Genomic DNA, 72,089 nt, shown 5'->3' with positions numbered 1-72,089 from the left:
GACATGTGCTGATAATTGTGCTTCTGTGTAGCAGCCAGAGTATGCATGTGCTCAATTAGATGAAGAAATCTATAGTTGTTGCTGCCATCCGTGATACCTTGCCTAGCACGGTGGATGGCTGAGGGATGAGGGACGATGAAGAGCTAAAGCGGGAAGAGGCAGGTGCATTCGGAAGCGCTGTGGGGAGGGCTCCGCTTGCTGCTGCAGATCAACTAGAAGCTGCTATATGTCATCGGTTCCTGCCAGCCTATGAGGCCCTCAATTGCAAGGTTACCACCGCCTCCATTCTCGCATCATATCACCAGTATTTGATATGAGTTTTGAGGCATTGATGTATACTTAAATTGAACCAATTCTCTTTGCGTGTGTATATGTACCGAAAGCTTTCATTTGGCCACATATTTGAAACGTTTAGTGCTGGCTGGAGCTTTGCTTGTTTCAACACGTGAAGATTTATTCATTTACTATATTATCATTGGCTGTTGAAAACACCTGAGCTATCTGTACTGCCACTGGTTACCTGGAGCTTAAACCATCTTTCAAATGCAGGCACTGTTCCATTGTTCTTTATAAATGAGTAGTACCAGCCAGATGGGTTGTACACAATTTGGTTGCTTTCCTTTCTTTTGGACTATATGATGCCAGCAAAAACAAGTTTTGGTTGCATAAACAAAATTTACAAGTATAACACATTCTTTAGATGCTATGTGTGCTCTTTCTTGAATTTTCATACCTTCCTATACAGTGCCAACCTGCCTATTTTTTTCCATCTCAATATGTTTTAATCATGAACATATTATTCTACGACACTAAGCAGATGTCTACTCATGGCAGCTTAATTTCCTTGAAATCCTGTATGATCTTCTATCCTTAATCCTTAATATTATTTTAGCTCTAATTAGCAGCTCTGAACATTTTTCGATGCATGCGGGAATACTTTGGCAATAACTCTTCCTGTGATATATGTCCTTCTGTTCAAGCATGTTGCCCCAGTGGTCTCACTTGCATATGAATTATTTTCACACTAAAAAGTTGCAGGTCTGGTTCATGAATATGAAAGGATCTGTTGGTTCTTTGTTTGAGACATTAAAATGCAGTAGACGTTCCTATGTTTAGGTACTAATAAAATGTCGCTAGGCTGCTTCTTTTTCTTGAATTGGCTACATTTTCATGGTACCCTGATTTATTACTGATGTTAATTGGTTGATTTCAAGAACCACAACAGGTCTAAATTTCGTAAAAGCTTACAAGCTATGTGTAAGTAAAAGAACCCACCAGTATTCTTGAAGTTGCTCGATTACCATGATACTTGGTGGATTGCCATGATAAGCATTCGATCTCTAATGATGTAACTGTAGAATGCACATATACGTTTGTAGCCAGTATGCGCTCTTAAGAATTTGCTCAGTTGCAATTGCTTTATTATTGTTTATGTATTGCACTTGGCATGAATGCAGCAATTGCTTGCCTTATTGGATTTACAACCTTCATGATTGCTGATCTGTTTGTAAACACACTAGCTCTTTTAGCAACCGGTTGGTTTGTTCTAATAAGTCTTATTTTTTTCCTTTCTCTACATTGCCTGCCTTTCTGATTTGTTGTTTTTTATTGCAGTTGGCCATCACATGGATGTGTGGTCTTCTATGACAACATCATTCATGTCTTCCTCTGCTCTATCCTTGACATCGCGTGCAAGTACGAGGTGATATACAAGTCCGAGATATCGAAACCAAAGACTTTTTCATTTGCCCATTTGTGTTTGTGGATGAACTCTCCACTCTATATCTCACACGTGTGTGTGTTTTGCAGGACAATGATGCACCATTGTAGCCCACCACTTGTTGTTTGCACGGTCATACACTGGCAGTGGCATGGATGGTGTCCTGGTGCAATCAGGGCTACAATCAGTCTTAGGTGAGCTCCTCTTCTGTGCTCTGAGATATGTCCATCATGCCATGGCATTCTAGGGATATGGTTTGCATAGTTAGTGTCAGGGCTCAGTCCTCATGTGTGCCATCTTGTGTCATCGATATACCCTGTTTATTTTCCTTCATGTAAGAAGAAGCAAGAGATTAATGTTTTCAGCTCTATTCACCGTGCCGTTTAACTGGTGCTAGCATGTTTGAGGGTAACAGGGAACGCCTATTGAGATTAGTTTAATAATAACAACTTTTTTTTTACTTGGAAAAGCTTCGAGATGCGGCAGTATTTTTGCACTTCAAATATTACTGTGATCCTCCAATTTCACAATGGATGGATGCATTGTTGTGTGTTTCTGGTGTATAGTTTGGGAATTTAAGTTCAACTTGAGCTATAAATCTGCATGTCACAAGCTGCTATTACTGACAGGAATGTGGTTAGGTACTTGTTGCTAGGTAATTTGTGATTGTCTAATCTTCCAATGATTCTCTACTTACAGGAAAAGATGTAAATGAGCACACGATTTCTTATTTGCCACTGGTTTCTGTTCCATGTGTTATATCTGCAATACATGAGCTTTGCATTGCCTTGGGTGGATGATGGTGTTCAGGTAAGGTTCATGAATTATTCTTTTGCTGCTCCTGTGTGATAGATGAGATGGTCGAGGTCATGTGTTAAGAAGTTGTTTTGTTTGCTTGAGTTAGTTGAGAATCTGAGACTGAAATTTTGTTGATGCTTTCGTTATTGTTGGTTGTCCCTGATCCGACATATAACATGTATGTTGATTTCTACTCCATTAATAATGCTCTAAATACCAGTATATGCATTTCTGTGCAACTAACTTGTTGCCTGTGAATTTTTTGGTGTGCAACCAATCTCTGTTTGGTACAAGATGTATCTTTTATTTATGGGTGTCATTTCATGTAGTACAGCAGGCCTAATATAATTTCAATGGGAGAGTAACACATACATATATACTTTCCCTGTAAGCAAATTAGGATTCTAGTTGCTTATATATTTTGTCTGCAATATTTTGTTTTGCTGGAAGTTAACCTGTGTCTTAACCACTTGCTGATGTGTGACATCAGCAAGCAATGGTCTTCCTCTACGTCTACGTGTTTTGGGTGAGCTTCTGCTTCGCCGGTTATCTCCTCTAGGTGCATGTTCTGTGCCCGGGGATTAAGATGTTGATATGATACTTGGCAATCTAGGTTTTGGCTGATGAGTATTGCTCTGGTTCCTGATATTTAGGATTAGGAGGTGTTCCATTTAGTTGCTAGATGATGTCCTGATCTTAGTGCACTAATTGCATCTGTGGGTATCTCGTTATGCTGTTGTTGAGGTTTAGAATTTGCTACTAGTAGTAGTATTACCTGACCTGCTACTAGTCTTTGCTCAAATTCATTCTTGGGTAGTGTATCAATCATTATCTACACATATGCCTAAATGCTCTGTTTTGTGTTTAAATAATTGTGCACTAATGCATAGCACTCATTTTTAATTATTTTCATGTCAAAGACATATTTTTTCGAGTGGCTCCCTGCCATCGATTTTGTTGGGCAGCTTTTAAACACTGACACACACTCGAGGCCCCTCTCAGATGGTGAATGTATCAAGGTATACTTGGATCATTAACCAGTGGCTGTTGTTGTGTATCAGGCTACAGCGAGTTTTCCCTACTTGTGTTGCATTCATCGTTATCTCTACAGGATATCTAGCTAGAGTTAGTGTATCTATTATAAATGCACGTGTTCCCCTCTCTCTATATATGATTTGTTATAAATACACTTGCTTTGGTTGCCTTGAGTCTACTAGTATTTTCTTGGAAATAAATTGATATTTGTGTTGCTTATATATGCTATGTGCATTTCAGGAACCAACCATCGGAAGATATATAACCAGGTGGAGGGCCTGGCGTTTCAGCCGAAAGATGGCATGGAGCCTCACTGACCTTGTCGCTGGGTCTGTCTGTGCTGGCTGCAGCCTACTTCCACTGTCGGAGGTGGTGGTGGCGGGTGGTGGTGTCTTGCTGTGACTTTGTTTTGGACAGAGGAAGTGCCATTGATTTTGTTCTGCTGGTGACGTTTTTGCTATGGCTGCATGTTGAGAACCTGGTCGTATTTGTGTTGTACGTGATGCATATCGGGTGCTCTGTTTGGTTCGATATGTTGGCTGAGTCATACATGTGCTGCAAATAAAATTCAGACACTCTTGTTAGCTTTTGGCATCGTGATGTCTGAGTTGATTGATTGATCCTGAAGCGATTGTAAAAATAATTAGTCCTAGCAGTTAATTAGGGGATAATCCCTGCTCCTTTAGTTGATTGATCTTGAAGCGATTCTTCTGAACCGTTGCCTCCTTTGAAGGTGACCATTCGCCTTGTATATAAGGCTTGGTAACAATTAATAAAGAACACACTTCGGACTATTTGTTCATTGCCTCTTGTCTTTACAATTCTATTTATTACAGTACCGTTCAATAATTATGTTGTGATATAAACATCCGAAAATGCTTATGTTCATGCCAGAATTTCAACTTTTTTATTCCTTAACTAGCTTAACAATGTATTTGTTGACTAGTGTCATTTTTCAAAATTTTCCATGGGTTTTCTTAGGAATTTGCTGCTAGGAGAAAAACAACCTATATAGTCTATCTTGCCTAAACCTAAACGATAGTTGAGCTTTAGCAGCAGAAAGTGATGCCACCTCCTGGTATGTATGCAGACAGACTATGTTCAGCTGGGGATGTTAGGCTATGGAAAATTTGCAACTGATCTGGAGCAAACATCGCGTGCAAGGTAAAAGCTATTTATTCCCTGCAAAACCGATGGAGCTGGAGAATATTGAGTAGTTAGCTAGGTACTACTCCGATACCTGAACTCATTTGCCCACATGGTGTTGATTAGCCCCCATCGATCCGTCTTCCTCCTCTCCTCTCGCCCACACGGACACAAAACATCCTTATTAAATCTACTATTTTTTTATACCTTTTGGAAAAAAACTTGATAGATGAAGGGAACCAATATTGATTTCCCGGTTGAGTTGGTCCATCCATAAAGATTATTTTGGTACCAGACAAGGATCCATCTAGATTATTTTGGTATCAAATGAAGGACAATAGTAGGAAATACACCGATCAACAACAATGCCCCAGACAGATCTCCAAAACAAACACACGCCACATTTGCTTCCGGACTGTCAATAACCTACAAGGAAAGTAATCAGGGAGGAAGTTTAGGGGGTGGAGTAAATGGTTGGTTAAAGTAATCGGGGAGGAACTTTAGGAGGCGTAGTAAATGGTTGGTTGCCCACTTTTCCACAAGACCTCGATCCCCTCGATCCCCAAGCAAGGAAATTGGTGATCCGCCTCGGCGATCCGTGGCACTTAGCATCACCACCGCCCATCAACTCCCCAACGGGCACCTCACAACGAGGAACCAAACTAGCAGCGAGGATCGAAAACGGAAAACTTCGCGCCCAGCGGTTGTCCCTCCAGACAACCTCTATTTATACAAGTCCATGGTCACCCTGGCGCGTGTCGGCTATCGCGTGACTTGTGACTCAGATGAGAGTTTTCAGATTCAGCAGAAGTACCAGCATTTGAAGCATGTGGCGGTGAAACAAGTTTATCAATCACAGATGGTGAATCAAGAGCAGCGGAGGTACTCAGAGTTGTACCTTTTCTTGTAGTGGATGGTAATATGGCGACCTTAGTATCGCGAGTTTTACCCATGATGGAGAATTTGCAGCGAACAATATTAATCCAAGTGAACTTCCAAATAAAGCTATGCTCCCCGGCAACGGCGCCATAAAATAGTCTTGATGACCCACAAGTATAGGGGATCGCAACAGTCTTCGAGGGAAGTATTACCCAATTTATTGATTCGACACAAGGGGAGACAAAGAATACTTGAAAGCCTTAACAACGGAGTTGTCAATTCAGCTGCACTGGAAACAGACTTGCTCGCAAGAGTTTATCGTAGTAACAGTTTTATAGCAGAGAGCAGTAGTGAAATTACAGCAGACAGAGTAACAAAGACAGCGAGTAGTGATTATGGTAAACAGCAGGATTAAAATACGTCGGGCACGGGGACGGATGACGGGCGTTGCATGGATGAGAGAAACTCATGTAACAATCATAGCAGGGCATTTGCAGATAATAATAAAACGGTATCCAAGTACTAATCAATCAATAGGCATGTGTTCCAATTATAGTCGTACGTGCTCGCAATGAGAAACTTGCACAACATCTTTTGTCCTACCAGCCGGTGGCAGCCGGGCCTCAAGGGAAACTACTCGGATATTAAGGTACTCCTTTTAATAGAGTACCGGAGCAAAGCATTAACACTCCGTGAACACATGTGATCCTCACATCACTACCATTCCCTCCGGTTGTCCCGATTTCGTCACTTCGGGGCCATTGGTTCCGGACAGCGACATGTGTATACAACTTGCGGGTAAGATCATAAACAACGAATATCATGATGAAATAATAACATGTTCAGATCTGAGATCATGGCACTCGGGCCCTAGTGACAAGCATTAAGCATAACAAGTTGCAACAATATCATAAAAGTACCATCTACGGACACTAGGCACTATGCCCTAACAATCTTATGCTATTACATGACCAATCTCATCCAATCCCTACCATCCCCTTCGGCCTACAGCGGGGGAATTACTCACACATGGATGGGGGAAACATTGCTGGTTGATGGAGAGGCGTTGGCGGTGATGGCGGTGATGATCTCCTCCAATTCCCCGTCCCGGCGGAGTGCCGAACGGAGACTTCGACTCCCGCGACGGAGTTTCGCGATGTGGCGGCGTTCCGGAGGGTTTCCGGCGACTTCGACTTCTCCCCGTGCGTTTTTAGGTCGAGGCGAATAAGTAGTCCGAAGGGGGGCGTCGGAGGCCGGCCGAGGGGGCCACACCACATGGCCGCGCGGGCCCCCCTGGGCCGCGCCGCCATGTGGTGTGGGGCCCTCGGGCCTCTGAAAGGACACGGATGTCGCCTAGAGGGGGGGTGAATAGGCGATTTAAAACTTTTATGAGATGGGCTTAACAAATGCGGAATAAAACTAGCGTTTACTTTGTCAAGCCCAAAGCCTATATACTATGGTTCACCTATGTGCACCAACAACTTATTCTAAGTAAGAGTTCACCTATGTGCACCAACAACTTATGCTAAGCAATACAAGCAAGTATGTGATAGCAAGATATATATAACTTCAAGCACGATGGCTATCACAAGGTAAAGTGCATAAGTAAAGAGCTCGGGTATAGAGATAACCGAGGCACGCGGGAGACGATGATTTATCCCGGAGTTCACACTCTTGCGAGTGCTAATCTCCGGTGGAGAGGTGCGGTTGCTTAGTGCTCCCGAACGCCACAAGAGGCTCACCTTGAGGTGTGGTTGCTCGATGCACACCAACGCCACAAAGGCCTCACCCCAAGATGCGGTACTCACACCACACACCGAACGCCACGAAGGCGCCTCACCTAAATCTCCGGTGACCCTCGCCACAAAGGCCTAGGTCACGGTTCCACTAAGGGATTTCCTTCGAGGCGGAAACCGGGCCTTACACAAAGATTGGGGCACACATCCACAACTTAATTGGAGGCTCCCAACAAACCGCCACAAAGGCCTAGAATCCGTCTAGGGTTCCAAGAACCCAAGAGTAACAACCTTCTTGCTTTCACCACCACGAATCACCGTGGAGAACTCAAACCGATGCACCAAATGCAATGGCAAGAACACCACAAAGATGCTCAAGTCCTTCTCTCTCAAATTCCAACAAAGCTACAAAAGCTATTGGGGGAATAAGAGAGGAAGAACAAATGAATTCACAAAGAACACCAAGATCAAGATCTAGAGAGTTCCACTCACAAAGAGATGGATTTGATTGGTAGAAATGTAGATCTAGATCTCCTCTCTCTGTTCCCTCGAGAATATGCAAGAATCATGGGAGGAATCAAGAACTAGGGCAAGCTTTGAAGTACAACAATGGAGGGGAGAGAGAGAAAGTGAACCAACCAGCCCAAGGAGGAAGAAGGGGGTCTTATATACCCCCTCCCAACGAAATATGACCGTTTGGGACCTCCCGTGCCGGAAAATCCGCCCCGGGCCGGATTATCCGCCCCCCGACTCGCCCCCGGCTCGGGCCGGATATTTGGCCGGATATTATCCCAGTTTTGGTCATTCGGGCCGGATTATCCGCCCCCGAAAAACTGCGAAACACCAAAACTAAAACGGGCATAACTTTAGCATCCGGACTCCGATTTTGATGATCTTGGGCTTGTTTTGAAGCTAGGAACAAGCTCTACAAGATGCAGGAAACCATCATAGTCCAACAAGGGAGGATAGAAACAAATGATGAAAGGTTTGACCTATCTAAAAAAGATATACCGGTAAAACCTCCAATCTCGAAAATGCAACAAGTTGCCCATGCAAAAACCATTCTCAATGAACTAGAGCTTGTCATGAGAATAATCACAAGCTCTAAAACATCACATGGATAAGATCCAAATAAAACCAAGAAAGATGATGAACCAAACTCGAAAACGCAACAAGTGATCTATGCGAAATCCGTTTTCGATGAACTAGAGCTTATCATGAGAATAAGCACAAGCTCTAAAACATCACATGGATAAGGTCCAAATAACAACCAAGAAAGATGATGCAAGGATGCAAATGTTTGAGCTCTCTCCGAATGATACGATCGAGTTACTCACTCGAGAGCCCTCTTGATAGTACGGCAACTAAACTATAAACCGGTCTCCAACTACACTATGAGACCGGTGAGAAAGAAACCCTATCAAGAGCAAACCTTATACTTGCGCATTCCACTTGAGCTCGATGACGACGATCTTGACCTCAACAAGATGGAACACCTTTCTTGCTTGTGCTTGCTTGACGAAGTCTTGTAGATTGCTCCCCCATAAACCACCATGGGAGAGCTACTTCTTCGGCGCATCTTCACATAACCATGACCACCATGTGGATTGCTCCCCCATAATCCACCATGGGAGAGCTTCTTCTTCGAGCGCATCTTCACATATCCATGATCACCATATGGATGGCAAGACTCAAGCAAAGGATCTCTTCGAGATGGCTCATCTTGAACTTGCACATCATTTCTCCATGGCAAGCTTCAAGCTTATGAACTCTTCGAGTTGTCTCATCTTGAACTTGCACTTCATTTCTTCATTCTTCATCATGTTGATGTCTTGAAGTAACTTGAGGGCTCACTTCATCTTCATCTTCAAGACATACTTGACACTTGATATCCTTCATCAATTTCTTCTTATTGCAACCTTGAAGCCAACATATGGTTCAAGAATTGCCTATGGACAACTCCTACAAATATAACTCAATGCAAACATTAGTCCATAGGGATTGTCATTAATTACCAAAACCACACATGGGGGCTCCATGCACTTTCAATCTCCCCCATTTTGGTAATTGATGACAATCTCTTTGAGAGGGTTTATATAAGGAATTTAAGTAACAAATAAGTTGAATATATAGAGCAAACTCCCCCATAATATATGCATGTGTGAATGATCTTGACTTTCATTGCATATATTGGCATTCAAAGCCTAGTGGAGTTTCCTCTAAATATTCAACTATGCAAAGCAACAAGATGCAATGCAATAAAGGCACATGCTTAAGCACAAAGCAAAGACATAACCAAATTTCCTTAAACCCTCCAAACTTCTCCCCCATTGGCACCAATTGCCGAAATGGGTGAAAAATTTAGAAGGTCAATATAGTGAGAGTTCCTCCATAGCGTGTGCATTTCTCATAATTTGAGTGGAATCAAATGCACGTATCCAATGACGAATATTCGGAAGGAATCACACTATAGATAGGATCAAAGATTGCAAAAAGATAACAAAGTCTAGAAGCTTCAACAAATGAAGCAAGCAACCAAATGAACCACAAAGAATATACCAAAAGAAAGATAGATATTATGATAAGATCAAGAAGATTACCCTAAATAATATGAGGAAGCTCCCCAAGGTTTGTGCACAAAACTAGACAACTTGCATTGGAGTATAAAGTGCACAAACATGGAATCATCACTCCCATAATATCATTCAAAACGAAAGATACCAAGAGAATCAAACTCTAATGATCACCACAAAATAGTTCCTTAAATAAAATGAGGAAGCTCCCCAAGGTACATGCATAAATTAAAATGTTGCATTTGAATGCAATATGCATAACATGGAATCCTCACTCCCTCATTACCATTTAAAACACAAACATTTGCAATAGATCATAGATAGAAAATTAAGCTTAACACTTGCAACAAACAAATGGTTGAGCAACAAGTAAGAGGCACCATAATAAAAGGCTCAACCAAGAGGATATGTGAAAGGCATGATAGAGCATATTATAAGACTATTACAAGGATGAGCAAAAATCATCATCATAGTCTTCAATGAGTTATATTGCTTAGCATGACCAATCAACACACAATAAATAAATAAGATATCAAAAGGAGATGTATCATCTCTTATGTGTATAAGTTTCTCTAAGTGGGCAATATCACAAAGATATTTATCCACAAAGAAACATGCACACACAAAATAGATAAGCAAGAAAAATAGTATGATATCCAAGACGAAGTCATGCAATATACCAATAAGAATTTTTGCTTAATAGCATGGCCAAAGGCTCAATTTTATCTTATTGTACATTCATGAACTTCAACCACAAACAAATAAAATACATCACAAATATCAACAAGGGATAGAAGATAGTTGGGATGCATTTGAGAAAGGCAACAAGTATCACAAACGGGGATACCAAAAGAAGTAACTAAATTTGCACTTTCATCTATATTGCACATGTGAGAGCCTTGAGGAATTGATATGCAACAAAATTGCTAGATAGGCATAGTTGGGATGGATGAATCATGAGCATGATTTAAAATACTTCCCAACAAATGCACTCATCTCAAATTACTCACGTTCACAATAAAGAGGTTTCATAAAGACTTTTGCAAGAAGCACAACATTTGCAAATCAAGAGATTCATGCCAAGATGCAACCATAAGGTTGGATACAAGAAAAGTATGCATGAGAAGATACTTGTTACCAAGATAGCATTGGTGTGGATGTAGTAGATATGTGTTCGTTGATCATCCTAGCTTGCCTCAAGTTACCATTGAGTCACCACTTCATTCCAAGAGTGAGACAAGCATTCAATGCATATCCATTGTACCTAACACAAAGGTAAGTACAAAATGGTCCCCAAACTAATTGGGTCCGAAGTAGTTAGACACACTACAACATATAGGACAAACTCCACAATTCTATGTGCATATAGATATGAAATTGAATTTCATGCACATCTTAGCCAAATTAGGATTTGATGGAGTTTACCCTATATATTGGATCAAAGAAAGTGACACATGCCATAAGATATACATATATTAAATATGCATGCACAATACTTTCAAGAACCAAAGGAAGATACAATTTGGACAAAACACGAAATACACCAAGAGACAATGGTTGTCCAAATTATATCAAAGAATCAAATCAACACAAGATTGACTCCAAAGACTTATCTCATTATAAGAAGCTAATTAAACCTAAACACAAAGGAATGAGATAACCAACTCCCAAGAGAGCAAGGTTCCAACAAATAAACCAAACCCTCGAAACTTTTTATGATGGCACAAAGTACCAAAAAGAAAATTTTATGTCTCCCAAAACCAAATTTTTGATAAAGATCAAGAGATGTTAAGCATTCTAATAATATAGAAGAGCTCCCCCAAGTTTGGTGCATTATCTAGGATTTTTATATGAATATAAAATGCACAAAACTAGGATCATCACGCTACCTATATCTTCTAACAATGCTAAGAAAGTTTGAATAGACAACTTAGATCCATAAGATGCAAGGAAGACACATGGGAGTCAAAGCACAACAAATTCATGGCAATAAATAAGGCAATATAAATACAAGTGCCAATGTAGATATGATCAATAATATCTACCTCATAATTGATTACCAATTGTCCTAGGACAAGAGGTATTAGGAAATATTTCCCGGTGGTAGTTTGTAAGTATACATAAGATCATATTTACAACGAACAAAGCATATGGTAAAAGATAAGAGTTAACCATCATGCAAAGAAAGTTTCTTGATAGCTTCATTTAGTCATACCAACATGCAAGGCAATTAATAGTATTCATACCAACATGCAAAGCAATTAATAGTATTCATACCAACATGCAAAGCAATTAATAGTATGACTTGAAGCACATGGTTTTCCAAAAATGTATTGAGGGACACGTTGGGAAAAACCATGCCAAGAAAAACTTTCACAAATAAGATCCACAAAGATATTAGCAATGAAGCCATTTAAGCAAATTGGAGCTTGTTTGAGCAAACATGCCACATAGGAGAGAGATAATTTAAGGTATCAATTCTATGTGACACAACCTCAAATGTTCACATTTTCTAGGCTTGTAATATGCACAAAGCTTATTACTCCCCCATAATGTGATAAGGAATTTATTTTCACAAGAGGCAAATAAGATCCAAGTAGAGAAATTAATGGACATTAGAATTTGAATTTCTCATGAAGATGACATACCACATAGCGACTAGATAATCTCGGAATATCAATTCTAAGCGATATTCCTCATGTACACACATTGTTTTAGGATCATGAAATTCCGAAAGGAATATCACTCCCCCAAAATGGGATTGTCCATTAATTGCTCATAAGAGCCATATAAGATACAACAAGATGCAAAGAGGCTCCAACACAAACACAAATACATGGTGTGCAACCCAACATGCATAGACTTGATTTCTCAAGCAAAACTATTAGGAAGCACAACATATACAAACACATGTTAGGAACAAAACTAACACATGCAAAGGGGCGAGTAACTTTCAATATAAATGAGTTGAGAACATGTTACCGCAAGGAGGAACTTGGATATATGATAGTAGCAAGATAATCAAAAGACTTGGCTTGATATAATATAAATGATGAAGATCCCTTAATTCTTCATGATGTAGCCAAGTCTCCAATGCCCTCCAACAAGCACCTATTGATCAAGTTTTGGATTGTTGGTCCCCAACTAAGTTGGGTCCTAAGAGGTTAGTCACAATAGGCTTGGCAACCCAAATGGTTCTTTTCTTGACACCACTTTGAGCACCAACATATTTGGCAAACACATTGCCACCCTCATCCTTACGAAGAGAATAAACATCATCAACGGTGATAGAGTTGGATGAGGTACCAATAGTGCAAAAGGAGGAGATGTGGCCCTTCTCGCGGCATATGTAGCAAGTTCTTTTCTTCTCCTTCTTCTCACTAGATTTCTCCACAATGGGAGCGTTGGCTTGATTCTTCTTGGGAAGTGACATTTCTTCAACTTGAGGTTGAATATGAGTTTGAGCTTGAGGCCGCTTCCCTTTTTGCTTCTTCTTCAAAGGGCAAGATCTAACATGGTGCCCTTCAATTTTGCACTTGAAGCAAACAATCTTGGCCGGGTCTTTGACTTGTACTTGGCCCTTGTTGTTGTTGTTGTTTTTGGACTTGTTCTTTTTGTTGGATTTGAATCCAAGTCCACTCTTGTCATTGGGGGATTGTTGCACACTCAACATCGTGTCAAGTTTGCATTTCCCTTCATGACTTTTTACCAAGTCATTCTTCAAAGAAGTGACTTGGGCCTTGAGCTCTTTGATTTCCTCTACATGGTTAGTAACAACACAAGTACTAGAGGAAATAGAACCTTCATTGTTAGAGCAAAAAGGCAAGGAAGATAATTCATCACAAGATTTAGCAATACTATGAGTGGATGAATTACAAGGAATAGCACATGGCAATATAGCATTTTGAGTAGTAGTGCTAGTATCCACATGAGGCTCACAAGGTGTTGCCTTAGATATGATAGCCTCATGAGCTAACTTTAGCCTATCATGAGAGGCTAGAAGGTCCTTATGGGAGCTAGAAAGCTTTCCATGATTTTCTTCCAATTTCCTATAATTGCAATTTAGCAAATCAAGTTGAGCCCTTAGCTCAACATTCTCCTTCAAGATAGATGCTTCACAAGAAGTAGAGTAAGTAGCACAAGCATCATCACAAGACATATCAAGAAGAGAGGGTAACATAGCATGCTCTTTTAAATATGAAGCTTGTAGTTGCTCATATGACTTGGTGAGGATAGAGTGTTCGCTCTCCAAGGCCTTGTGGGCCTTGTCTAGATCATCTAGATCCTTAACAAGTTTATCATGACCAACACCAACTTTGAACTTTTCATTTTTAAGCAATTTTAATTTAGCTTTAGCATGGTCTCTTTCTTTAGTGAGTTTAGCAAATATTTCATTTTGAGACACCTCAAGGGTTTGAAGTTGCTCCTCAAGAGAGGCTACGGTCTCTTGTTCTTCTTCAAGATCATTCTTTAAAGATGCTACATCATCGGCATACTCTCGTTCAAGAGCACCCTTTTTATCAATGGTGTTCTCATGCATCCAAATAAGTTTTTGGCTCTCAATAGCGGTAGTCAAGATTTCAAAGAAGTGAGAGCTAGCAATTTTATCTTTGTAAAGAACCTTGAATACACTCTCACCTTTATCGCGTAGAGAGACAACCCAATCCTCTTCTTCATATTCATCCTCATTCTTATCACCACGGGACATATTAGGTTCCATGGTAGGAGGTACCGTGGAACCCTTGGCCATAAGGCATATATGAGGACCGTGAGATAAAGATGAGGAGTTACTTGAGGCTCCTTTCAAGATCTTGTCTTGACCAATAGAATCTTTGGTTTCCTCTACATTGTTAGACACACAACAACTAGAGGAAATATAATCATTTTATCATGGCCACAAGACAATGCAAGCATATCATCATTAGATTTTTTCAAGCAACTTACACATGATATGCAAGGACTATCAACACAAGCATGTAAATCATTTCTAGTGCTAGATATGTTTAAGTCCAAAGATGAAGCATTGCAATGAGATAGAGATGAAGAATCATCAATAGTAAGCTCAATATCAATATTGCAATTTTCATCACCACTCACCATATCATTACCTTGTGTCTTACCACACTTTGGTGAAGTGGATGAAGATGAGAACTCATCACGGCCGGAAGTGGACGCAAAACAATCATCCTCAATGATAGTGGACACATCATATTTATCTTGAAGCTTTGTCCATAATTCATGAGCGCTCCCAAAAGGCATGATTGAAGAAGTAACTACATTGCTCACAACAATGGAAAACACATGAGAAGCAAGAGCATCGAGACAAGAGTTTTTCTCCTCCTCAAGAGATAAATTTTGAGGATCCTTAGGAGAAGAAAAACCCATGTCAAGAAATCGCTCCATGTCCGGGGACATACGTCGCAAAATATTAAGCACATAAATTTTCCATAGATCATAATTTGTGCCATCAAATATAACCAAGTTATTGTGTGCTAATCCCCTAACCGACATCTTTACTCTCAAGGCGGTGAAGCCTAAGAATGAGAGACCTTGCTCTGATACCAATTGAAAGGACACGGATGTCGCCTAGAGGGGGGTGAATAGGCGATTTAAAACTTTTATGAGATGGGCTTAACAAATGCGGAATAAAACTAGCGTTTACTTTGTCAAGCCCAAAGCCTATATACTATGGTTCACCTATGTGCACCAACAACTTATTCTAAGTAAGAGTTCACCTATGTGCACCAACAACTTATGCTAAGCAATACAAGCAAGTATGTGATAGCAAGATATATATAACTTCAAGCACGATGGCTATCACAAGGTAAAGTGCATAAGTAAAGAGCTCGGGTATAGAGATAACCGAGGCACGCGGGAGACGATGATTTATCCCGGAGTTCACACTCTTGCGAGTGCTAATCTCCGGTGGAGAGGTGCGGTTGCTTAGTGCTCCCGAACGCCACAAGAGGCTCACCTTGAGGTGTGGTTGCTCGATGCACACCAACGCCACAAAGGCCTCACCCCAAGATGCGGTACTCACACCACACACCGAACGCCACGAAGGCGCCTCACCTAAATCTCCGGTGACCCTCGCCACAAAGGCCTAGGTCACGGTTCCACTAAGGGATTTCCTTCGAGGCGGAAACCGGGCCTTACACAAAGATTGGGGCACACATCCACAACTTAATTGGAGGCTCCCAACAAACCGCCACAAAGGCCTAGAATCCGTCTAGGGTTCCAAGAACCCAAGAGTAACAACCTTCTTGCTTTCACCACCACGAATCACCGTGGAGAACTCAAACCGATGCACCAAATGCAATGGCAAGAACACCACAAAGATGCTCAAGTCCTTCTCTCTCAAATTCCAACAAAGCTACAAAAGCTATTGGGGGAATAAGAGAGGAAGAACAAATGAATTCACAAAGAACACCAAGATCAAGATCTAGAGAGTTCCACTCACAAAGAGATGGATTTGATTGGTAGAAATGTAGATCTAGATCTCCTCTCTCTTTCCCTCGAGAATATGCAAGAATCATGGGAGGAATCAAGAACTAGGGCAAGCTTTGAAGTACAACAATGGAGGGGAGAGAGATAAAGTGAACCAACCAGCCCAAGGAGGAAGAAGGGGGTCTTATATACCCCCTCCCAACGAAATATGACCGTTTGGGACCTCCCAGGCCGGAAAATCCGCCCCCGGGCCGGATTATCCGCCCCCCGAATTCGCCCCTGGCTCGGGCCGGATATTTGGCCGGATATTGTCCCAGTTTTGGTCATTCGGGCCGGATTATCCGCCCCCGAAAACCAGAAACACCAAAACTAAAACGGGCATAACTTTAGCATCCGGACTCCGATTTTGATGATCTTGGGATTGTTTTGAAGCTAGGAACAAGCTCTACAAGATGCAGGAAACCATCATAGTCCAACAAGGGAGGATAGAAACAAATGATGAAAGGTTTGACCTATCTAAAAAAGACATACCGGTAAAACCTCCAATCTCGAAAATGCAACAAGTTGCCCATGCAAAAACCATTCTCAATGAACTAGAGCTTGTCATGAGAATAATCACAAGCTCTAAAACATCACATGGATAAGATCCAAATAAAACCAAGAAAGATGATGAACCAAACTCGAAATCGCAACAAGTGATCTATGCGAAATCCGTTTTCGATGAACTAGAGCTTATCATGAGAATAAGCACAAGCTCTAAAACATCACATGGATAAGGTCCAAATAACAACCAAGAAAGATGATGCAAGGATGCAAATGTTTGAGCTCTCTCCGAATGATACGATCGAGTTACTCACTCGAGAGCCCTCTTGATAGTACGGCAACTAAACTATAAACCGGTCTCCAACTACACTATGAGACCGGTGAGAAAGAAACCCTATCAAGAGCAAACCTTATACTTGCGCATTCCACTTGAGCTCGATGACGACGATCTTGACCTCAACAAGATGGAACACCTTTCTTGCTTGTGCTTGCTTGACGAAGTCTTGTAGATTGCTCCCCCATAAACCACCATGGGAGAGCTACTTCTTCGGCGCATCTTCACATAACCATGACCACCATGTGGATTGCTCCCCCATAATCCACCATGGGAGAGCTTCTTCTTCGGCGCATCTTCACATATCCATGATCACCATATGGATGGCAAGACTCAAGCAAAGGATCTCTTCGAGATGGCTCATCTTGAACTTGCACATCATTTCTCCATGGCAAGCTTCAAGCTTATGAACTCTTCGAGTTGTCTCATCTTGAACTTGCACTTCATTTCTTCATTCTTCATCATGTTGATGTCTTGAAGTAACTTGAGGGCTCACTTCATCTTCATCTTCAAGACATACTTGACACTTGATATCCTTCATCAATTTCTTCTTATTGCAACCTTGAAGCCAACATATGGTTCAAGAATTGCCTATGGACAACTCCTACAAATATAACTCAATGCAAACATTAGTCCATAGGGATTGTCATTAATTACCAAAAGCACACATGGGGGCTCCATGCACTTTCAGCCTCCACTTCAATTGTCCTTCTGGCTCCGTCAATATTCTGGGAAAATAGGCCCTTTCGTCAAAATCCCGAGGTTTTTCCTGAAAGTTGGATTTATGCACAAAAACGAGACACCAGAACAGTTCTGCTGAAAACAGCGTTAGTCCGTGTTAGTTGCATCCAAAATACACAAATTAGAGGCAAAACAATAGCAAAAGTGTTCGGGAAAGTAGATACGTTTTGGACGTATCACCGCCCATGCGAACGGCAGCGGAGGATGGGACTGGGGTGGCATCTCTCCTTTGAAAGTCCCCAGAGCTGGTCCCGATGGAGAATACCGGTGGCTCATGATTTCCTGGACCACGCGCAGAGCGACACGCTCCAAAGTGTTCACCAGGGTCTCAGAGTGGCGGTGCAGCGAATGAGCCACCATGTAGTTGATCTCCTGACGCAGCGACCTGGTGCGTTCTTCTGACGGGACGGACAGGTCCACTCCATCGAGGGCGCCTTCAGGCGTGAACCCCTTCCACCTGACGCCATGGGAGCGGGTTCTGTGGAAAGAGCCGATGAGTTCGGCTTCGAGGGTTGCCTTGATCTCGTCATGTTTCTTCTTGAGTTCATCAGGCAGGTCCTCGTACTTGACCGGAGTGCTTTCCGCCATCTCGGATGTAGATGGCGATGTGGTGGATGTCGAAGGTTGTCCCACCGGCGTGCCGGAATATGTTGACGTCGAAACCCACCGGCGGGCAGCAACGGGCAACACAAGAGAGCCGGGAACAACTAGGGCTGCGGCTGGCCCCGGTCCCTCGCAGCGACGGCCCGCAAAGCCTCCTCGGTCACACGTCCGATGCTATCGCAAGGGCGTGCCACCTGACCTATACCCGGTCGGGAAGGTGTTGGATGATGCCTCGCTTAGTTTCCTGCATGGCATACACGTAAACATTAAATACGAGCCTCGATCGGCTCTCAAGTTATCTCGTGGATCGGCTCAAAGAGCCGATCCACCCATGATTCGTACGAGGTGTCCGAATATATGGTGGTCCTGCTTGATCAAGATAAAGCTAATGAGATCTACGACGATTTAGGGTTTTCACCGCATAATCGGATCATCCTACTCACGATTGGGCCTCGCGCTCGCGCACGGTGACCGTAAGCCGATCCTAGACAGGGCCTAAAAACCAACACGAGGTTGATCCCCGGAACATCCTTTCTAGGGCTAGCAAACTTCACCCTACACGCCGCTGGATCCTCCAACCCTTTGTAGGGCCTAACTAATGCGGATATTAAACTAATCCTTGATGAACAAGGAGCAACCGTAACGGATCAGATCTACTAAACTATGATCAAGCGGGGTGCCGCCCCTACACCTGAGATAGGTGTAAGGGCGGCTAGATGCATAAGGGTCACACTACGACAGCATATGATACGAAGAACAATGCTAACCCTAACACACCTAAGATAACTACGTTGCTCGCCATCAAAAAGGCTTCAGCACGAGCAACGCATGAACAACGTGGGTAGGCTTAGTGCTGCCTAGATCGCAAGATGCGATCTAGGCAGCATGGTGCTTACCGGAGAAACCCTCGAGACGAAGGAGTTGGCGATGCGCCGAGATTTGTTTGTGTTGAACGTTGGTTGTTGTTTTATTTCATAAACCCTAGATACATACTTATAGTCCAGGGGACTTTCTAATTTAGGCGTGCACCTAACCGTGCACGGGTCAAACTCTATCTAACCGACATGTATCCTAATATGTTACAGATACACGGGCCAACTAGCCCAAGCTTTGCACGTAAGGCCGATTCACGTACTTCCTCTATATATATATTCTTCAAATCCATCTTGATCGCGACCCACCTCTGACTCGGTCAAATTCTGGTGATAACACACTCTCACCCCACGCGTCACCGACACGTCCGTGCGCCAGGCGGTATCCGGCATCATCCGGCCGGACCCCGACCCTGCCGGCTGCCGCACTGGACACCGGCGCGGCGTTCTGACTAGACGGAGATAGGCCTGCCAAATAGAACGAACTCCTTGCGGAGCATCCGGGATAATTGGGGATTTTCTACCAGGATGGTAAGAGCATCTACACCAGTGCCCTTCAAATAGGCGCCGGGGCGCCAGTACTATCGTATGGGGGACGTTTGCACAGCATCCTCCATTTGGGGGAGCTGCTCCCACACCGGCGCACCTTATACGACAGCTCCAATAGATAATTTGAATTTGAAAACTCAAACAAAAGCATAGAAATTCGAATAAGTTTATAAATTTAAAGTTTGAGCCAACACGGCCAACACACGGTCACCAAACTCGAATAGGTTTTCGAATATGAAGTTTGGGCCAACACACGGCCACCAGATCATCGTCTTCGACGCAAAAAAAAAAATGGTTTCCAAGCCAGATGATCAGATGAACGAGGTCATGGGTGGCTGAACCTCGACGACTTCCTCATCGGCGGTGAGCCCCTGCGGTAGCTCCGTCGCAGCCCCGGAGGCATGAACGTCGAAGATGTCGGGGGAGACATGAACGTGGACGGTGCTGGGGGAGACGCCGACGCAGCTCGCGCCACCATCACCTGTTGGCCGATGCGCTCGCGGTACATCTTGTGCCATGCCCGCGCCAACGGGTCCATCTTCTCCATGTCGGCCATCAAGATCTTGGATTCTTGAGACATCTTGGCCAACGATAGCTGCGTCGCTTCGTTGGTGGCCTTCATGGCAGCGGCGTGAGCTTCCATCTTCGCCGCCTGCACCCTCTCCCTCTCCAACTCGATCTTCATGTCTTGCTTGTCGAGGATTGCAACCTTGTAGCTTGTTGTAGCAATGCATGAAGGGGAAGTCTTTGTCCTCGTGTTGGTGCTTGTACATTTCGAGGATTTGGAGCATCTAACAATACATGATGCAAAACAAGATATGAAACAAGTTGGATCATCAAATAGATATGAAAATAGATGGATTATCTAATAGATATGTAACAAGATGGATCATCATTTGATATATGTAACAAGATGGATCATCAAATAGATATGTAACAAGATATATCATCAAATAGATATAGAACAAGTTGGATCATCATTTGATATGTAACAAGATGGATCATCAAATAGATATGTAACAAGATGGATCATCAAATAAGATGGGCGTAGATCATACCTAATCCACCATCGTCTTGCCGCTCTCCTTCCGTGCCTTGATCTTCTCATAGTAGCCATGGAACTTGCTACACCCCGCGTTGATCAAGTTCCAACGGTGAGAGAGGGCACCCTCGTTCCGGTTCATCTCCATGTTGGCGTACTCACCATAGTTCTTAAGAATGGTGTGTTGACTAATGGCAAAGGCCGGACCGTAGATTGCAAGAATACTATCATCATCATGACCTCAAACCTAGGAGCAGAGCACGTAACATTAGGAATGGCTGGAGAAAGTACAATGGAATATGCACGTACCCTGATTTATTACTGATGTTAATTGGTTGATTTCAAGAACCACAACAGGTCTAAATTTCGTAAAAGCTTACAAGCTATGTGTAAGTAAAAGAACCCACCAGTATTCTTGAAGTTGCTCGATTACCATGATACTTGGTGGATTGCCATGATAAGCATTCGATCTCTAATGATGTAACTGTAGAATGCACATATACGTTTGTAGCCAGTATGCGCTCTTAAGAATTTGCTCAGTTGCAATTGCTTTATTATTGTTTATGTATTGCACTTGGCATGAATGCAGCAATTGCTTGCCTTATTGGATTTACAACCTTCATGATTGCTGATCTGTTTGTAAACACACTAGCTCTTTTAGCAACCGGTTGGTTTGTTCTAATAAGTCTTATTTTTTTCCTTTCTCTACATTGCCTGCCTTTCTGATTTGTTGTTTTTTATTGCAGTTGGCCATCACATGGATGTGTGGTCTTCTATGACAACATCATTCATGTCTTCCTCTGCTCTATCCTTGACATCGCGTGCAAGTACGAGGTGATATACAAGTCCGAGATATCGAAACCAAAGACTTTTTCATTTGCCCATTTGTGTTTGTGGATGAACTCTCCACTCTATATCTCACACGTGTGTGTGTTTTGCAGGACAATGATGCACCATTGTAGCCCACCACTTGTTGTTTGCACGGTCATACACCGGCAGTGGCATGGATGGTGTCCTGGTGCAATCAGGGCTACAATCAGTCTTAGGTGAGCTCCTCTTCTGTGCTCTGAGATATGTCCATCATGCCATGGCATTCTAGGGATATGGTTTGCATAGTTAGTGTCGGGGCTCAGTCCTCATGTGTGCCATCTTGTGTCATCGATATACCCTGTTTATTTTCCTTCATGTAAGAAGAAGCAAGAGATTAATGTTTTCAGCTCTATTCACCGTGCCGTTTAACTGGTGCTAGCATGTTTGAGGGTAACAGGGAACGCCTATTGAGATTAGTTTAATAATAACAACTTTTTTTTTACTTGGAAAAGCTTCGAGATGCGGCAGTATTTTTGCACTTCAAATATTACCGTGATCCTCCAATTTCACAATGGATGGATGCATTGTTGTGTGTTTCTGGTGTATAGTTTGGGAATTTAAGTTCAACTTGAGCTATAAATCTGCATGTCACAAGCTGCTATTACTGACAGGAATGTGGTTAGGTACTTGTTGCTAGGTAATTTGTGATTGTCTAATCTTCCAATGATTCTCTACTTACAGGAAAAGATGTAAATGAGCACACGATTTCTTATTTGCCACTGGTTTCTGTTCCATGTGTTGTATCTGCAATACATGAGCTTTGCATTGCCTTGGGTGGATGATGGTGTTCAGGTAAGGTTCATGAATTATTCTTTTGCTGCTCCTGTGTGATAGATGAGATGGTCGAGGTCATGTGTTAAGAAGTTGTTTTGTTTGCTTGAGTTAGTTGAGAATCTGAGACTGAAATTTTGTTGATGCTTTCGTTATTGTTGGTTGTCCCTGATCCGACATATAACATGTATGTTGATTTCTACTCCATTAATAATGCTCTAAATACCAGTATATGCATTTCTGTGCAACTAACTTGTTGCCTGTGAATTTTTTGGTGTGCAACCAATCTCTGTTTGGTACAAGATGTATCTTTTATTTATGGGTGTCATTTCATGTAGTACAGCAGGCCTAATATAATTTCAATGGGAGAGTAACACATACATATATACTTTCCCTGTAAGCAAATTAGGATTCTAGTTGCTTATATATTTTGTCTGCAATATTTTGTTTTGCTGGAAGTTAACCTGTGTCTTAACCACTTGCTGATGTGTGACATCAGCAAGCAATGGTCTTCCTCTACGTCTACGTGTTTTGGGTGAGCTTCTGCTTCGCCGGTTATCTCCTCTAGGTGCATGTTCTGTGCCCGGGGATTAAGATGTTGATATGATACTTGGCAATCTAGGTTTTGGCTGATGAGTATTGCTCTGGTTCCTGATATTTAGGATTAGGAGGTGTTCCATTTAGTTGCTAGATGATGTCCTGATCTTAGTGCACTAATTGCATCTGTGGGTATCTCGTTATGCTGTTGTTGAGGTTTAGAATTTGCTACTAGTAGTAGTATTACCTGACCTGCTACTAGTCTTTGCTCAAATTCATTCTTGGGTAGTGTATCAATCATTATCTACACATATGCCTAAATGCTCTGTTTTGTGTTTAAATAATTGTGCACTAATGCATAGCACTCATTTTTAATTATTTTCATGTCAAAGACATATTTTTTCGAGTGGCTCCCTGCCATCGATTTTGTTGGGCAGCTTTTAAACACTGACACACACTCGAGGCCCCTCTCAGATGGTGAATGTATCAAGGTATACTTGGATCATTAACCAGTGGCTGTTGTTGTGTATCAGGCTACAGCGAGTTTTCCCTACTTGTGTTGCATTCATCGTTATCTCTACAGGATATCTAGCTAGAGTTAGTGTATCTATTATAAATGCACGTGTTCCCCTCTCTCTATATATGATTTGTTATAAATACACTTGCTTTGGTTGCCTTGAGTCTACTAGTATTTTCTTGGAAATAAATTGATATTTGTGTTGCTTATATATGCTATGTGCATTTCAGGAACCAACCATCGGAAGATATATAACCAGGTGGAGGGCCTGGCGTTTCAGCCGAAAGATGGCATGGAGCCTCACTGACCTTGTCGCTGGGTCTGTCTGTGCTGGCTGCAGCCTACTTCCACTGTCGGAGGTGGTGGTGGCGGGTGGTGGTGTCTTGCTGTGACTTTGTTTTGGACAGAGGAAGTGCCATTGATTTTGTTCTGCTGGTGACGTTTTTGCTATGGCTGCATGTTGAGAACCTGGTCGTATTTGTGTTGTACGTGATGCATATCGGGTGCTCTGTTTGGTTCGATATGTTGGCTGAGTCATACATGTGCTGCAAATAAAATTCAGACACTCTTGTTAGCTTTTGGCATCGTGATGTCTGAGTTGATTGATTGATCCTGAAGCGATTGTAAAAATAATTAGTCCTAGCAGTTAATTAGGGGATAATCCCTGCTCCTTTAGTTGATTGATCTTGAAGCGATTCTTCTGAACCGTTGCCTCCTTTGAAGGTGACCATTCGCCTTGTATATAAGGCTTGGTAACAATTAATAAAGAACACACTTCGGACTATTTGTTCATTGCCTCTTGTCTTTACAATTCTATTTATTACAGTACCGTTCAATAATTATGTTGTGATATAAACATCCGAAAATGCTTATGTTCATGCCAGAATTTCAACTTTTTTATTCCTTAACTAGCTTAACAATGTATTTGTTGACTAGTGTCATTTTTCAAAATTTTCCATGGGTTTTCTTAGGAATTTGCTGCTAGGAGAAAAACAACCTATATAGTCTATCTTGCCTAAACCTAAACGATAGTTGAGCTTTAGCAGCAGAAAGTGATGCCACCTCCTGGTATGTATGCAGACAGACTATGTTCAGCTGGGGATGTTAGGCTATGGAAAATTTGCAACTGATCTGGAGCAAACATCGCGTGCAAGGTAAAAGCTATTTATTCCCTGCAAAACCGATGGAGCTGGAGAATATTGAGTAGTTAGCTAGGTACTACTCCGATACCTGAACTCATTTGCCCACATGGTGTTGATTAGCCCCCATCGATCCGTCTTCCTCCTCTCCTCTCGCCCACACAGACACAAAACATCCTTATTAAATCTACTATTTTTTTATACCTTTTGGAAAAAAAACTTGATAGATGAAGGGAACCAATATTGATTTCCCGGTTGAGTTGGTCCATCCATAAAGATTATTTTGGTACCAGCAAGGATCCATCTAGATTATTTTGGTATCAAATGAAGGACAATAGTAGGAAATACACCGATCAACAACAATGCCCCAAGCAGATCTCCAAAACAAACACACGCCACATTTGCTTCTGGACTGTCAATAACCTACAAGGAAAGTAATCAGGGAGGAAGTTTAGGGGTGGAGTAAATGGTTGGTTAAAGTAATCAGGGAGGAACTTTAGGAGGCGTAGTAAATGGTTGGTTGCCCACTTTTCCACAAGACCTCGATCCCCTCGATCCCCAAGCAAGGAAATTGGTGATCCGCCTCAGCGATCCGTGGCACTTAGCATCACCACCGCCCATCAACTCCCCAACAGGCACCTCACAACGAGGAACCAAACTAGCAGCGAGGATCGAAAACGGAAAACTTCGCGCCCAGCGGTTGTCCCTCCGGACAACCTCTATTTATACAAGTCCATGGTCACCCTGCCGCGTGTCGGCTATCGCGTGACTTGTGACTTTGGACTTTGGCGTCGGCGAGGGGAGGAGAGGAGAGGAGGCTGACCTGCTGCATCGGTGCCCCTGCCGCCCTAGACGGGTCGTCCGCGAGGTCGATCTTTCCTCGACGATGCCCAGGTGTACGCCTCGTGGAGGAAGCGCTCGGCGGCGAGAGGAGGATGAAGAAGCTGCACGCCAAGGACGCACCGGAGTTCTTCAACCAGGTAATGGTGGAGCAGCCATTGCTCCCCTTCCTGATCCCGCTCGGCCTCTTCGCGTGGTTCCTCGAGCGCTGGGTCGTGCCCTTTCAGGTAGTTATTTGATATTCCCCCCATGTTGTTCAAATGAATTGGTTCATAGGTTGTAATATTCATCTGTATCAGAGTGCAGAATAGCCAAACCGTTAGTAGTGGAGCGCCGCTCCCGCAGGTCGCCCGAATGCCTGCGCTCCTGGATCCGTGGAGACCGGCGAGATGGTGCCGGAGGAGAGGGGCCAGTTGAGCGCGCGCCGTGGATACCGGCCAGGTGGTGCCGGATACCTTGCGCGCCGGCTCGCCGTCAGATGAAGGGGAAAGCGGCAGCGCCGAGGCCGCCGCCCAGCTCACCGAGAGCGGCATGTCCTCCTCGCCGTTGAGCACGCTCAGTCTCTGGTGCACAAGTATGGTGGCCACGATGCTTATTCGTAGCACCGGATGTCCGGATGGGCGACGCACAGAACAGGCTTCGCCGCGGCGCGCGTGATCAGTGAGGACTGAGGATACCAGGCTCGACGCCGCCGTCTGAGAGGCCGCAGGCGCGAGTTCCTCACGCATGGCCCCACCCGACGGCCGGCGCTACCGAGCCGAGACGACGAACCAAATTCGGAGTACGGTGAGCACTGAAGCGAAACTGGAATGCGCTCGATCGATTTCATTGTCTACTCTGTGGTCGTTTTGCAGTTGAGGTCAGTGCGAGTTTCTGCACATGCCGTCCAAGTTCCGCATGGCGTGCGCGACGGCGCGACACGACGCCGGCAAAGGCTTCGGGAACGAAACGAAGCCGTTTAATTGGCGTGCGTGGTGGTGTCTACTCCTTCAAGGACGACGCGGCCACGACGTGCGCGAGGGCGACGATAGCGACGACGGCGCCCGGCCTCGACGGCGTTTGCGACGACATCCTGTACGCCATGTTCGGTGCCCTCCACGCATGCGGGGCGTCTCGGGAGTGCACGTACGATGACGCCATGGATGGCTTGCACTTTGTAAGTAAGCTTGTGCACGTAGTGTTTCTTTCGTCAGTTAGTTGATCAAGTCGTCAGGGTTTTCTAGACATTGGGCTTATCCCGTTTAGTTAGCAGTAAGGTGGTACTGCACGCTGCACGAACCAGATCGTGGGATGGCGCGGCCATTGCGGATCGTCTACGCTCCATCTTTTTCGTTCTTCAGTTGTAAGTTGTAACTCTGAATAAAAGGGAATATAAACGAGAGAAAAGCTGCAAGGTTTACACGGCAACAAAAACCTCGCGTTCCTCTCTCTGCCCTCATCGTCTGTGTGTTTGTGCTTTGAGTTTGAGAGAGAAGAATAACACACTTCAATGCCCTCGACGACGTGCGTTGCGAGGTCGTCCCGGCCGTCCAGGCATGGCTGTCAGTATCCGTATATTTATCGTAGTGTTTTATGCTGGAATTTTATCTTGAGACCTAGCGCATGTCCCAATACCAATTCTGAAATTCTTTTGGCCTATCTAGGAATGTTAAGGGGTGTGACTAAAGTTTAGTCTCACATTGCTAGTTGGGAAAGAGCTGGAGTGCTATATAAAGTAGGTTGTTCTACTCGTAGTAAGTGAGTGAGAAGAGAGAGAGCCCTTGCGCACTCCTCCTCCTCCGCCACCGCGCCGCGCCGTGGGTTGCGGAAAGATCGGCATCCGAAATGTCTTCATCTTCGCGAAAGAAGAACAATAGGACCACCACCATGAAAGCCGGAACAGACGGCCCCCACACCGTCGCCCATGACTGGGAACCACGGTCCATCTTCCTCCTCCAACTCGGCCGGTGAAGGCCGGCAGCCGTCGGGATAGCGGCTACGCACGCCCACGACGTGGAGACGGCCGGCTGCTGCCTTCCAGGACAGCCCGGTCGAGCCTCATTGCCGCCGCCTCGCGACCATGTACCTTGCCACTGCAGCCCAGTCCCGCTGCCGCCCTTCCGCCCCACCGAGTTCTGCAACACCACCGCGTCCCCCGCCATGATCCAAGTGATGTAGCCGAAGGCCGCCACCACCAGACCCGCCGTCCACCATCGCCGCCCTTGAAAGACCCCGCCTCCGCGCGAAGGGGAGTCCATGGGCGCGCCACCGCCGCCACTGCCTTTGGCAGCCGGGCGCGGCCACCACCGCCGACCCCGACGGCGGTAGCGGCCGGGAAGAGGAATATCAGCCGCCTTTTCTAGGGTTTGGGTCGTCGCCCGAGCCGCCTCGCGCGATACGACCCGGGCGTAGATCGGGTGGGGAGGGAGGGGACGGTGGTGGGGAATGGAGGGACGGCGGTGCAGGGAGGAGTCAGGTGGGGAGGGAGGCGGCGGCCGGGTGCGGGTGGGGACAGTAATTGCATATTATGTTCTTGTCTACCCTCTCCTCGGCGAGGCGCTTCGCGAGCCCGACGAGCGAGGGTTCCCGGGCCAGCTTTGCTAGCATTCCTCGTCGGCGGATGTTTGGTCATGAGCGGCAACTCGAATCCTCTAGATGTGGCCGCAGCAGGCTGTCCGGCTTTGCCATCGGTAGGATCCACGACATGCCCCGCAAAGAGGATCGTCCCCGAAGTCTCTTCGACAATGAAATACGCAAACGGATGGTCGGCGACAAAATCCACCGTCGGCTCCCGCATCATCCCCGGCGCACATCCAGGAGCGATCCGCATGATGGTGACCGCCGCAGCTACAGTGCCTTCCTCGTTGACCTCAACAACAGCCTTGTGGAAGACGTCTTGCACCACCAAGGGCAAACCGCTGCGGTCGGCCTCCATCATGTCGGACAGGTCGGCACCCATGCGAACGGCAGCACAAGTCCCAAGTCTTTGAGAATTTGGGTGACGTTGCTGAGGAACTCAAGCTTGAACTTGGGAACACCGAAATGGCAGACCTTGACCTTGCTAGACGGCAGGTGGTCGTGCACGAACCCTGGCCCGGACGTTATCTCGTCGAGGAGGGTGCGCAAGCCGTCGTACGCATCCGGTAGGAAGATGCACATGGAGTACTGCGGGCCTTTCTTCAAGCTGGACGTCGACGACCAAGGGTCTCTTTGTTGTTGCTGCATCTTGTACTGCAGCTTGAGCACCTTGAACCCGTCGTACACGGCGATGAAGTGGCGGTCCGAGTTGTACATGAAGGGCGCGTCGACCGTGGCGCCGTCGAGCAGCTGGAACGGCCTGTCCGTCGTGCTCCGCTCGTAGAACGGCAAGTCCCACTTCCCTCTGAAGTATATGGCGTTGGCGAGCACGGCGTCAGTGTCAGCGTCAAAGGACTTGGCGGAGACGATGCCGTCGATGAGGTTCCTCGTGACCTCCGCGACCCGGGCGTTGATCTGCTCCGCCGCCTCCCCCGCGTTCTCGTGGAAGTCCGCGGCGCGCGCCTCCGCCATGTACGTGCCGACGACGGCCTTGCGGTACGCCGGCTTCAGAGGGCGCGTCCTGTCGCTCCACACGCCGCACGCGAACGCGACGCTCGGCCCGCCGGAACCGGACCGGTCCTTCAGCGCGTCGGCCAGCATGGTAGAGATGGATTCCTCGAGCTCGTCGCGAGACCGGGCGCCCAGGAGCCGGAGGATCTGATTTGGATTGCGAAACAGTGTCGGATTCTTTTTGTTTCCAAGAAAGGCGTATGCAATGCGACGGGGTCGGTTTCGTTTACTTTTGAGGTTATGCCAGTTTCGTGTGATGGATGGCGGTTTGGTAACTTTGGTTTGATTGTACTCTGCCAATGAGCAGGCAAGAAGCGGCTTCCGCGCGGATCACCCCACACAAGTCCATCTCAGCCGTGCGAAGGACGCCCATCCAACGACCCTCGCGCTCCCAAAAATCCAAGGAAACACAACCTACGCATCCTACTAGACTTGTGCGTAGCCTGTCTCCTCCACTCCTCCAAGCAAAACGCATCAATGCACCGCACAAGTTTCAAAAAGAAAAAAAAACTCACGCATCAATGCACCCAACCCTCCTCTAGTATCTAGTGTAGCTGCTGGATCCCCTTTCTCCCTCAATCAAATCAAACTCCCCTGCCTCGCCTCGCCTCGCCGCCGATTCCCTCCGCCTCTACCGACGCCGGAGCACAGGGCCGCTCCTCGCCGTCCCAAGCAACCGGCCGCGCGCCGCCAGGGAGTCCACTCAACGCCGCCCACCCCAATTTCCTCCCCGACGCCGACTCGTCGTCCCCACCCACCGCCCGCGCGCCGCCAGGGACGGATTCACCGTCGACCACCTCCACTTCTCCTCGGTTGGTAACTCCATTACTTCTCCTCCTCCTCCTCCGAGTCTTCTTCCATTTTGCTGCTCTGCTAACACCCGGCTCATCCCTCCATCCCCTTCTGCTTCCATTCCATGCAGCAGCTCTGGTCCATGGTCCACACCCACGACGACGACGGCCAGATCGAAAACACTCTACTTCCCTTTGCCTGGGCTGCCCTACACTCCAATCTCGACCTCTAGGGACAAGTCGTTCAAGTCCCCAACTCAACCACCATGACCACCAGCACAAGGTCATTTTTCTTTTCTTCTTCTTTCCTCCTTTCTTCCATGTACTACTAAAATTAAATTGTGCATCTCCTGATCCAGTTGCACCTTACATACTGTACATAAATTTTCTACCCTCAGGTTGCTGCTGCGGATCCGGATCCACTATGCAATCCACTTCCTGCAAGTTTCCGAGCACCCTCCAAACCGCAAGGTTACCCTCCAAACCAATGTTTGATACTATGATTTTGAAGCATTCACCAAGTATACTAAAATTAAACTCTAGCTTCCTCGTCTTGCTTCCCATGTGGGTACCTCACTAACTATAATCCTTGTGCTTCATTTATATCAAGACAACTGCTGCTGCTGCTGCCATCCGTGAAACCGTAGCCTAGCACCGCACATGGTTGAGGTAGGAGGAGAAGATGAACCTGGCTGCGCTTGCTGCTGCGATACACCACCAGTGGTTCCTGCAAGTCTACATGGCCCCCAATCGCAAGGTTATCACCACCACCATTCAAGCATCATATCACCACTGTCTGATTTCAGTTCCGAGGCATTGCTGTATAATTAAATCAAACCGCTTCCTCTGGTGTGCATGTGTATGTACCAATATTAGCTTCCTTGTGTTACTGCATCTGTCTGCTCCAATATGGCTACCTGACTTGTGCTTCTTTTGTGCAGCCCCACACGTATGCACCTGCTGCTCATTTACATGAACAAAACTGCTGCTGCTGCTACAATACGTGAGACCTAGCCTGGCGGCTCAGAGCTCAAGCAATTCCCGTTGCTGCTGGCAGGAGGGAGGCCCAGTTCTGCCGGAAATGCGCTCCCGCTTGCTGCTGCAGATCCACTAAGCAATCGGTTCCTGCAAGTCTCTGGGCCCCCTCAATTGCCAGGTTAGCACCACCGCAATCATTCTCATATCACAACACCTGTGTTTGATACGTACGAGTTTTGAGGCATTCATGTAGTATAATTAAAAATTAAATTGAGCCACTCATGTGTTGCTTATGTATATGTACCAGAAGCTATCATCTGGCCACGTATTCCTAATTTTTATTGCTGATGATGACATATTTTGTGCTTTTATGATTCCGACCAGGTCTTGTCCGTGGATGACATCAACGCAGCTGAGGACGGTGAACACAAGGAAAACAGTCTCACTTCTGTGAGGTTGGATGAGCTTTGCCGACCTGGACGGCGATGGGGAAGACGACCAAGACATCAGGGCATCTCGAGCCTGACCAGCCCGATGCCCTGCAAAAAGGTCCTCATTTATCCCCATCTTCTGATGTGTTCTATTCTACACTTGTTTTCCCACCGATCTCATGATACTTTACATAAATTGTCTAGCTTCCTTGTTTTACTTCTCGTGTGGTGTGTGCTAATCCTTGTGCTTCTGTGCAGCTGCCAGCATACCTAGTGCTCATTTAGATGAAGACAACTGCTGCTGCCATCCGTAACCTAGCCTAGCACCGCAGATGGCTGAGGGAGGAGCAGGAGGTGAAGCGGGATGAGGCAGGCTCATCCGCTAGCGCTGCGGGGAGGGCTCTGGTTGCTGCTGCAGATCGACTACAAGCTGCTATACCCCATCTGTTCCTGCCAGTCTACGAGGCCCCCAATTGCAAGGTTAACCACCTCCACCATTCTCGCATCATATCACCAATATTTGATACGAGTTTTGAGGCTTTGTTGTATTATCAAATCGAACCGTTTCCTGTTGTGTGTATGTGTATGTACCGGGAAAGAGCTTTCATCCGGCCACACATTTAAAATGTTTATTGCTGATAATTGCATAATTTGGGTGGAGCTTTGATATGATGCAAAATATATTCAGTTATTATCATTGGTCTTTGAAAACACCAATTTGGCTATCTGCAATGTTTACATTCGGGTTACCTGGAGCTTAAAACTGTCTTTCAAATACAGGCACTAACCCATTTTTCTTTGGTGAGCAACTCATAGCAATCTGATGGCTTGTACAAATATTGGTTGCTTTCCTTTCTTTCTTTTGGACTATAATATTGCAGCACAAAGAAGTTGTACGTAGCTGTTCACCTCTGCATTTATTTGTGTTTTTTTTGGAGAGAATATAATTTAGCTTCGAGTTGGAAGTGAATTGATACGAGTTCCTTTTGCATGTTCTACATCACTAACTTTAGGTTGCATGTCTTGCTAAAAGAATCATCTTAACAGTTCATTATGACCATAATAGCTGAGTCTTGTACATGCTTTGCCTTAATTCGTTCAATGTGGTGATCACCATGGTCTAAACATTAAAATATAAAACCATCTGTTGGTTTTTTGTTTCAGACAATAAAATGATGTAGACCTTTCTATGTTTAGATGCTAATTATAGGAATCAAACGATTAGCTGGTTACTTGTCTGCCTTGTTTTTTTTCGTTAGTTGCCTACGTTTTCATGGTACCGTGATATATTACTGCTGTTTGGATGATTTCCAGGAACTGCAATAGGTTTGAATTTATTACAAGCTATGTGTACTAAAAGAACCCACCAATATTCCTGAACTTGTGCACTATTGGTTACTGTTGCTATCTTTATTCACGGATCTAGAATGGTATTAACTATTTCTGATGTGTATTAGATCGCTGCTGGGGCGGATCGCAGTACTGATCATCTGCTTATGTTTTATATGCTTCGTATGATTGTTTATACAAACTTTTACTACCAGTGGAAGGCCACCGTCTCTTGCTTATAAATAAGTCTATCTAAATTCCCATTCATGCCTCAGTTTGCTACCCAGGATGTTTAGGAACACTGTATTTAGGACCTGAGCGTGTTTCTCTTTCACTCTGCCCTCCAATTTCGAATCAGCAATATCTTGATCTGGATTTTTTTGATTCAGCATTGAGTTATATCTTCATAGTAGCTTAGTTCCTCAATGCATTCCTCCCAGGAATTGCTTTAGAAATTGAAAATAATTTTACTTTCTTGGGGTATGCAATGCATTTTGACATGCTATTGTAGCTTCAGTATGCGCAAACAATACTTCATGTTTGCTTTATGTGCATAGTGCATTCACCAGATGAGGGTGCCTATGTATGTGTACCAAAACCTTTTATATTGCTGATAGTGCCATATTTTCTGCTTTCATGATTTGGACCAGGTGTTGTCCATGGATGACATGGACGCAGAGGACGGTGAACACAAGTACAGCAGTCTCACTTCCGTGAGGTTGGATGACCTTTTCCGACATGGACGACGATGGGGAAGACGACCTAGACATCAGGGAATCTCGAGCCTGACCTGCCCAACACCCTGCAAAAAGGTCCTCTCCCCCCATCTTCTGATGTGCTTTATTCTACCCTTGTTTTCCCACCATCTCATGATCCAGTTGCAGCTTGGCTAATGTACATAAATTGTCTAGCTTCCTCGTGTTACTTCCCATGTGGCTACCTGACTTACTATAATCCTTGTGCTCATTTAGATGAAGACAATTGCTGTTGCCATCCGTGAAAACCTAGCCTAGCACCGTGGACGGCTGACGGAGGAGGAGGAGGAGCAAAAGTGGGATGAGGCAGGTGCATCCGCTAGCGCCGCTGGGAGGGCTCTGGTTGTCGACTACAAGCTGCTATACCCCCTGTTCCTGCCAGTCTACGAGGCCCCTAATTGCAAGGTTACCACCTCCACCATTCTCGCATCATATCACCAGTATTTGATACGAGTTTTGAGGCATTGTTGTATTATAAATGGAACCACTGTCTGTGGTGCGTATGTGTATGTACCGAGAAAGAGCTTTCATCTGGCCACACATTCAGAATGTTTAGTGTTGATGATGGCATAATTTGGGGGGGAGCTTTGCTTGTTTCAACACGCAGAATATATTCAGTTATTATCATTCGTCTTTGAAAACACCAATTTGGCTATCTTCAATGTTTACATTTGGGATATCTGGAACGTAAAAATTGTCTTTCAAATGCAGGTACTAACCCATTTTTCTTTAATGAGCAACTTGTAGCAATCTGTTGGGTTGTCAATTTTTTTGTTGCTTTCCTTTCTTTCTTTTGGACTATAATTTAGCTGCACAAAGAAGTTGTATGTAGCAGCTCACCTCTGCATTTATTTGTGTTTTTTTAGATAATATAATTTAGCTTTGAGTTTAGGTTGCATGTCTTTCTATGTTTAGATGCTAAAAATGTCGCGTTTATAGGAACCAAACGATTAGCTGGTTACTTGTCTGCCTTGTTTTTTTGCCCCCCTGAGTTGGCTACATTTTCATGGTACCCTGATATATTACTGCTGTTTGGATGATTTCAAGGAACAGCAATAGGTTTGAATTCTTGCAAGCTATGTGTAAGTAAAAGAACCCGGCAATATTCTTGAAGTTGTGGATTATTGTGTAGTGTTGCTGTCTTTATTCATGGATTTAGAATGGTATTACCTATTTCTGATGTGTATTAGATAGCTGCTGGGTCGGATCACAACTGTGATCATGTGCTTATGTTTTATCTGCTTGTTTATACAAACTTCTACTGCCAGAGGAAGGCCACTGTCTCTTGCTTAAAAATAAGTCTAATCTGGATTCCCGTTGATGCCTCTGTTTGATTTCCAGGATGTTTGGGAACACTGTACCTGAGTGTGTTTCTCTTGCACTCTGCCCTCCAAATTTTGAATCAGCAATTTCTCGATCTGGATATTTCATATTTGTTTTTGATTCATCATTGAGTTCTATCTTCATAGTAGCTTAGTTCCTCAATGCATTCCTCGCAGTAATCGCATTAGGAGTTCTATATTCATCATTGAGTTCTATCTACTGTAGCTTCTGTCTGCGCGCACAATACTGCATGTTTGCTTAATGTGAATAGTGAATTCACCAGATGAGGAGTAAGGATGATTTTGTTTGTGTTGTGTTAAGATTATAAAAACCTTGAACATCATGCTAATTTTGAGAACATTTCTCTAGCGCTGAGTTGTTGCTGACATTTGTTGTTTCTGCCACCCATTCAGACTACAGAGTTAATATTGCCCTGATTAGAATCAATTTAACTGAGGTGGTTGTGTACTGATTGGATTTTGCTGCCTTTCACCAGGGAGGTTGGCCGTGGGAGGGTTCTACTCGCCTGCGATGCAGCATCAACCAGCAGAACTCGATGAGGGTGACACGAGCCACAGAGTGCTACTACCCATTCATCTTCTTTGCCCCTGGGCAGCTCGGGGTCGCTCTATCCATCAGGTTCTGGGCGGCTAGAAGATCCGAAGACAACTTGGCGCTCTACTTCCTTGTGTCCTCTGCCGCAACAGGCTGACGCAGCCCATGGGCTCTGTCCTCACAGTCTCCTCTGCATGATGCTGCCCGAGTGTAAAAGAATACCATCTTGCACAGCTTTTACTGGCTATGCGTCTCCACCGATGGTGTCATCAATGCCTGGGCATGGGTGCTGGATGGTGGCACCTGCATCAACGCCCGACTTCTACAGCTGGGCCAGTTCAAGGTGCGCAATGCATTGTTATGTTGTAAAATATACTTCGCTATTATCATTGGTCTTTGAAACACCTGAGCCATCTGTAATGCTACATTTGGGTTACCTGGAGCTTAAACTGTCTTTGCAATGCAGGCACTGTTCCATTGTTCTTCAATGCAGAGATCCTGTTGTGCCCGACCGCCATGACGCTCCGCAAAAAAGTCATCTTTTTCCCCATGTTCTGATGTGCTCTACTCTAGACAAGTTTGCACATCATCTCTTGATCCAGTTGCAGCTTAGCTACTGTACAGAAAATAGCTAGCTTCCTTGTTGCTTCTCATGTGGCTACCTAACTTGTGCTGATCCTTGTGCTTATGTGCAGCAGCCAGAATATGCAAGTGCTCAATTACATGAAGAAAACTAAGCTGCTGTTTCCATTCGTGATACTTTGCCTAGCACGGCGGACGGCTGAGGGACGAGGAGGAGCTCAAGCGGGAGGAGGCAGGTGCATCCGCAAGCGCTGTGGGGAGGTGCTCCGGTTTCTGCTGTGGATTGACTACGAGGTATATGCCATTGGTTCCTGCCAGGCTACGAGGCCCTCAATTGCAAGGTTACCACTGCTACCTTTCTCACATCACATCACCAGTGTTTGATATGAGTTTTGAGGCATTGATGTATAGTTAAATCAAACCACTCCTGTGGTCCATATGTACATGTACCCAAGACCTTGTTCTGGCTAAGTATTCAAAATATTTAGTGTTGATGATGGCATAGTTTGGCTGGAGCTTTGCTTGTTTCAGCATGCAAAATATATATTCTGTTATTATCATTGGTCTTTGAAAACACCTGAGCTATCTGTAATGCTACATTTGGGTTATCTGGAGCTTAAACTGTCTTTCAAATGTAGGCTTGGTTCTTAGCTTGATGAAATATTTCCAACTGTTGTACACTTGTACTTCATGAATATAAAACGATCTGTTGGTTATTTGTTTGAGACATTAAAATGCTGTAGACCTTCCTATGTTTAGATGCTAAAATGTCACATTTCTAGGAACCGAAAGTGAATGCTTTTTGCTAGTTACTAGTCTGCTTGTTTTTTTTGTGAGTTCGCTACATTTTCATGGTTCCGTGTTATATTACTGCTGTTAATTGGTTGATTTCAAGGGGCTACGTTGTGTAAGTAAAAAGGAACCCACCAATATTCCTGAAGTTGCGGGATGATTGGTTGATTGCCATCATAAGCATTCAATCTCTAATGATGTAATTGTAGAATGCACACATATGTTTGAGTAGCCACTATGCGCTCTTAGGAATTTGCTCAGTTGCAGTTGCTTTATCATGGATGTGTGCTTGTTGAGGATATCTGGTACTAGTAGGATAAGAAATCTGTGGTCTGGACTAGGTTCAGTAGGATTCAAAATTTAATTGCCATGATAAACAATCGGTGTGCAATTACTAAGAGTCGAATGCCTATATGTTTTTGCAGTTGGCACAAGAACATGCTCTCAGAAATTGCTCAGTTACAGTAGCTTTTTACGTTGTGTAAGTAAAAGAACCCACCAATATCCCTGAAGTTGTGGGTTACTGTGTGTTAGTAATGTTGTCTTTATTTGTGGATTTAGAAGTTTATTAAGTACTATTGCTGATGTGTATTAGATCACTGCTGGGTCGGATTGCAGCAGCGATCATCTGCTTATGTCTTTTTCTTCTCTTTGTTTATACAAGCTTCTACTACTAAGGTTTCTGACTGTGGAAGGCCACTGTCTCTTGCCTTAAAATAGGTCTTATCTAGATTCCCGTTGATGCCTCAGTTAGCTTTCCATGATGTTTAGGAACAATGTGCTCAGGACCTGAGTGTGTTTAGGTAGTGCCTAAAAATAAGTGGCATGGTTTTTCTTCTTCACAGGGATGTGTCCCCATAAACCAAATTTTTTTGCTTTACATTAAAAGAATAATTATGAGATTGAGTTGATTTCTATTATAAAGTATCTGTCTCTTCTAGTTATGAAACCTCTTCAATCTGATCTTGCTCCATTGTCTTTCCTGATGTGCTTCTACATATATATGTTGATTGAAGTCTGCTTGAACACTGCAAGTACTTTATACTCCATTCTGTTTTTGTAGGTGAATGGAACTTTCCAAGCCCAAGAGCATGCTGGTAGTACTCTGTTCACAATTTCTTCCCATGTTAAAGAGCATGGTTCATTGAGATGGGCTTGTTGCATGGTGCTGCTCTGTACTTCATTGCTACTAGAGAGGTAATCATGCCGTCTTTAGGAGGGTAGTATGTCTCACTTACATGTCTTTGTTGCGTTGAAGCTGGAGTGACCAATTTTGTTTGAGAACAAATAATCTGATGGAATCTTAAATGATCATTGTATTGTCTCCAAGTTGCACTGAAAGTATTCAAATGCTTCCTCATGTGCGAGTGGTAGATGGTAGTGCTTGTTTGGACAGAAACCCTGCAAATAGACCATTGTTATTCGATCTCTGTCGAATATAGATAGTTCAGGCCGGATGCTGGTAAAGGACCATTTGTTCTTTTTATGAAACTAACTATTTCACTCTTCATTTCTGTGTGGTCCTAGTAGTAGATGGATAGAGAGAAATGCACAAACTTGTCCCATTGCAATCGCAGCGTGTTAGAACTTTCAGAGAGAAATGTGTACGAGTGCTTCTCAAAGTCATGATTTGTGTATTCTAAAACCTGAATACCCATTCTGACTGTTGTTATATTTCTGATCAACTTTTGAGGCTTTGCCTAGTAGCTGGTTCCATATCTTGAAAATTGCAATGCAAGTGAAAAGAATTATATCTCATGACTTTCCGTTTCAGAATGTAGCTAGTCAAGCAATTTTAAGTTTCAGACCAGTATTATTATTAGATTAAAAGGTTTATAATACATGAAAGCATTGTTTTGCGTGTTAAGACCGAATAAATATCGAACACCGTGCTAATTTTGAGAACACTTCTCTAGTACTGGGTTGTTTCTGCTGTTCAGAGTTAATCATGCCGTGATTAGTAGAGATTTAATTGAGTTGGCTGTGTAGTGATTGAATTTTGGTGTCATTCCTTTCACCAGTGGCGGGAAGGCGCTCTGGTTGCTGCCGCGGATCCACTACAGGGTCTACAGAGTCGTTTCTTCCTGCAAGTCTCTGAGGCCCCTCTATTGCCAGGTTACCATTGCCACCATTCACACATCACAACACCTGTATCTCATCTGTTCCATGGCATGTTCAAAGTGTTGTACAAATCGAACCACGGCTGCGTGCGTGTGTATGTACACGTGTTTAGTGCCCGTGGCATAATTTGGCTGAAGCTTTGCTTGTTTCAACACGCATAAATATAGTCCGCTATCATCATTGGTCTTTGAAACACTTGAGCAATCTGTAATGCTACGTTCGGGGTTACCTGGAGCTTAAACCTTCTTTGTAATGCATGCAATGTTCCATTATTCTAGATTACTTTTCACATCATCTCTTGATCAGGTTAGAGCTTGGCTACTGTACAGAAAATAGCTAGCTTCCTTGTGTTACTTCCCATGGCTACCTGACTTGTGCTGATAATTGTGCTTCTGTGTAGCAGCCAGAGTATGCATGTGCTCAATTAGATGAAGAAATCTATAGTTGTTGCTGCCATCCGTGATACCTTGCCTAGCACGGTGGATGGCTGAGGGATGAGGGACGATGAAGAGCTAAAGCGGGAAGAGGCAGGTGCATTCGGAAGCGCTGTGGGGAGGGCTCCGCTTGCTGCTGCAGATCAACTAGAAGCTGCTATATGTCATCGGTTCCTGCCAGCCTATGAGGCCCTCAATTGCAAGGTTACCACCGCCTCCATTCTCGCATCATATCACCAGTATTTGATATGAGTTTTGAGGCATTGATGTATACTTAAATTGAACCAATTCTCTTTGCGTGTGTATATGTACCGAAAGCTTTCATTTGGCCACATATTTGAAACGTTTAGTGCTGGCTGGAGCTTTGCTTGTTTCAACACGTGAAGATTTATTCAGTTACTATATTATCATTGGCTGTTGAAAACACCTGAGCTATCTGTACTGCCACTGGTTACCTGGAGCTTAAACCATCTTTCAAATGCAGGCACTGTTCCATTGTTCTTTATAAATGAGTAGTACCAGCCAGATGGGTTTTACACAATTTGGTTGCTTTCCTTTCTTTTGGACTATATGATGCCAGCATAAACAAGTTTTGGTTGCATAAACAAAATTTACAAGTATAACACATTCTTTAGATGCTATGTGTGCTCTTTCTTGAATTTTCATACCTTCATATACAGTGCCAACCTGCCTATTTTTTTTCCATCTCAATATGTTTTAATCATGAACATATTATTCTACGACACTAAGCAGATGTCTACTCATGGCAGCTTAATTTCCTTGAAATCCTGTATTATCTTCTATCCTTAATCCTTAATATTATTTTAGCTCTAATTAGCAGCTCTGAACATTTTTCGATGCATGCGGGAATACTTTGGCAATAACTCTTCCTGTGATATATGTCCTTCTGTTCAAGCATGTTGCCCCAGTGGTCTCACTTGCATATGAATTATTTTCACACTAAAAAGTTGCAGGTCTGGTTCATGAATATGAAAGGATCTGTTGGTTCTTTGTTTGAGACATTAAAATGCAGTAGACGTTCCTATGTTTAGGTACTAATAAAATGTCGCTAGGTTGCTTCTTTTTCTTGAATTGGCTACATTTTCATGGTACCCTGATTTATTACTGCTGTTAATTGGTTGATTTCAAGAACCACAACAGGTCTAAATTTCGTAAAAGCTTACAAGCTATGTGTAAGTAAAAGAACCCACCAGTATTCTTGAAGTTGCTCGATTACCATGATACTTGGTGGATTGCCATGATAAGCATTCGATCTCTAATGATGTAACTGTAGAATGCACATATACGTTTGTAGCCAGTATGCGCTCTTAAGAATTTGCTCAGTTGCAATTGCTTTATTATTGTTTATGTATTGCACTTGGCATGAATGCAGCAATTGCTTGCCTTATTGGATTTACAACCTTCATGATTGCTGATCTGTTTGTAAACACACTAGCTCTTTTAGCAACCGGTTGGTTTGTTCTAATAAGTCTTATTTTTTTCCTTTCTCTACATTGCCTGCCTTTCTGATTTGTTGTTTTTTATTGCAGTTGGCCATCACATGGATGTGTGGTCTTCTATGACAACATCATTCATGTCTTCCTCTGCTCTAGCCTTGACATCGCGTGCAAGTACGAGGTGATATACAAGTCCGAGATATCGAAACCAAAGACTTTTTCATTTGCCCATTTGTGTTTGTGGATGAACTCTCCACTCTATATCTCACACGTGTGTGTGTTTTGCAGGACAATGATGCACCATTGTAGCCCACCACTTGTTGTTTGCACGGTCATACACTGGCAGTGGCATGGATGGTGTCCTGGTGCAATCAGGGCTACAATCAGTCTTAGGTGAGCTCCTCTTCTCTGCTCTGAGATATGTCCATCATGCCATGGCATTCTAGGGATATGGTTTGCATAGTTAGTGTCAGGGCTCAGTCCTCATGTGTGCCATCTTGTGTCATCGATATACCCTGTTTATTTTCCTTCATGTAAGAAGAAGCAAGAGATTAATGTTTTCAGCTCTATTCACCGTGCCGTTTAACTGGTGCTAGCATGTTTGAGGGTAACAGGGAACGCCTATTGAGATTAGTTTAATAATAACAACTTTTTTTTACTTGGAAAAGCTTCGAGATGCGGCAGTATTTTTGCACTTCAAATATTACTGTGATCCTCCAATTTCACAATGGATGGATGCATTGTTGTGTGTTTCTGGTGTATAGTTTGGGAATTTAAGTTCAACTTGAGCTATAAATCTGCATGTCACAAGCTGCTATTACTGACAGGAATGTGGTTAGGTACTTGTTGCTAGGTAACTTGTGATTGTCTAATCTTCCAATGATTCTCTACTTACAGGAAAAGATGTAAATGAGCACACGATTTCTTATTTGCCACTGGTTTCTGTTCCATGTGTTATATCTGCAATACATGAGCTTTGCATTGCCTTGGGTGGATGATGGTGTTCAGGTAAGGTTCATGAATTATTCTTTTGCTGCTCCTGTGTGATAGATGAGATGGTCGAGGTCATGTGTTAAGAAGTTGTTTTGTTTGCTTGAGTTAGTTGAGAATCTGAGGCTGAAATTTTGTTGATGCTTTTGTTATTGTTGGTTGTCCCTGATCCGACATATAACATGTATGTTGATTTCTACTCCATTAATAATGCTCTAAATACCAGTATATGCATTTCTGTGCAACTAACTTGTTGCCTGTGAATTTTTTGGTGTGCAACCAATCTCTGTTTGGTACAAGATGTATCTTTTATTTATGGGTGTCATTTCATGTAGTACAGCAGGCCTAATATAATTTCAATGGGAGAGTAACACATACATATATACTTTCCCTGTAAGCAAATTAGGATTCTAGTTGCTTATATATTTTGTCTGCAATATTTTGTTTTGCTGGAAGTTAACCTGTGTCTTAACCACTTGCTGATGTGTGACATCAGCAAGCAATGGTCTTCCTCTACGTCTACGTGTTTTGGGTGAGCTTCTGCTTCGCCGGTTATCTCCTCTAGGTGCATGTTCTGTGCCCGGGGATTAAGATGTTGATATGATACTTGGCAATCTAGGTTTTGGCTGATGAGTATTGCTCTGGTTCCTGATATTTAGGATTAGGAGGTGTTCCATTTAGTTGCTAGATGATCTCCTGATCTTAGTGCACTAATTGCATCTGTGGGTATCTTGTTATGCTGTTGTTGAGGTTTAGAATTTGCTACTAGTAGTAGTATTACCTGACCTGCTACTAGTCTCTGCTCAAATTCATTCTTGGGTAGTGTATCAATCATTATCTACACATATGCCTAAATGCTCTGTTTTGTGTTTAAATAATTGTGCACTAATGCATAGCACTCATTTTTAATTATTTTCATGTCAAAGACATATTTTTTCGAGTGGCTCCCTGTCATCGATTTTGTTGGGCAGATTTTAAACACTGACACACACTCGAGGCCCCTCTCAGATGGTGAATGTATCAAGGTATACTTGGATCATTAACCAGTGGCTGTTGTTGTGTATCAGGCTACAGCGAGTTTTCCCTACTTGTGTTGCATTCATCGTTATCTCTACAGGATATCTAGCTAGAGTTAGTGTATCTATTATAAATGCACGTGTTCCCCTCTCTCTATATATGATTTGTTATAAATACACTTGCTTTGGTTGCCTTGAGTCTACTAGTATTTCCTTGGAAATAAATTGATATTTGTGTTGCTTATATATGCTATGTGCATTTCAGGAACCAACCATCGGAAGATATATAACCAGGTGGAGGGCCTGGCGTTTCAGCCGAAAGATGGCATGGAGCCTCACTGACCTTGTCGCTGGGTCCGTCTGTGCTGGCTGCAGCCTACTTCCACTGTCGGAGGTGGTGGTGGCGGGTGGTGGTGTCTTGCTGTGACTTTGTTTTTGGACAGAGGAAGTGCCATTGATTTTGTTCTGCTGGTGACGTTTTTGCTATGGCTGCATGTTGAGAACCTGGTCGTATTTGTGTTGTACGTGATGCATATCGGGTGCTCTGTTTGGTTCGATATGTTGGCTGAGTCATACATGTGCTGCAAATAAAATTCAGACACTCTTGTTAGCTTTTGGCATCGTGATGTCTGAGTTGATTGATTGATCCTGAAGCGATTGTAAAAATAATTAATCCTAGCAGTTAATTAGGGGATAATCCCTGCTCCTTTAGTTGATTGATCTTGAAGCGATTCTTCTGAACCGTTGCCTCCTTTGAAGGTGACCGTTCGCCTTGTATATAAGGCTTGGTAACAATTAATAAAGAACACACTTCGGACTATTTGTTCATTGCCTCTTGTCTTTACAATTCTAGTTATTACCGTACCGTTCAATAATTGTGTTGTGATATAAACATCCGAAAATGCTTATGTTCATGCCAGAATTTCAACTTTGTTATTCCTTAACTAGCTTAACAATGTATTTGTTGACTAGTGTCATTTTTCAAAAATTTCCATGGGTTTTCTTAGGAATTTGCTGCTAGGAGAAAAACAACCTATATAGTCTATCTTGCCTAAACCTAAACGATAGTTGAGCTTTAGCAGCAGAAAGTGATGCCACCTCCTGGTATGTATGCAGACAGACTATGTTCAGCTGGGGATGTTAGGCTATGGAAAATTTGCAACTGATCTGGAGCAAACATCGCGTGCAAGGTACAAGCTATTTATTCCCTGCAAAACCGATGGAGCTGGAGAATATTGAGTAGTTAGCTAGGTACTACTCCGATACCTGAACTCATTTGCCCACATGGTGTTGATTAGCCCCCATCGATCCGTCTTCCTCCTCTCCTCTTGCCCACACAGACACAAAACATCCTTATTAAATCTACTATTTTTTTATACCTTTTGGATCACCAATATTGATTTCCCGGTTGAGTTGGTCCATCCATAAAGATTATTTTGGTACCAGCAAGGATCCATCTAGATTATTTTGGTATCAAATGAAGGACAATAGTAGGAAATACACCGATCAACAACAATGCCCCAGCAGATCTCCAAAACAAACACACGCCACATTTGCTTCTGGACTGTCAATAACCTACAAGGAAAGTAATCAGGGAGGAAGTTTAGGGGTGGAGTAAATGGTTGGTTAAAGTAATCAGGGAGGAACTTTAGGAGGCGGAGTAAATGGTTGGTTGCCCACTTTTCCACAAGACCTCGATCCCCTCGATCCCCAAGCAAGGAAATTGGTGATCCGCCTCAGCGATCCGTGGCACTTAGCATCACCACCGCCCATCAACTCCCCAACAGGCACATCACAACGAGGAACCAAACTAGCAGCGAGGATCGAAAACGGAAAACTTCCCGCCCAGCGGTTGTCCCTCCAGACAACCTCTATTTATACAAGTCCATGGTCACCCTGCCGCGTGTCGGCTATCGCGTGACTTGTGACTTTGGACTTTGGCGTCGGCGAGGGGAGGAGAGGAGGCTGACCTGCTGCATCGGTGCCCCTGCCGCCCTAGACGGGTCGTCCGCGAGGTCGATCTTTCCTCGACGATGCCTAGGTGTACGCCTCGTGGAGGAAGCGCTCGGCGGCGAGAGGAGGATGAAGAAGCTGCACGCCAAGGATGCACCGGAGTTCTTCAACCAGGTCATGGTGGAGCAGCCATTGCTCCCCTTCCTGATCCCGCTCGGCCTCTTCGCGTGGTTCCTCGAGCGCTGGGTCGTGCCCTTTCAGGTAGTTATTTGATATTCCCCTCATGCTGTTCAAACGAATTGGTTCATAGGTTGTAATATTCATCTGTATCAGAGTGCAGAATAGCCAAACCGTTAGTAGTGGAGCGCCGCTCCCGCAGGTCGCCCGAATGCCTGCGCTCCTGGATCCGTGGAGACCGGCGAGATGGTGCCGGAGGAGAGGGGCCAGTTGAGCGCGCGCCGTGGATACCGGCAAGGTGGTGCCGGATACCTTGCGCGCCCGCTCGCCGCCAGATGAAGGGGAAAGCGGCAGCGCCGAGGTCGCCGCCCAGCTCACCAAGAGCGGCATGTCCTCCTCGCCGTTGAGCACGCTCAGTCTCTGGTGCACAAGTATGGTGGCCACGATGCTTATTCGTAGCACCGGATGTCTGGATGGGCGACGCACCGAACAGGCTTCGGCGCGGCGCGCGTGATCAGTGATCAGTGAGGACTGAGGATACCAGGCTCGACGTCGCCGTCTGAGAGGCCGCAGGCGCGAGTTCCTCACGCATGGCCCCACCCGACGGCCGGCGCTACCGAGCCGAGACGACGAACCAAATTCCGAGCATTGAAGCGAAACTGGAATAATGCGCTCGATCGATTTCATTGTCTACTAGCTCTGTGGTCGTTTTGCAGTTGAGGTCAGTGCGAGTTTCTGCACATGCCGTCCAAGTTCCGCATGGCGTGCGCGACGGCGCGACACGACGCCGGCAAAGGCTTCGGGAACGAAGCCGTTTAATTGGCGTGCGTGGTGTCTACACCTTCAAGGACGACGCGTCCACGACGTGCGCGAGGGCGACGATAGCGACGACGGCGCCCGGCCTCAATGGCGTTTGCGACGACATCCTGTACCGTCAAAGTTTTCTAGACATTGGGCTTATCCCGTTTAGTTAGCAAGTCAGGTGGTCGACAGAATTCCCGCTGTTGATGTTACGCCGGAGTGATACGTTGACATGCTCAACGACACGTCCGTCGACATCGATTTGCCGTCGCTCATGGATTATAAACTGCAACAACGACATAGAGGAGGGACTCGAGGGCGATGATTTTGGGGAAGATGAAGACGAGGAAGGTGACTTGGAAGAGATAGAAGAGGGGGTGTTGTATGGGGCGGTGACCAAGGCGAAGGGGAGAGTGATCTGGACCGGCAACTACATCGAATTTGAGGACATGATCTTGATCAGGGCTTGGGAGGTGGTTTTGATGGATGCCGTGACCGGCACCGATCAAACCGGCAAAAGGTATTGTCAACGCATCGAGGACAAGTTCTTCCAATTGATGACACCTCTCTCTTCTACTCCAACTCGCTCCTACCGTTCACTTCAAGGCCGATGGGATAGCACCAAGACAGCGTGCATCCGGTGGGCCGGTTGCATCGAGGGCCGTGAGGAAATCGCCACCGAGCGGCATGCGCCGAGGAGAGCCGGGCCATGGCGGAGCTCATCATGGCGGAGAATGACGATGATGATGAACCCGACTCACATGGATGAGTTCCATCTTGAGTGGTGGAATGTGCGAAGATGGAGATCTTGACGCGAAGGAGGGAAGTTGGACGCGCTGCCATGTCTACCATGAGTGGTGCCCGAGGTGATGATGCTACGGCGAGGGGTGGCGGTCATGTGGATGCGCCGGCAACCGACGGTGATGCTTGATGATGTGATGTTTGATCCTCTTTTGGTGTCGTGTTTCATGTATGATTGAGTACTTTGAACAATCTGTTTACATGATTATGTTGCTACATTTGAATATTATCGGATGATTTGCATAAACCATGTGTTTCCGGTTTTAGTTTGCGGGCTGACAAACTATCGCGCAGCCCAGACGTCTGCAGCTAGCAAAACGAGTTTAGGATGACCTGGATACGCGTATTTGAGATTTTTGGTTTGGGGTGTCTGCTAGAGATGGTCTAGAGCAAACCTCTCGTGAGCTGAAGTAGCAGAGCTAATGGCTGGGAAATCAAATCCTGGCCGTGGGCTTCTCGTCAAAAAAAAAATCCTGGCCGTGGGACGTTCAGCAGTGTGTCCGATTCGTATTGAAATCCAAAAGATACCGATTCGTGTTCATGTGGAACTGTATATGTGATCGACAGAATACGGTCTCTCTCCCCTGACCGAATCAGACAGCTTGTGTTATTTCATCCTTAAAAACTTACGAGTTGGCATTATTTGTGTGCGCAACGCTGATTTTTGACCTAGGGTGGGTCAGATTATAGTGCATAGCTTCTCCTTCCTGCCGCCAGAGGACGTGGATACGGCAGCCATCATGTCCGGAGACACGTTGTCATCGTCCAGCGAATTCCAGATGCCGGAGCGAACTTCTCGGTCTGCGACACAGGACTGCAAGCAGCCGTCGGAGCTTCCATGGGCGTCGCTGCAACACGATTTGGTTCGTCTTGTGGCGTCTCGCTTGCTGGCCCAAGACTGGTTCGACTACGTAGGCTTCCGATGCGTCTGCGCGCAATGGCGCTCTGCCACGGACTGCCCGCGTGGCCGCGGCGTGGCCGACGTGCGGTTCCACCCACGGCGCTGGATGATGTTCCCGGAGGGCCGCGGCCTCTACCCCGGCCACCCCGACCTTGGAGACCACATCCGTTTCTTCAACCTAGACTCCGGGGCGTTCGTCCGGGCCAGGCTTCCGCTGTTCGAGGACCACAGCGTTCTCGACTCGATCAATGGCCTTCTCCTCCTCCAGCGGGACGACGACACGGCGATCCGGCTCCTCAACCCTTTCACGCACGACATCGTCGACTTCCCACCGCTCAACACCCTTGCTACCGTGCTGGGGCTACAGAGCTTGAGGTCTGTATCTACTTCGGCTACTTTCTTGCCACAGGGCATCACTGTCATGCTTGTCTTCAATAACTCGGTTTACGCCGCCGTTGCTACACCCCAAGACGAACAATGGACTATGGTAAGCTGGATGGCCCCGATTCCACAATCGTATGGGCCAGTGCAGATACAAGATAGACTATACATGGCTAGTAACGTTCTTATCTATGGAAGCGATACGAATATTTACGAGATGGGGGCACACCTGCTGGATGGGCCAAAGCTGATCACCGTTTGCCCCAGAGAAAAACTTTTCAGTCCTCTCTACCTGGTAGAGTATGACTCAGAGGTCATAGTGGTCGGATACACTGACGCGTATTCATCGAGCCTTGTGGCTTACAAGCTCACGGATATTGTCATGGGAGTGTTCACTACTCCTTTAACAAGCATCGGAGACAAGACTATCTTCCTAGGAGGAGGAAGGAATTTGTGTGTCTCTTCCAAGGCGTTGCCTACTGCCGTGGGTGACACTATTGTCTGCTACCGTCCAAGTAACCGTTGTTTTGGGCAATTCCACCTCGGTAGTGGCACATGGTCGCAACCATTCGATGAATGCAGCCTAAATGGCATTCAGCATGGTCCTTGGAGCCTTATCCGTCATGTATTAACATGTTGCTATCGTAGGTACTGGTATGTATGTGTCTTTGCTTCAACTAATGTAATTATTATCCAGGTATTTAGTTCGTTTAAGTACCATCTTTAAAAAAAAACTTTTTCCTCTTATTAGGAATAAGGGGACAATGTATTCTTGGGGAGATATTTCATCGTACAAGTGGAAGGTCAAGGTTGAGTTCCGTGACGGGGTAAAGTCTCTTATTCCTATTTCTCTATGGTATGCTAACAATATATAATGCATAAATGTCAATTTCCTAGCTCCTGAAAAAAAAAACACGCCGACCCCGTGAGCTAATTAATGACCAAATGGTTCTATTATAGTATTCAGATATATCTATTAGAGCATGGTAAACAATTATGATATAATAACTTCTATTTAACATGTTTCTTCTTAGAAAAGGAAAACCCATGGTTATACGAAAACAACACCTAATCATTAAATTAGTTTGGAAAGAAACCACACTTGCTGGGTCATATGATTCCGATAAAATGACGTCCAACGAAGCATTACTTGTAGATAGAGAGATGCTCTTGGCAGCTACCCTATCAATGACACTCTTCATCTGAATTTTTACAATATCCTTAAGCTTGTCATGTGAAAGAGGCTCAAATATCACAACCTCACTCAGTCTGTTCAGAAACTCAGGCTTAAAGTTTCCATGAACCTGCACCAACAGATACATATGTATGTGGCACAGTGGCGGTCAGTAGGTTACTAGAGCCTTAACAGCAACACACCATCATATGTCAGTCGTATTCACAAACCTTCTTCATCACATGGTTCCTTGCATATTCCATTGTACTTTCTCCAGCCATTCCTAATGTTAGGTGTTCTGCTCCTAGGTTTGAGGTCATGATGATGATAGTATTCTTGCAATCTACGGTCCGGCCTTTGCCATTAGTCAACACACCATCCTCAAGAACTATGGTGAGTACGCCAACATGGAGATGAACCGGAACGAGGGTGCCCTCTCTCACCGTTGGAACTTGATCAACGCGGCGTGTAGCAAGTTCCATGGCTACTATAAAAAGATCAAGGCACGGAAGGAGAGCGGCAAGACAATGGTGGATTGGGTATGATCTACGCCCATCTTATTTGATGATCCATCTTGTTACATATCTATTTGATGATCCATCTTGTTACATATCAAATGATGATCCAACTTGTTCTATATCTATTTGATGATATATCTTGTTACATATCTATTTGATGATCCATCTTGTTACATATATCAAATGATGATCCATCTTGTTACATATCTATTAGATAATCCATCTATTTTCATATCTATTTGATGATCCAACTTGTTTCATATCTTGTTTTGCATCATGTATTGTTAGATGCTCCAAACCCTCGAAATGTACAAGCACCAACACGAGGACAAAGACTTCCCCTTCATGCATTGCTACAACAAGCTACAAGGTTGCAATCCTCGACAAGCAAGACATGAAGATCGAGTTGGAGAGGGAGAGGGTGCAGGCGGCGAAGATGGAAGCTCACGCCGCTGCCATGAAGGCCACCAACGAAGCGACGCAGCTATCGTTGGCCAAGATGTCTCAAGAATCCAAGATCTTGATGGCCGACATGGAGAAGATGGACCCGTTGGCGCGGGCATGGCACAAGATGTACCGCGAGCGCATCGGCCAAGAGGTGATGGTGGCGCGAGCTGCGTTGGCGTCTCCCCCAACACCGTCCACGTTCATGTCTCCCTCGGCACCGTCCACGTTCATGTCTCCCCCGGCATCTTGGACGTTCATGCCTCCGGGGCTGCGACGGAGCTACCGCAGGGGGCTCGCCGCCGATGAGGAAGTCGTCGAGGTTGATCCACCCATGACCTCGTTCATCTGATCATCTAGCTTGGAAACCATTTTTTTTTTGCGCCGAAGACGATGATCTGGTGGCCGTGTGTTGGCCCAAACTTCATATTCGAAAACCTATTCGAGTTTGGTGACCATGTGTTGGCTCAAACTTTAAATTTATAAACTTATTCGAATTTCTATGCTTTTGTTTGAGTTTTCAAATTCAAATTATCTATTGAAGCTGTCGTATAAGGTGCGCCGGTGTGGGAGCAGCTCCCCCAAATAGAGGATGCTGTGCAAACGTCTCCCATACGACAGTACCGGCGCCTCTACCGGCGACTATTTGGAGGGCACCGGTGAAGATGCTCTTACCATCCTGGTAGAAAATCCCCAATTACCCCGGATGCTCCGCAAGGAGTTCGTTCTATTTGGCAGGCCTATCTCCGTCTAGTCAGAACGTCGCGCCGGTGTCCAGTGCGGCAGCCGGCAGGGCAGGGCTGAAGTGGCTGGACACGACGCGCGAGTCCAGAAGCTCGACGATGCGCGGGAGCGTGGTGCAGCGGGGCACCTTGTACTGGTTAATGGAGGCGCCGCGTGAGATAGCATCATCCATGAACTCCTCGAAGGTGCCGGGACGGACGACGCGGATCTCGAGCGGCCCAATGGAGCCGTCCACCACCCGGCTCTGCCTGTACACTATGCTCAGAGCCTCCTCCATCTCGAGGCAGCACCCGTCGAGGGTCTCCTTGTCCACCGCGGCGCCGGTGACGAGCAGCTCCCAGTAGATGATGTAGTGCCCCGGGATGCGCCTGGTGCACGCGTGGCTGGTGTACTCCGCCACGGACGCGCCGCGCGGGCGGAGCAGCGCCGAGGCCCGGTCCACGGCGCGCTGCAGCTCCGCCTCGTCCGTCTTGTCGAGCTCGATGGACAGCAGCACGTTCTTGCGGCGCACGACCTGGAACTGCGGCGCCGCGTTGTGGAACCCCGCCACGCGGAGCACGTCGCCGACGCGGTACCGGTTCAGCCCGGCGTAGGTGGTGATCACCAGCTCATACTCGCGCCCGTCCTCCACGCGGGCGAGGTCCACGAGCTTTCTGGACGCCGCCTCGCCGTCGTCGTCGTCGTCCACTGGGAGGAACTCGAAGTAGCCCATGTTGGGCATGACGGTGTACGCCACCTCGGACAGGTCGCAGAGCGGGCGGAGGTTGATGCCGAAGTAGCATTCCGAGGATCCGTACGTGCCGCTCACCAGCGGCAGGTTGCCGCAGTAGTGTCGCAGGATCGGGATGTACTGCGCCATGGCGCCGGTGACTATGACGTCGACGTACTTGGTGTTGGGCCAAACGCGGGTGACGATGCCGGCCCAGTCGCCGTTGCAGCACTCGTCCCGTACGAACCGGGACAGCTCGGGGTCCGGCCGGATGATGCCGGCTACCGCCTGGCGCACGGAAGCGTCGGTGACGCGTGGGGTGAGAGTGCCGGCCTCGATGTCGGCGGCGAGCTGCTCCCAGTTGAGCTGGAGGAAGCGGATGGCGCGCAGGAGGCCGGCGGCGAAGACGGCACCGAGGAGGAGCACGTCGTGGCGCTGGCACAGGCCGCACAGCATCTGCGCGTACATGCTCTGGAACACGTCCGCGCAAAGGAAGGCCGCCGTCGGGCTGGTGTAGCTGCGGTAGGGTCTGTACGGACGCTTCTTGAGCTGCTCGTTCTTGTAGTAGGTCGTGAGGACAGGGCGCGCCATGAGGCCACTCGGCGTCCTCGTCTCCGGCTTCACGAAAAAGAAGTAGAGCCCCTTCCCCTTGTCAAGCCCAGGCATGTACCTACGGGAGTAGGAAACATGGACTGAGCAGGGCATCGATCACAGCTGATAATTGTTGAATGGAAATGAGTGCCCGCTCCTTCGTGGACGTACAAGTTCATAACCGCCATGAAGATGCTGGAGAGCATCTGGCGCCGGTCGTGCTCGTCCTCGACGGTGGGCATCAGCTTGCACTCGCCGGCGGATGTGCCCGAGCTGGTGAAGAACTCGGAGACGGGGCGCGTCGACAGGACGGGCGATCGGTCTCCGTTGGCAATGCGCTGGATGTACGGCTGCAGGGCGTCGTACGACACCACCGGCACCTTGGCCCGAAACGTGGCGCGGTCGGTGCGGCCGTCGAGGCCGCAGTTGCTGAGGTACTCCGTGCCTGCGTTCCGGGCGAGGATCTCGGCCAAGACGCGCTCCTGCACCGACTCCACGTCAGAGGTCATCTCCTCGATGCACCGGAGCTTCTCGGCGTCCTTCGCGTTCGCCGCCTCCGCGGCCGCCGGCGATGAGACCGCGCTCCCGAGAGTTGCCGCCATTGGCTCGATCCGGAACACTGACCAAAAATGCGAGCTTAGCGAGAGCTAGTAGCTGAAGAAATATTCGTGAGTGCTAGTACTTGCTATTATGTGTCCTGTGCAACGCCTTTATATCTAGGGGAGATTGAGCTCGCCGATGAGGACACACTGCGCCGTGGCGTCCTTCGCGCGCGTTAATGGGTCACTGGCGCTCAGCAGCCACGCGGGCAAAGCTCTCCCAGCCGTTCTTTCCCACGCGGGCCAGCCACACTGAGCGTCGCCATGGACGCAAAATACGTGTTACTCACTGAATCTTACATCAATATCATGTTTTGCCTTTTTTTGCTAACTTGTCGAATGGCCCACGCACATGGAAGCCGGCACCATTTTTTCTCGTGTTAAATCATCATAAACTTTGTCGCCCTAGAGCTAGGATCAACGATCGAACAACTCTGATGAACAACGAACACAGACAGGGGTTTTGTGTTGCTCAAACTTCGATCTGCAACTTTTCTTCGATCCCTTCTTTCCTTTTATTCTCAGTACAAAGGAAAAAAAAAAACGTGTCCCATGATCCGTGGTGCTCGTGCCATCACACGTGCGTATCGTGATCCGCAGGACTCGCTCTAGGTTGTTACAAAGAACCATAGCTAAACACTAACTGAAAACGTCTAGAAACGGCAAGTCTATGCTGACAGAATACAACGCCTAAAACCTAGCAGCGGGGTTTATCATCAATAACCCCGTAAACTCAGTTGCTCAACTTTATTTTAACAATGCCAATCTTGTCGCGCAACTCCTAGAATCGAACACGCCCAAGGGTCTTCGTCACGATATCCACGAGTTGCTCGATCGTGCTAGTGAACTCGACAATGACCTTGACTTTGTGGACGTACTGCCGGATACATTGGTAGTGTACCTCAACCTGTGTGCTACGATCAAGGTATACACCCTCCAGAGTGAAATTGCAGATTTGTTGTCCACCTTGAGTGTCATCGGAGCTACTTCCTCTCCGGTGAGATCTACAAGTAGACGAGAGAGCCAGATGCCCCGGCATGCCGTTGTTGTAGCCACGATGTACTCTGCCTTACATCACGATGTTCTTTTTCTCAAGTGGCCCATGCACATGGAGGCCGACACTATTTTTTATCGTGTTAAATTATTCTAAACTTCAGGGGAACTCTTCTAATATAGGATATAAAATGAAATCCCACCTAATTAAGTCCTAGTTATTGTTCATTTTGTGTTTCTTGGTGTAAAATTTTAAATTTTAACACTACAAAACACAAAATGAACTACAAGTGCTACGAGTTAAGTGGGATCCTACTTACATATCTATTCTAATCAGTTGATCGTCTGATTAAATACAACCCCTGCGTCATAGATTCTAGCTGCGTGGTAATTAAGCAATGGACAAATTATTGTTGGGGAAGTGGAATAATGCATGGTAAGCAAGGTGCTAGACATAAGTCCCATTTTCATGAAATCCCTGGTGTAACGCCATGATCATGATGCACGGTTGAATCTCCAATTCAAATGAAAAATAAGAGTGAAACTTGCGAAGGAGCACATATTTCATTATTTTTCAGGGGAATGATCTAGGATGCACACACGGCAACTTTATTTGAGGTAGTGCGCAACAAATAGCTGTAGCACGAGAAATCACCAGCAAGTCGTTGTAGTATAGTGGTAAGTATTCCCGCCTGTCACGCGGGTGACCCGGGTTCGATCCCCGGCAACGGCGTTTTATCTTTCTGCACGTTGTCCTCCTCGCACAACCTGCTAATCTGTTTTTATCTTGGGCTGCAACCTGTGTTTCTCCGCTATTTTTTTATCGTGTTGGCGCCGAGCTGCTAATCTCTTCCTTTGTGCTGTCACATCTAAATCCCAATCACCACCATATGATCGATGGGCAACCTATGTTCCCCTATGTTTTCTTTCTTTTCGTCTATAGTGCCTAGCTTGTGATGTGTACAATTGTCTGGCTCAAATCTTCCTAAAAACTTGATGGTATACCCAACCCCCAAAATCTTAATATGTGTTTGTTGGGATCTTATTTTGTTTATCCAAAATTTATAAATTCTACCTTCCTAGAAACCATTACTCCCTCCGACTCAAGGCTTAGGGCGTATATTACTTTGCACATCGATTAAGAAGACTCCCCCGCGAAATTTGTTTCCAAACATACCCCTAATTACTCGGCGGCCCAACCGGCCACGTTCTTCTTCCCTCCCGCATCCATACCTTATCCCAACCACCCACCATTCCCCACCACTCCTTCCCACCCGCATCAGAGCTACCCATGGCTCCACACCAATCCTACCATGTTGCAGCCTCGCCCCTAGCCCGACGCCGCCAGCACGAGCTGCCTCGCCCCAGGCCAGAGACGCCGTCGGCACGAGCTGCCTCGCCCCCAGGCCTGACGTCGCCGGCACGAACTTCCTCATCCGCAAGCCCGACGCCGCCGGCACGAGATGCCTCGTCCCCAGGCCCGATGCCGCCCTTAGTCACCAATTTTTATAAAATTAAATTATTCGAATTTCAAATGGAAAATTTAATTATTTTATCATATCTTTAATTCCATTTATGAGTCCTTTAAGGCGGATTTTTTTTTTTGCAAAACCAGCTTTACAGGGCGGTTTCTGCAAAACCAGCTGTGCACATAGTCATAACTACATATACGCTCAATGCAGTTCATCATGCATGTGTATGAACTAGGTAAAGTACAGAATGTACAATCTTCTAGCTTTCGAAAAGTTGCTACAACTCGCTGCGAGCTATCAAATTAGACCAGACAGAAATAAACAGAAGAGTGTGAAATTCCATAGTTGTTTCAGGAATTATAGTGACAATGTTCACTCCCAGACCTTTGATATTTTATTTGGAGGGGGAGTTTTGCTTTTTGCACACTAAACTGGTGTACATAATTTATATTCATTTAAACTCTGCGGAACTGACTGGTATATCTTGAATCTGAAGTCTGTACTGTGCTCCTTCCACAAAAAAAAAAGTGTTGGCATAAAAAAAATCTCATTCATTTTGTGACTATGTCAATGACTATTGTTTGATTTGGTATCAATTATTTGTCCATTCTTCTAGTCATTTTTGTTGTTATTTGCTGACGCGACACTACCTTCTAGTGGAATAATTCAAAGTATACATCAAATATTTAAACGTAGTATATTTTTGTGCCTGAGATGATCATTTTTCTCTCTACTATAACCACTACTTTTTGCATGTTCATCACGATGTAGGCGCATATTCTTGCCCTTTTTTTGCATAAGCTACACTGATAACTCGACAAGTGGTTCCTTTTTTGCCTTGTGAGTTTTCAGTGATAAATTGATTGAAAGTGTGGCAATGGCAATAATAGCATTAGCATCCAATTCATACTTGGTCCATATATTCGTGAAATCACTATCTTTATGGCAACACGTGCCATCAGGATTTACTCGGTGAAACTGAAGATGAAGAGTCTACTTTGAATAAGAGATCTCTACGGATGACCTTATGGCGCGCCACCTAGATAGCCCACAAAGACACACACACTTGTAAATAATCTACGTGGCTAAGAGCATCTATAGCATACCCCTCAAATCGCAGACCTAAACGCATGTTTACAGGCCGGGAGGATGCATATGCGGGCTGAAAAAAGCCTCCCGAGAGCAGATACGGCAACACGAACTGTATTTTTTTTAAATGAGTCATTGAGCATTGCAATTCAATCTGGATCATCCAAAATGCGGCACAATTCAACATTGCAATTCATGCTACATTGCAATTCATATTCCTAAACTAACAAAATGTGCTGGCACTACATGTTACATAGCAAAATTGGGCTCGGGATGCTCACCCGAGCCTAATGTCGTGGCTGCGACGTTGCGAATGCGGCGGCGCGACCTTCACTCATCGTCGCTCACGAGGTCCTTGTACGACTGCTTTTGCGATCTGCTGCCACTCCGTCGCCTTCTCGGCTTTGTGGCGGCTCGCCGCCTTGACGAGATCGACAATGGCGGGGAGTTCCGCATCAGTAACGAAACCTCAGCGCGAAAGGGTCGGATTGTCCTCCACCACAGCGAGGAGGGTGGGGAGGTCCACGTTGTCGAACATACTGTAACTCTAACTAGCAACCTAACACAAAGCCCACAAGACCATACAAATTTTGAAATTTGGGATGAACTAGGGTTTCACCAATACTAGAAAAAATAGGTCTAATAAGACAATATTTGCGGACAAATTCATGAGATCGAAGGAGAATACTAAAGGGGAGAGATGGAGACCAAACATTCAGTGGAGAAAGCTTCAGATCTAGGGGATTTTGGTGAAGGATTTGAGAGGGAGAGAGAGATGTGGGCGCGCCATGCTTCTTTCTAGGTCAGGGTCTCAGGGGGTAAGTGGTAGGTGGAGCCGTGAGGGGTCAGGGGCGGCCCACCCCACTTGAAATATTCCAAGAGGGTAGTCTACCGTGAAGAGGGTAGCGCCCCAAAGAACGTCGCTACTAAAAAGGGTCAGATTTTGGATATTTTTCGAAATAGGGTCAAATCGTGCCGAACTTTCAAAAAATGGTAAAATTTGTCGAAATTGACTCCATGTGCACCAACAACACACCAAGAGATGACCATATGCCACAACCTTATTGAAAGAGACGGTGGTCCTCCTCATCTCACCTATCTCAGCTTTAGGAACAACGGAGAGGTGAAGGAACCCTAAGCAGCACCAGATCTGGTTGTCTAGATCCAACAATCCATTCCAAACTAACAGCATCATGCCAACACGCCACTACAGCAACTGAAAATCTAGACTACTTTCTACATCATGTGATGCACTTTCTCTACCACGCCAATCGACTACGCCGGTGGGCGGCTAGGCCTCTATTGATGTCTCTCAATGGGAGGGTGGTAGAGTCAATAAGGGGGAGGGGAGAGGAGTTGGGGTGTCCGAACCAAATCATGTAAGGTTTGACTAGAAATATGACACCTTCCTAGAGAGGGTCTTTTTGAGTGTCGTTCCCACCCTGTTGGGAGTCCTCTCCCATGTGTTGTTTGCCACACTCTGGAACTAGTGGGAGAGCTTGAGGTATGTTTTGTTGGATAATTAGGCACAATTTCCATGATTAATTCCAGAATATAAAACATGATGACAACAACTACTAACATATGAAACTCGAACATACTAGATGTATTAATCAACATGAGTAGCAGCAGCACAAACGGTAAAGCATCCATCGCTAAACAGATCGAGATATGTCGCACGTACCGATCTGGTGGAGGTGGCGGTGGAGGTGTAGTAGATGATGTCGCGGCAGTAACGTTGTTGATGACAACGTTGTTGACGACAGGGACGACGGGTCGAAGTAGACGGCGTTGAAGACGACGGTAGGCAGCACCGCCCGACTTGGACGGAAGGCGACCCGTGATGAAGAGCTTGAGCGAGCCGCGCGAGCGCTTCCCGTTGCGGTCGAAACCCACCGGCGGGCAGCCGATCGGCAACACCGTAGAGCCGGGAACAACTAGGGCTGCGGCTGGCCCCGGTCCCTCGCAGCGACGGCCCGCAAAGCCTTCGGTCACACGTCCGATGCTGTCGCAAGGGCGTGCCACCTGACCTATACCCGGTCGGGAAGGTGTTGGATGATGCCTCGCTTAGTTTCCTGCATGGCATACACGTGAACGTTAAATACGAGCCTCGATCGGCTCTCGAGTTGTCCCGTGAATCGGCTCAAAGAGCCGATCCACCCATGATTCGCACGAGGTGCACGAATATATGGTGGTCCCGCTTGATCAAGATAAAGCTAATGCGATCTACAACGATTTAGGGTTTTCACCGCATAATCGGATCATCCTACTCACGATTGGGCCTCGCGCTCGCGTACGGTGATCGTAAGCCGATCCTAGACAGGGCCTAAAAACCAACACGAGGTTGATCCCCGGAACATCCTGTCTAGGGCTAGCAAACTACACCCTACACGCCGCCGGATCCTCCAACCCTTTGTAAGGCCTAACTATTGCGGATATTAAACTAATCCTTGAAGAACAAGGAGCAACCGTAACGGATCGGATCTACTAAACAATAATCAAGCGGGGTGCCGCCCCTACACCTAAGATAGGTGTAAGGGCGGCTAGATGCATAAGGGTTGCACTACGACAGACATATGATACGAAGAACAATGCTAACCCTAACACATCTAAGATAACTACGTTGCTCGCCATCAAAAAGGCTTCAGCACGAGCAACGCATGAACAACGTAAATAAGCTTGTGCTGCCTAGATCGCAAGATGCGATCTAGGCAGCATGGTGCTTACCGGAAGAAACCCTCTAGACGAAGGAGTTGGCGATGCGCCGAGATTTGTTTGTGTTGAACGTTGGTTGTTTATTCCATAAACCCTAGATACATATTTATAGTCCAAAGGACTTTCTAATTCGGACGTGCACCTAACCGTGCACGGGTAAAACTCTACCTCCTAACCGACACGTATCCTACTATGGTACAGATACACGGGCAATTAGCCCAAACTTGGTACACAAGGCCGATTCATGTATTTCTTCTATGTATACATCTCCAAACCCATCTTGATCGCGGCCCACCTCTGATCCGGTCAAATTCTGGTGATAACACATGCCCCCCTGGTTTTGGAAATGACATTTCCAAAATCATTACGCTTTTCTTTCGTCGGGTCATGTCGTGGCAGAGCAGAACTGCCGCAGAATCCTTCATCATGATGCCTTGCCCTTTCCACTTCTCCACGTGGCCTGCGAAATTTTTCTGTTGGGCATCACTTCCTTGGAAACTGTTGTGCCATTGAATCTCCCTCATATCCCTTTTATTTAACCGTTCTAAACAGTTTGCTCCTCCTTCATCCTCCTCGCATTAGCACCCAAAAAACCCTGCTGTGCCACCATGTCTTCTTCCTCCTCCTCCTCCTCCGATCTTTCCTACGGGTCTTCCTCCTCCTGCGAGACGCCGGAGGACATCCGCGCCCCAGAAGAATGGGACCAGGAAGACCACGCCTCCTCCATCCGGTCCGAGGACGACCAATCCCCGACCGGCGGGGATGAAGATCTTCGGTTCCTCGCCGACGGGAACTCGGAGTCGGAAAGCGAGGACGACCGGTTCCCCGGGACGGCTGCCCCTCCTCTCGAAGAAGAGGAGGAGGAAGACGACGACGACTCCCTCGAGGGCTACCCGCCAGCGAAACGCCTCCGCATGTGGTGGGACGACGACAGCAGCGACGATGAAGAGGAGGATGAAGCTCCCGTAGAGGGCTATGGGAGCAGCGACGAGGAGCCCATCGGCAGTAGTGCCGATGAGAGCTCCGAGGATGACGACGAGGGCAGCGATGGCCCATAGATTAGGATCTACTAGTGTAGGACCAGCAGTAGTAGATTGGTCAATAGACCCTTCTTTTGTTCTTCCCTCTTTGAGCAATCGGCTCTTTCTCTGTAAGAAATCCTGTTCATTAATGAAGAAGTTTCCCCAATTCGATTTTGCCAATTTCTTTTTAAACCGATTCTCAATGAGCCGATGGCAACGCATCGGTCTCTCATAATCCGCCCTTCATCTTTTCGACCATGAGGTGACTGCAATCTTGGTCAAAGCTCAAATAAGCCGATGTGAGCGCATCAAGCCTTCATGATCTATTCTTCATCCTTTCGATCAATGACTTTGAGCTCCGCCGGATCACCACCCTTGACGAAAACCGCGGCGCAGGACTAGCCGATGGCCACCCAATCGGCTTTCAAAAACAGAGCATCCACCAGGCCAGCCTGCCCCCGAGTCTCGCTCAAGGCGAAACGAGACGAGGGCACGCCATTCGGACAAATGGACCCGGGATAGATCATGTCCGAGAGAACTATCATGCGAGCCAGCCAGAGCCGATCACCCCTCCTCCATTGAAAGTCGATATTGCAGATGATCACACAACGGCTCAGAAGTAGAACTCCTCTGACACAGAGCTAGAGATCCTTGTGTCTTGCACATGCTACTGGTAGATTCCATAGCGGCTTTGTCCCTTACATATCATGCGAAATATGTATTTTTTTTTACGGGCCGATTTTTCTATCGGCCCCCAATATCTCACTGCACATGTATCGCACATGCTCATCTGATTAGGTGCCCCCCGAGCCGATTCTATTAGGTAACTGCTGAAATCGGCTTCTGTGATTAGCCAAGGTTTTACTACACATGTTCATCCGATTAGGTGCCCCCCCCCCCGAGCCGATTTTGTCAGGGAACTGCTGAAATCGGCTCTGTGGTTAGCCAAGGTGCTATGTGTGAACATCGGCCCGGTTAAGAACAGTGTTGACTTCTTCCAGCCCATCAGCCGACGCAAACCCATTACCTCATTGTCCATTAGGCTGGCGCCCCTAAACAGAATGGATGGTGAGGATAATTTTGGCCGATTGCTGGAATCGGCCTCCACGTTGCTTGCTCGATGAAGGTTTTGTAATGTTCCTCCATAGATCCTTGGGGCCGATCACCTGGATCGGCATCACCACGTTCGTCCATCGATGTTTGCTTTTGTTACACGGTCAGTCCGGTGGATAAAACCAGCCTAACCCCGTTCTTTGTCACGTCGATGCGCTTGCAGTCATCCAAATTGATGCTTGAGAGTGGCTCTTGGCCCGATGTCTCCCAGACGTCCATGCCGGCCGTTGAAATCTCGGCTGAATCATCTGCGTGGACGACCTCTACTTCATCTTCATCCCACTGTATCAGGCATTGGTGCATCGTGGATGGAATGCAACAGTTGGCGTGGATCCAATCTCTCCCTAGTAGGACAAGCATAGGTGCTCTTGCTTGTCGACAATAAAGAACGTCGTAGGGACGGTTTTCCTTCCTACGGTCGGATCCACGTTCAGTAACACCTTGTGCGTCGGATGCTTGGCCGTTGAAATCGCTCGGTGTCACATTGGTCCTGATCGGATCCGAGCTAGAGCGTCCCAACCGACGTAGCATGGAGTATGGCATAATGTTGACTGCCGCTCCGGTGTCCACCAACATCTTGTTAACAGGCTGCCCATTGATGTATCCTCGCAAGTACAGGGCCTTCAGATGCCTGTAACTTCTTTCTCGTGGCTTCTCGAAGATGACCGGCCGTGGGCCGCAGTCAAGTTGTGCCACAGATGCTTCGTCTAATCCTGGAGCACAAAACTCTGTTGGAAGGATGAAGACCATGTTTGTGCCAGCCGATGTCTCATCATCGGCTTCCCTTTGCTTGGGGCGCCACTCTTTTCTTTGTGGCCGACCTTCTTCGTCCAGGGTTCGCTGAATTTTGGCGGCCAAATCAGGCCGTGCCTTCCTCAACGTGTGCAGGTATAACCTTTCAGCTTCTTCCAACCCACGTAGACGCTGAACCCTTCGTTTCTGGGAACGGCTGAGTCCATCAGGGCACCACCTTGGCCGATGATACTTGTCTTCTTCATCATCGTCCTCTAGTTCCTCGAGATCTTCCACCCGAGCGGACTCAGCATGCTTGTTCCGAGGCGGGAGAGGCCCTAGACGCTTGAACACGGACACGTTAGCTGCATCCTCCTTCTTCGTTTGCATTCTGGGCAGTTGCCGATTGTAGGCAATCGGCTCATTCCTGAATCCCAGCAGTGTCTGAAGAAGAGGCAGTCCCAATGCCTATCCACGTCGTCTTGCTCCCTCGACTTTCCCTTGGCGTGGCGCTCATATCGCTCCTCGTCGTGATCATGCCGACGACGTCTCCTGTCGTCCCTAGCCAGACGATCTTTTTCATCATCGTCGTTGTATCGTCGGCGTTGGTCATACTGACTCACATACTTGTTGAGGAGGTGATCGGAGAGAGGTCGCCGATATCTTATGTTCTTCACTTCTCCCTCTCGTGATGTAGCGCTTGCCGTCGTGGCGGAGCCGATCGCGTGGAGCGGCTTCCTCTGTGTCTTTGCTATGAGAGCAGCTCGCTCTCATCTCTCGTCCTTACCGAGTGGTGCCCGAGTCTCACCATGTTGATATTGCACGAGAAATCTGGCTGGCACCCTCCATGGTAAGTATACTCCACCATGTTAATGGCGGGGAAGGGGTGTGTGTCGACCTTCATGGCATACTGGTTGAAAATTAGCCGCCCTTTTTCTATCGCCATTTGGATCTGCTGACGCCACACCCTGCGGTCGTTAGTGGTGTGGGTGAACGTGTTATGCCACTTGCGGTATGGCTTTCCGTTCAGCTCCTGCACCGTGGGGATCTTGTGGCCTTCGGGTACCTTTATATGCTTCTCCGTGAGTAAGAGATCGAAAATCTGCTCGGTTTTGGTCACGTCGAAGTCGAACCCTTTTGGAGGGCCTTGTGGCTTAACCCATTTGCGGGACACGGGGCTTGTCGCCCGAGTCCATTCGGCCACTGCTACCTCTCGATCTCCCGCAGCACCTTCATCCTCGTCTGCCTCAACCAGGGCCACCGCACGCTTGAATTTGTCCTGGTAAACATCTGGGTGGCGTTGTTCATATGCTGACAGCTTCTGCACCATGTGCGCCAATGAAGGGTAGTCTGCTTGGGAGGCCACGTCCTTGATCGATGATGAGAGACCCACCACCGCCAACTCGATTGCTTCTTTTTCACTTACGTGAACCGAATAGCATCGGTTCCTAACGGTCCTGAAGCGCTGGATGTATTCGACACTCGTTTCCCCGCGCTTCGTCGTACTTGTGCCAGATCGGCAATGCCGGCCTCGGAAGCCTCCGAGTGATACCGCTCATGGAACCGCTCTTCCAACTGCTTCCAAGTCCGGATTGAGTTCGGTGGCAGCGATGTGTACCACCCGAAAGCCGATCCTGTGAGGGACTGTGCGAAGAACCTCACACGCAGCTCGTCTGATGCTGAGATCGTGCCCAGTTGTGCCAAATATCGGCTCACATGCTCGATGGAGCTGGAACCATCTGATCCACTAAACTTTGTGAAGTCAGGGAGCCGATATTTGGGTGGTAGCTGGATCAATTCGTACTCGTTGGGGTACGGCTTGGTGTAGCCGAACGTCTTCCTTTTCGGCATCATGCCGAATTGATCTTTCAGAATTGTACAAATCTGATCCGCGGTGATGGCTGAAGGTGTCGAACCCTGAAGATTCGCCGGGGTGGCATACTTAGCCAGCCATGCTTGCTTTTCCAGTTCTGAGCCAAGCTGCAGGAGCTGAGCTCCGGAGGTTTGTCGGAGTGGCGTACTTAGCTAACCACGTTTGCTTCTCAAGATCTGCTCCCGACGTCCCTCCCCGCCGTTCCGGAGGCCCCTGCTGTTGCGGCTCGGTTCGAGAGTGCCCGAGTGCACTGCAGTCCGGCACGTATGCGCACGTGTATCCGTGCGGGATCTCCTTGGGCGCCTCAGGTAGGAATTGGTAGTCACTAGGATCACCACCAATCTTGTAGACGACGTATGCCGATGAGTTCGGCACTTCTGGTGCTGCCAACGCGAACGGCATCGGCGGACGGGAGTGGAGTGGCATCTCCCCTTTGTAGGTCCCCAGAGCTGGTCCCGACGGAGAATACTGATGGCTCATGATTTCCTGGATCACGCGCAGAGCGACACGCTCCAAAGTGTTCACCAGGCTCTCGTAGTGGCGGTGCAGCGAATGAGCCACCATGAAGTTGATCTCTCGGCGCAGCGACCTGGTGCGTTCTTCCGACGGGGTGGACAGGTCCACTCCATCGAGCGCGCCTTCAGGTGAGAACCCCTTCCACATGATGCCATGGGAGCGGGTTCTGTGGAAAGAGCCGATGAGGTCGGCTTCGAGGACTGCCTTGATCTCGTCATGCTTCTTTTTGAGCTCGTCAGTCAGATCCTCGTACTTGACCGGAGTGCTTTCCGCCATCTCGGATGTAGATGGCGATGCGGTGGATGTCGAAGAGTGTCCCACCGGGCGTGCCGAGAATGTGTTGCGGTCGAAACCCACCGGCGGGCAGCGACCGGCAACACCGTAGAGCCGGGAACAACTAGGGCTGCGGCTGGCCCCAGTCCCTCAGAGCGACGGCCCGCAAAGCCTTCTGGTCACACGTCCGATGCTGTCGCAAGGGTGTGCCACCTGACCTATACCTGGTCAGGAAGGTGTTGGATGATGCCTCGCTTAGTTTCCTGCATGGCATACACGTGAACGTTAAATACGAGCCTCGATCGGCTCTCAGGTTGTCCTGTGAATCGGCTCAAAGAGCCGATCCACCCATGATTCGCACGAGGTGCACGAATATATGGTGGTCCTGCTTGATCAAGATAAAGCTAATGCGATCTACAACGATTTAGGGTTTTCACCGCATAATCGGATCATCCTACTCACGATTGGGCCTCGCGCTCGCGTATGGTGATCGTATGCCGATCCTAGACGAGGCCTAAAAACCAACACGAGGTTGATCCCGGAACATCCTGTCTAGGGCTAGCAAACTACACCCTACACGCCGCTGGATCCTCCAACCCTTTGTAAGGCCTAACTATTGCGGATATTAAACTAATCCTTGAAGAACAAGGAGCAACCGTAACGGATCGGATCTACTAAACAATGATCAAGCGGGGTGCCGCCCTACACCTAAGATAGGTGTAAGGGCGGCTAGATGCATAAGGGTTGCACTACGACAACATATGATACGAAGAACAATGCTAACCCTAACACATCTAAGATAACTACGTTGCTCGCCATCAAAAAGGCTTCGAGCACGAGCAACGCATGAACAACGTAAATAAGCTTAGGCTGCCTAGATCGCAAGATGCGATCTAGGCAGCATGGTGCTTACCGGAAGAAACCCTCTAGACGAAGGAGTTGGCGATGCGCCGAGATTTGTTTGTGTTGAACGTTGGTTGTTTATTCCATAAACCCTAGATACATATTTATAGTCCAAAGGACTTTCTAATTCAGACGTGCACCTAACCGTGCACGGGTAAAACTCTACCTCCTAACCGACACGTATCCTACTATGGTACAGATACACGGGCAATTAGCCCAAACTTGGTACACAAGGCCGATTCATGTATTTCTTCTATGTATACATCTCCAAACCCATCTTGATCGCGGCCCACCTCTGATCCAGTCAAATTCTGGTGATAACACTTCCCAAAAACCTAATTCGCCCTCTCCCGTACAGGATCGCAAGGACGAGTGGTTCCGGAGACCTGCTCTCCCGTTCGCCGATGCACGTCGGCGTGCGGGATGGAGTAGGCTACGATGGCGGCGCAAGCAGAGAGAGGTGGAAACCCTAACTCGTGTATTAGATATGTTTCTGCGGTAGCCGGGCAAGAGATTATATAGGCTCGGGAAACCCTAGGCAACGTGGGCCACGCCCACGTCTGATGACCCACAAGTATAGGGGGTGTATCGCAGTATCTTCGATAAGTAAGAACGTCGATCCCAACGAGGAGCAGAAGGTGTTGACAAGCAGTTTCGATGAAGGATTCACTGTAAATGCTCACGGACAAGTATTCGGGGGTTTTGATGTAACAGATGAATAAAGTACGAGTAAGTAAAGTGCGAGAGTAACAATTGCAGCGAGTGGCCCAATCCTTTTTAGCACAAAGGACAAGCCGGTTTGTTTACTTATAATGACCAAACGTTCTCGAGGACACACGGTATTTTAGTCTAGTGCTTTCGCTATATACGGCTAATTAATCTTCATTGTTTTGATAAGTGTTGTGTGGGTGAACCTATGCTAATGTACCGCCCTTCCTAGGACTAATACATACTTGTGATTATACCCCTTGCAAGCATCCGCAACTACAAGAAAGTAATTAAGATAAATCTAACCACGGACCTTAAACTGCGAGATCCTGCGATCCCTCCTGCATCGATATACCAACGGGGGCTCGGGTTTCGTCACTCCGGCAACCCCGCAATTGGCAAACGAGTACAAGATGCATTCCCCTAGGCCCATAAAGGTGAAGTGTCGTGTAGTCGACGTTCACACGACACCACTAGAAGAATAACACCACAACTTAAATATCATAACATTGAATATTACTCAACCATACTTCACTACTAACATTTAGACTTCACCCATGTCCTCAAGAACTAAACGAACTACTCACGAGACATCATATGGAACATGATCGGAGGTGATATGATAATGAATAACAATCTGAACATAAACCTTAGTTCAACGGTTTCACTCAATAGCATCAATAACAAGTAGAAATCAACACCGGGAGAGTTTCCCCTATCAAACAAGTCAAGATCAAACCCAAATTGCTACAGCGGTGACGAGGTGCAGCGGTGGAGATGGCGGTGATGATGATGAAGATGATGGTGATGGTGATGGAGATGATGTCCAGCTCGATGGCGGTGACGATGGCGTCGATTTCCCCCTCCCGGAGGGAATTTCCCCGGCGGATTCCCGCCCGCCGGAGAGCTCTTTTCTCTCGCGGTGTTCTCCGCCCCGCGAGGCGGCTGTGACTCTTCGCGACGTACCCCCTGCGGCTTGGGTTTTCGGGACGAAGGAGTACGCGAAGAAAAGGAGGCGAGAGGGGCTGTGGGCCCCCCTCCTCACAGGGCGGCGCGGCCAGGCCTTGGGCCGCGCCGGCCTGTGGGGTGGGCCCATGGCAGCCCTCCTCAGCTTCCCCTTCTGGCTCCCTTCGTCATTTGGAAAAATAGGAGTTTTCGTGTAATTCCCGTCAATTGTTGATCCTCCGAAATATTGCGTTCTAACGATGCTTTTTCCAGCAGAATCCTGGCTCCGGTGCGCGATCCCCCAATAATCATGAAACATGCAAAATAGATGAAATAACATAAGTATTATCTCCAAATATGAAATATATCAATGAATAACAGCAAGTTATGATATAAAATAGTGATGCAAATTGGACGTATCAACTCCCCCAAGCTTAGACTTCGCTTGTCCCCAAGCGAAACCGAACTCGGTAAACAGGACCACATGTTTATGGAGTGAAGAGTCGATAAATCAAATACGGACAAGAAGCATCATATTCATTCACACAAGACATTCTAGTAAACAACTTCCTCATATAAATCAACTTGAAACAAGTATAAGGTAATCACAAATAAAGGTGCATAAGAAATCATAATTGGTGATGGCAAACTTTGTTCTTGGTCAGAGAACAGTTAACAGATTATACTTATCTATTGAGCAGCGCTCTCATATTAAAGCTTATGTGGCTCATCTTGCATACTCAATCATAATGATCATTGATAACTTTCAAAGCTATATTCATTCAGGTAAAACTTGTACTAAACAAGGAAGAATAAAAGACATGATGAAGCAAATCACAATATAATAGTTTGATCACAACAACTAAAATGCTTGCTTGAGATGGAAGGAAATAGGTTTACTGACTCAACATAAAGTAAAAGACAGGCCCTTCGCAGAGGGAAGCAGGGATTAAATCATGTGCTAGAGCTTTTTCAGTTTTGAAATCATATAAAGAGAATAAAAGTAAAGTTTTGAGAAGTGTTTGTTGTTGTCAACGAATGGTAGCGGGTACTCTAACCCCCTTGCCAAACAGACCTCCAAAGAGCGGATCCCATGAAGGACGTTATCTCTACCAGCAAGGTAGATCATCCCTCTTCTCTTGTGTTTACACATGTACTTTAGTTTATTTAAGGATGACACTCCCCCAACCTTCGTTTACACAAGCCATGGCTAACCGAATCCTCGGGTGCCTTCCAACAATCTCATACCATGGAGGAGTGTCTATTGCAAAATTAAGTTGCTTACTCGATGAATCGGAGCAAAACATGTGAAGAGAATTATTAATGAAAGTTGATTAATTGGGGCTGGGAACCCCGTTGCCGGCTCTTTTTGCAAAATTATAGGATAAGTGGATGAAGCCACTAGTCCATTAGTGGAGGTCTGCCTAACAAGATCGAAAGATAAAACACCACATACTTCCTCATGAGCTATAAAACATTGACACAAATAAGAAGTAATAAGTTTTGAATTGTTTAAAGGTAGCACATGAAGTATTTACTTGGAATGACAGGAAATACCATGCAGTAGGTAGATATGGTGGACACAAATGGCATAGGTTTGGGTTCAGGTTTGGATGCACGAGAAGCGTTCCCTCTCAGTACAGGTCTTTGGCTAGCAAGATTAATTAGCAAGCATAAGAGTTGAGGGAAACAAGCAAATATACATGTGATAGACATAATCATGCATCTTTCTTGCAAGCACAAACAATTTTAACTTCAGAATAATAAGCTATGAGCTAACAAGAAAGGAAGATAATGAAACAACTATATGTATTTCTCTTTTCTACTTAAACCTCAAGGTGTTGTTGCTATTGACCAATGCTAAGTTTGCCAAAACCAAATAGATTTACTCAATGCTCCCAAAGTGGTACCAATACTAAAATCAAGATTAATCATATAGTAGAAATTGCAAACTAAAATAAGGTGTGCAATATGTAAATGATAAGACTTCTCATTAATATTTCGTAACGATAACTCACACCAAGGGATACATAGACAAACTAAAGGAGAGATACTTCCACACTGCAACCCATCTTATATGATAACTTCCCTACTCATTATATGACACTACTTGATAGTAAAAAGTAAAAAGGTAGTGATGATGTGATACCGCGGCACTCCCCCAAGCTTGGAACAAACCAAGGGGATGCCAATACCGATGATGAATTAATCCTTTGGCGATGGTGGTGATGAATTCCTCACGCGCTTCTTACAGATCTCCTTCAGCTTCGGCTTCTCGGCTTGGCAAATCTGCACTAAGACTCGAAGAGATTCATTGTTATCCGAAGTTGGCGGTGGCGACTCTGGTGATGGGCATCGAGTAATATTCCAGCATTCTACGGAGTCGGTAATTCTCCTCCCTGAGTATCTCCACTTCTCTTCTTAGAGCCCGGCATTGACCACAAAACTCATCGGTAGTCCGTAGAGCTTCTTCCAGCACAAGGAAAGAGTCGAGGCCAAGAGTTGGTGGTAAGGGTCCCTGCAAGTTATGAGAGAAAGAACGTCGAGTGTCAACAGATCCCACCAAGACTTGCTTACTCCCAACAGCTTGTTGCTCTTGTTTTGACGACACCCTTTTCACTTCTTCCTTCGAAGGCCCTTTGCCCTTGTTGTCGGAGGCCATGGTGCTCTAGATCAAAGACAAATCCTGGCAGAAACAGCTCAAAACAAAACACGTCGAGAAAACGATATACGGACCTCCAGGGGTCCGGGGGATTATATAGCAAAAAATTTCACAACAAACGGAAAGTACCAGGTCGAACCAGAGTCGTAGAGGGGCAACGAGGCGGTGTCCTCATAGGGCGGCGCGGCCAGGCTGGGGCCCGCGCCGGCTTATGGGGGCACGCCCTCGTGCGTCTCCTCCACTCCGTTTCGATCTCGTAATTTTTCATATTTTCCAAAAACGACAAAAACATTGTTCGGAAAGTAAATCGCGGACTTTTTATTACCTGTACATCGTTACCTATTCAACGTCGAGTTCTGGCGGACTGTCAATTTGACCTTTGATGAAAGCCTCCGGTGTTTCCACTCGAATAATATCAACATCAACATTATAAGAATCACCTGAGATATAATGCTTGAGTCTTTGTCCATTCACCACTTGCGTGGCGTTGCCTTGGAGAGAACTAATTTTAATTGCTCATGAACGATACACCTCCTGAACAACATATGGTCCTTCCCATTTCGAGAGTAATTTCCCTGCAAAGAATCTGAGACGAGACCGATACAATAGGACTTTATCCCCAATATTAAACTCTCTTTTGATAATCCTTCTATCATGCCATTTCTTAACTTTCTCTTTAAAGAGTTTAGCATTTTCATAAGCTTCACTTCTCCATTCATCTAGAGAACTTAATTGCAGCAACCTCTTATCACCGGCTAGTTTAGGATCTTTATTTAGTTCTCTAACAGCCCAATAAGCTTTGTGCTCTAGTTCTAAAGGTAAATGACAAGCTTTCCCATAAACCATTTTATAAGGTGACATTCCCATGGGGTTTTTATAAGCGAGTTCTATAAGCCCATAGTGCTTCCTTCAATTTACTAGCCCAATTCTTTCTAGTTTTATTAACGAGTCTTTTGCAAGATAGATTTAATTTCTCTATTTGATAGTTCTACTTGCCCACTAGTTTGAGGATGATAACCGGAAGCAATTCTATGATTAATACCATATTTAGCAAGAGTTTTTCTAAAACCACCATGAATAAAATGCGAACCTCCATCTGTCATAATATATCTAGGAACTCCAAATCTAGGAAAAATAATGTCTAAAAGCATTCTTAAAGAGGTCTCACCATCAGCACTTTTTGTAGGTATGGCTTCCACCCATTTAGTAACATAATCAACGAGCAACAAGTATATGGGTGTTACCTTCGAAGAGGGAAAAGGTCCCATGAAGTCAAATCCCCAACAATCAAACGGTTCAATAACAAGAGTATAATTCATAGGCATTTCATTGCGTCCGGAGATATTACCAACCCTTTGACATTCATCACAAGATAAAATAAACTTCCTTGCATCTTTGAAGAGAGTTGGCCAATAAAAACCTGATTGTAGAACCTTTTGCGCGGTTCTATCTCCGGCGTGATGTCCTCCATAAGCACTACCATGACATTTACTCAATATCTCTTGTTGTTCATATTCGGGAACACACCTTCGCAGAATACCATCCACTCCTTCTTTATATAAGTGTGGGTCATCCCAAAAATAATGCCTCAAGTCATAAAAGAATTTCCTCCTTTGCTGAGCTGAAAAGGTTGGAGGCAAGTACTTGGAAACAATAAAGTTAGCATAATCAGCGTACCAAGGACTGTCTCGCGAGCTCAACTTTATTACAGCCAATTTTTCATTTGGAAAACTATCATTAACAGGAACAGGATCATAAGCAATATTTTCCAATCTAGACAAATTATCGACAACGGGATTATAAGCACCTTTCCTATCTACAATATGTAAATCAAATTCTTGCAAAAGAAGTACCCATCTAATAAGCCTCGGCTTAGCATCTTTCTTTGTCATAAGGTATCTAATTGCGGCATGATCGGTATGAATCGTAACTTTTGAATCAACAATATAAGATCTAAATTTATCACAAGCAAAGACTACGACTAACAATTCCTTTTCGGTAGTAGCATAATTTCTTTGAGCGAGCATCAAGAGTTTTACTAGCATAATGAATAACATTTAGTTTTTTATCTACTCGCTATCCAAGAACAGCGCCTACGAGCAAAATCACTAGCATCACACATAATTTCAAATGGTAAGTTCCAATCGGGAGGTTCAACTATAGGGGCAGTTGTTAAGGCTTTCTTTAGAGTTACAAAAGCTTCCTTACAATCATCATCAAAAACAAAAGGTACATCTTTTTGAAGAAGATTAGTAAGAGGCTTTGAAATCTTAGAGAAGTCTTTAATAAATCTCCTATAAAACCCAGCATGACCAAGAACACTACGAATACCTTTAACATCCCTAGGATAGGGCATCTTCTCAATTGCTTCAACTTTAGCTCTATCAACTTCAATACCTCTCTCGAAAATTTTATGTCCCAATACAATTCCTTCATTAACCATAAAGTGGCATTTCTCCCAATTAAG

General features: G+C 45.9%; 2 protein-coding genes, 1 non-coding gene and 1 pseudogene across 5 annotated transcripts; 2 read left to right on the top strand and 2 right to left on the bottom strand.

The window, feature by feature from the left end:
* Nucleotides 1–28,143: 28,143 nt before the first annotated feature.
* Nucleotides 28,144–29,349, bottom strand: LOC124664713 (annotated as a pseudogene).
* Nucleotides 29,350–30,318: 969 nt separating this feature from the next.
* Nucleotides 30,319–43,093, top strand: LOC124660278. Of its 3 annotated transcripts, XR_006989828.1 has the most exons (17): nt 30,319–30,333; nt 30,449–30,521; nt 30,661–30,807; nt 30,992–31,206; nt 31,413–31,577; nt 31,718–31,939; nt 33,439–33,948; nt 35,363–35,764; nt 35,888–36,344; nt 37,859–37,992; nt 38,817–38,910; nt 39,317–39,554; nt 40,901–40,988; nt 41,096–41,200; nt 41,705–41,815; nt 42,769–42,822; nt 43,079–43,093. XR_006989828.1 is itself a non-coding variant. In XM_047198092.1 (11 exons), the coding sequence occupies exons 6-11, from the start codon at nt 35,616–35,618 to the stop codon at nt 39,377–39,379; spliced, it is 732 nt and encodes a 243-aa protein (XP_047054048.1). In that variant the 5' UTR covers nt 30,675–30,807; nt 30,992–31,206; nt 31,413–31,577; nt 31,718–31,939; nt 33,439–33,948; nt 35,363–35,615; the 3' UTR covers nt 39,380–39,828. The 3 variants fall into 3 exon arrangements, 1 of the variants encoding a protein (XP_047054048.1); XR_006989829.1 differs by lacking the exon at nt 42,769–42,822; XM_047198092.1 differs by lacking the exons at nt 30,319–30,333; nt 30,449–30,521; nt 40,901–40,988; ... (2 more) ...; nt 42,769–42,822; nt 43,079–43,093 and having other exon boundaries at nt 30,675–30,807; nt 35,888–35,998; nt 36,117–36,297; nt 39,317–39,828.
* A 7,624-nt stretch (nt 43,094–50,717) lies between these two features.
* LOC124660277 (indole-3-acetic acid-amido synthetase GH3.8-like) lies at nt 50,718–52,516 on the bottom strand. Its single transcript, XM_047198091.1, has 2 exons — nt 52,179–52,516; nt 50,718–52,086 (listed from the first exon to the last, which is right to left on the bottom strand). Exons 1-2 carry the CDS (start codon nt 52,514–52,516, stop codon nt 50,718–50,720), a joined length of 1,707 nt encoding a protein of 568 aa, XP_047054047.1.
* A 1,744-nt stretch (nt 52,517–54,260) lies between these two features.
* Nucleotides 54,261–54,332, top strand: TRNAD-GUC. Its single transcript has one exon. It is a non-coding gene; the product is annotated as a tRNA-Asp (tRNA).
* The last annotated feature ends 17,757 nt before the right edge of the window (nt 54,333–72,089 follow it).

The sequence above is a fragment of the Lolium rigidum genome, chromosome 6 (genome assembly GCF_022539505.1).
Source record: "Lolium rigidum isolate FL_2022 chromosome 6, APGP_CSIRO_Lrig_0.1, whole genome shotgun sequence".
Classification (NCBI taxonomy): domain Eukaryota; kingdom Viridiplantae; phylum Streptophyta; class Magnoliopsida; order Poales; family Poaceae; genus Lolium; species Lolium rigidum.
Note: the sequence above shows the minus strand (reverse complement) of the source record. Positions and strands in the feature narration are given on the sequence as shown.

What these genes read in the sequence shown, in the direction of transcription:
- LOC124660278 (XM_047198092.1), top strand. Translation starts at nt 35,616, where the DNA reads ATGATGCTGCCCGAGTGTAAAAGAATACCATCTTGCACAGCTTTTACT. An exon ending in ACTTCATTGCTACTAGAGAG is followed by an intron (nt 37,993 to 38,816) that starts GTAATCATGCCG and finishes TCCTTTCACCAG; the next exon opens with TGGCGGGAAGGCGCTCTGGT. An exon ending in TGAGGCCCCTCTATTGCCAG is followed by an intron (nt 38,911 to 39,316) that starts GTTACCATTGCC and finishes GCTTCTGTGTAG; the next exon opens with CAGCCAGAGTATGCATGTGC.
- LOC124660277 (XM_047198091.1), bottom strand. Translation starts at nt 52,516, where the DNA reads ATGACCTCTGACGTGGAGTCGGTGCAGGAGCGCGTCTTGGCCGAGATC. An exon ending in TTCATGGCGGTTATGAACTT is followed by an intron (nt 52,087 to 52,178) that starts GTACGTCCACGA and finishes CTACTCCCGTAG; the next exon opens with GTACATGCCTGGGCTTGACA.